A 72089-nucleotide genomic window follows, 5' to 3' on the forward strand; every position below is an offset into this window, starting at 1 on the left:
ACACTGAACACCCCATGTACACCAATTATTCTCTCAAATGTCACATTACTCACCTTTGCATTCAAATTACCTATCACCATAACCCGGTCTCGTGCATCAAAACTACTAACACACGCACTTAGCTGCTCCCGAAACACTTGCCTCTGATGATCTTTCTTCTCATGCGCCGATGCATATGTGTCTCACCTGATGATGTGATTATTACATGAAAGTGCATTTGTGATCTTGTCGTGTTTCATTTTCCCCGTGGCATCATAGGAATATCTTGATCACGCGGAAAATTGTGATCATTTCCGATATATATATATATATATATATATATATATATATATATATATATATATATATATATATATATATATATATATATATATATATATTATCCCTGGGGATAGGGGATTAAGAATACTTCCCACGTATTCCCTGCGTGTCGTAGAAGGCGACTAAAAGGGGAGGGAGCGGGGGCTGGAAATCCTCCCATCTCTTTTTTTTTTTTTTTTTTTTCCCCAAAAGAAGGAACAGAGGGGGCCAGGTGAGGATATTCCAAAAAAGGCCCAGTCCTCTGTTCTTAACGCTACCTCGCTAACGCGGGAAATGGCGAATAGTTTGAAAAAAAAAAATATATATATATATATATATATATATATATATATATATATATATATATATATTCATATTTTCTTACCTTCATGCTTTCTTGACGCCACCCCACCCCATAGGAAACAGCCCCTAATCCAGGAAAATAGCTCCTGGAGAAGACAAAATAATACACATTCTTTCACACCTAGTCTCCAGCTGTCGTGTGTAATACACAGAGACCACGGCTCCCTTTTCACATCCAGAAAATTTAAAATGTCATTTATCAATGTGTTTCTAACTGACATCATAAAGATTTTTCTCTCAGGGTTATGTTGCCAGAGTGTGAGTTGCTACTGGCTTTAAAGTCTGACCATCCGGACATTTTCAGACAATCTTGTGGACTTGAAGGCCCACAGGTTCAGGGTCGTGGCTCTTCCATTTTTCCCTGTATCGAACTTGAGGCGGAACAGCCAGGAACCAGGCACCACCATGACCCCGCTGGACTCCATTGATGTTAGGATGCTGACCACCCTCGCCGCCCACGCCAACTTCACGTGAGAGAGAGAGAGAGAGAGAGAGAGAGAGAGAGAGAGAGAGAGAGAGAGAGAGAGAGAGAGAGAGACTTCAATATATATATATATATATATATATATATATATATATATATATATATATATATATATATTTTTTTTTTATCATTATTCTGCTTTGTCGCTGTCTCCCGCGTTGGCGAGGTAGCGCAAGGAAACAGACGAAATAATGGCCCAACCCACCCACATACACTTGTATATACATACACGTCCACACGCGCAAATATACATACCTATACAACTCAACGTATACATATATATACACACACAGACATATACATATATACACATGTACATAATTCATACTGTCTGCCCTTATTTGTTCCCATCGCCACCCCGCCACACATGAAATAACAACCCCCTCCCTCCTTATGTGTGCGAGGTAGGGATAGGAAAAGACAACAAAAACCACGTTCGTTTACACTCAGTCTCTAGCTGTCATGTAATAATGCACCAAAAACACAGCTCCCTTTTCCACATCCACGCCCTACAGAACTTTCCATGGTTTACCTCAGACGCTTCACGTGCCCTAGATCAATCTATTGACAGCACGTCGACCCCGGTATACCACCTCGTCCTTTTACATTCCTGCATGTTCAGGCCCCGATCACTCAAAATCTTTTTCAATCCATCTTTACACCTCCAATTTGGTCTCCCACTTCTCGTTCCCTCCACCTCTGACACATATATAATTTTTGTCAATCTTTCCTCACTCATTCACTCCATGTGACCAAACAATTTCAAAACACCCTTTTCTGCTCTCTAAACCACACTCTATTTATTACCACACATCTCTCTTACACTATTATTACATACTCGATCAAACCACCTCACAACACATATTGTCCTCAAACATCTCATTTCCAGCACATCCACCCTTCTCCGCAGAACTCTGACCATAGCCCACGCCTCGGAAACCACATAACATTGTTGGGACCACTCTTCCTTCAAACATACCCATTTTTGCTTTCCGAGATAATGCTTTCGACTTCCACAATTTCTTCAACGTTGCCAGAATTTTCGCCCCGCTCCCCCTCCTCTATGATTCACTTTCGTTTCCATGGTTCCATCTCCTGCCAAATCCACTCCCAGGTATCTAAAACACTTCACTTCCTCCAATTTTCTCCATTCAAACTTACCTCCCAATTGACTTGACACTCAACCCTACTGTACCTAATAACGTCGCTCTTTTTTTCATTTACTCTCAACCTTCTTCTTTCACACACTTTACCAAACTCAGTCACCAGCTTCTGCAGTTTCTCACCTGAACCAGCCATCAACGCTGTATCATCGGCGAACAACAACTGACTCACTTCCCAAGATCTCTCATCCACATGAGATTGCATACCTGCCCCACTTTCCAAAACTCTTGCATTCACCTCCCTAACAACCCCATCCATAAACAAAGTAAACAACCATGGAGACTTCACACACCCCTGCCGCAAACCTACATTCACTGAGAACCAATCACTTTCCTCTCTTCTTACACGTACACATGTCTTACATCCTAGATAAAAGCTTTTCACTGCTTCTAACAACTTGCCTCCCACACCATATATTCTTAATACCTTCCACAGAGCATCTCTATCAACTCTATCATATGCCTTCTCCAGATCCATAAATGCTACATACAAATCCATTTGCTTTTCTAAGTACTTCTCACACACATTCTTCAAAGCAAACCCTGATCCACACATCCTCTACCACTTTTGAAACCACACTGCTCTTCCCCAATCTGATGCTCTGTACATGCCTTCACCCTCTCAATCAATACCCTCCCATATAATTTACCAGGGATACTCAACAAACTTATACCTCTGTAATTTGAGCACTCACTCTTATCCCCTTTGCCTTTGTACAATGGCATTCCGCCAATCCTCAGGCACTTCACCATGAATCATACATACATTAAATAACTTACCAACCAGTCAACAATACAGTCACCCCCTTTTTTAATAAATTCCACTGCAATACCATCCAAACCTTCTGCCATGCCGCCTTTCATCTTCCACAAATCTTTTGCTACCTCTATTCTGTTTACCCAATCATCCTCCCTAACCCTCTCACTTTGCACACCACCTCGACCAAAACACCCTATATCTGCCACTCTATCATCAAACACATTCAATAAACCTTCAAAATACTAACTCTATCTCCTTCTCACATCACCACTACTTGTTATCACCTCCCCATTAGCCCCCTTCTCTGAAGTTCCCATTTGTTCCCGCGTCCTTACGCACTTTATTTACCTCCTTCTAAAACATCTTTCCATTCTCCCTAAAATTTAATGATACTCTCTCACCTCAACTCTGATTGCCCTCATTTTTTTCCTCTTGCACCTTTCTCTTGACCTCCTGCCTGTTTCTGTTATACATCTCCAACTCATTTGCATTATTTTCGGGCAAAAATCGCCCAAATGCCTCTCTCTTCTCTTCACTAATAATCTTACTTCTTCATCCCACCACTCACTACCCTTTCTAATCTGCCCACCTCCCAAGCTTTTCATGCCACAAGCATCTTTTGCACAAGCCATCACTGCTTTCCTAAATACATCCCATTCCTCCCCCACTCCCCTTACCTCCTTCGTTCTCACCTTTTTCCATTCTCTACTCAGTCTCTAGAGGTACTTCCTCACACATGTCTGCTTCCCAAGTTCACCTACTCTCACAGCTCTCTTCACCCCATCATTCTCTCTTCTTTTTAGAAAACTTCTGCAAATCTTCACCTTCGACTCCACAAGATAATGATCAGACATCCCTCCAGTTGCACCTCTCAGCACATTGACATCCAAAAGTCTCTCTTTCATACGCCTATCAATTAACACGTAATGCAATAACGTTGTCTGGCCATCTCTCTTACTTACATACGTATATTTATGTATATCTCTCTTTTTAAACCAGGTATTCCCAATCACATGTCCTTTTTCAGCAAGTAAATCCACAAGCTCTTCACCATTTCCATTTACAACACTGAAGACCAAATGTATACCAATTATTCTCTCAACTGCCACATTACTCACCTTTGCATTCAAATCACCCATCAATATAACCCGGTCTTGTGCATCAAAACTAATAACACACTCATTCAGGTGCTCCCAAAACAATTGCCTCTCATGATCTTTCTTCTCATGCCTAGATGCATATGCACCAATAATTAAACATCTCTTTCGATTAACTTTCAGTTTTACCCATATCAATCTAGACTTTACTTTCTTACACTCAATCACATACTCCAACCACTCCCATTTCTGGAGTAGTGCTATTCCTCTCCTTGCTCTTGTCCTCTCACTAACCCCTGACTTTACTCCCAAGACATTCCCAAAACACTCTTCCCCTTTACCCTTGAGCTTCGTTTCACTAAAAGCCAAAACATCCAGGTTCCTTTCCTCAAACATACTACCTATTTCTCCTTTTTTCTCATCTTGGTTACATCCACACACATTTAAACACCCCAATCAGAGCCTTCGAGGAGGATCAGCACTCCCCTCGAGACTCCTCAATGTTTCCCCTTTCAGAAAGTTAAAATACAAGGAGGGGAGGGTTTCTGGCCTCCCGCTCCCGTCCCCTTTAGTCGCCTTCTACGACACGTGAGGAATGCGTGGGAAGTATTCTTTCTTCCTTATCCCCATGGATAATAAATATATATATATATATATATATATATATATATATATATATATATATATATATATATATATATATATATAAATAAAGTGCGTAAGACAAGGGAGCAAATGGGAACTTCAGTGAAGGGGGCTAATGGGGAGGTGATAACAAGTAGTGGTGATGTGAGAAGGAGATGGAGTGAGTATTTTGAAGATTTGTTGAATATGTTTGATGATAGAGTGGCAGATATAGGGTGTTTTGGTCGAGGTGGTGTGCAAAGTGAGAGGGTTAGGGAAACTGATTTGGTAAATAGAGAAGAGGTAGTAAAAGCTTTACGGAAGATGAAAGCCGGCAAGGCAACTATTTTGGATAGTATTGCGGTGGAATTTATTAAAAAAGGGGGTGACTGTATTGTTAACTGGTTGGTAAGGTTATTTAATGTATGTATGATTCATGGTGAGGTGCCTGAGGATTGGCGGAATGCTTGCATAGTGCCATTGTACAAAGGCAAAGGTGATAGGAGTGAGTGCTCAAATTACAGAGGTATAAGTTTGTTGAGTATTCCTGGTAAATTATATGGAAGGGTATTGATTGAGAGGGTGAAGGCATGTACAGAGCATCAGATTGGGGAAGAGCAGTGTGGTTTCCGAAGTGGTAGAGGATGTGTGGATCAGGTGTTTGCTTTGAAGAAATGTATGAGAAATACTTAGAAAAACAAGTGGAATTGTATGTAGCATTTATGGATCTGGAGAAGGCATATGATGGAGTTGATAGAGATATTCTGTGGAAGGTTTTAAGAATATATGGTGTGAGAGGCAAGTTGTTAGAAGCAGTGAAAAGCTTTTATCGAGGATGTAAGGCATGTGTACGTGTAGGAGGAGAGGAAAGTGATTGATTCTCAGTGAATGTAGGTTTGCGGCAGGGGTGTGTGATGTCTCCATGGTTGTGTAATTTGTTTATGGATGGGGTTGTTAGGGAGTTTAATGCAAGAGTTTTGGAAAGAGGGGCAAGTTTGCAGTCTTTTGTGAATGAGAGAGCTTGGGAAGTGAGTCAGTTGTTGTTCGCTGATCATACAGCGTTGGTGGCTGATTCATGTAAGAAACAGCAGAAGCTGGTGACTGAGTTTGGTAAAGTGTGTGAATGAAGAAAGTTAAGAGTAAATGTGAATAATAGCAGGGTTATTTGGTACAGTAGGGTTGAGGGTCAAGTCAATTGGTAGGTAAGTTTGAATGGAAAAAAAATGGAGGAAGTAAAGTGTTTTAGATATATGGGAATGTATCTGGCAGCGGATGGAACCGTGGAAGCGGAAGTGAATCATAGGTTGGGGGAGGGGGCCAAAAATTCTGGGAGCCTTGAAGAATGTTTGGAAGTCGAGAACATCATCTAGGAAAGCAAAAATGGGTATGTTTGAAGGAATAGTGGTTCCAACAATGTTGCATGGTTGCGAGGCGTGGGCTATGGATAGAGTTGCGCGCAGGAGAGTGGATGTGCTATAAATGAGATGTTTAAGGGCAATATGTGGTGTGAGGTGGTTTGATCGAGTAAGTAATGTAAGGGTAAGAGAGCTGTGTGGAAATAAAAAGAGTGTGGTTGAGAGAGCAGAAGATGGTGTTTTTAAATGGTTTGGTCACACGGAGAGAATGAGTGAGGAAAGATTGACAAAGAGGATATACGTGTCAGAGGTGGAGAGAACGAGGAGAAATGGGAGACCAAATTGGAGTTGGAAAGATGGAGTGAAAAAGATTTTGAGTGGTCGGGGCCTGAACATGCAGGAGGGTAAAAGGCGTGCAAGGAATAGAGTGAATTGGAACGATGTGGTATACCGGGGTCGACGTGCTGTCAATGGATTGAACCAGGGCATATGAAGCGTCTGGGGTAAACCATGGAAAGTTGTTTGGGGCCTGGATGTGGAAAGGAAGCTGTGGTTTCGATGCATTATTACATGACAGGTAGAGACTGAGTGTGAACGAATTGGGCCTTTGGTGTCTTTTCCTAGCGCTACCTCGCACATATGAGGGGGGAGTGAGTTTTCATTACATGTGTGGCGAGGTGGTGATGGGAAGAAATAAAGGCAGACAGTATGAATTATGTACATGTGTATATATGTATATGTCTGTGTGTGTATATATATGTGTACATTGAGATGTATAGGTATGTATATTTGCGTGTGTGGACGTGTACGTATATACATGTGTATGTGGGCGGTTTGGGCCATTCTTTCGTCTGTTTCCTTGCGCTACCTCGCTAACGCGGGAGACAGCGACAAAGCAAAATAGATAAGTAATATAAACAAATATATATATATATATCATACAAACCTCCAACAGCCAGGATCGAACACGGGACCCCTGTGCAAGAGGCAGGTATGCTAACCGCTAGGCTATGGGACTGTATAATAGGAAACAACTATTCGAAATACTAAGTACTCGAATACCCTTCGTCTCACAATGGTGAGCAACGGTGTCTATACCGGTTATTTCCGAACAGACGCACATAGCCAGTTGATAGCGTTTTACCGAACCTAACTGTACAACTCGGAGGTATATGAATACGAATAAAGTGCATATGAACGCGCACCTTCATAGAACATACAAACCTCCAACAGCCAGGTTCGGTAAAACGCTATCAGCTGGCTATGGGCGTCTGTTCGGAAATAATCGGTATAGATCCCGTTGCTCACCATTGTGAGACGAAGGGTATTCGAGTACTTAGAATTTCGAATAGTTGTTTCCTATTATACAGTCCCATAGCCTAGCGGTTAGCATGCCTGCCTCTTGCACAGGGGTCCCGTGTTCGATCCTGGCTGTTGGAGGTTTGTATGTTCTATGAAGGTGCGCGTTCATGTGCACTTTATTCGTATATACATATATATATATATATATATATGTATATATATATATATATATATTCCTATGAATCCACGGGTAAAATGAAACAATATATGTTCCCAAATGCTCTTTCGCGTAATAATAGCGTCATCAAAAAAGACTCAAGAGAAAAGTATATCGGCCAGTTGATATACAACGAAGAGACATAGCTAGGACGCCATTTGGTAAACATACAATTGTCCAAGACAGACGACGAGGTACCATAAACTTATCATTTTACAAATTTATCGACAATAAAGTTATGTGATTTGTATTGACCATTACTGATATTAAGAATATAATTCTTTGTATATTTGATAATAGAAGATTCAATGTTATTTCTCGTGGTAATAGGGTTAGGGTCAATAACCGATATGGCTTTGCTCCAGGCAATACAATGATCATAGGTTTTAACATGATTAAACAAGGCATTTGATTCTTGTTCCGTTCTTATACTATTTTTATGTTGCTTAACTCTGACAGAAAGATCCTTACCAGTCTGCCCAACATAAAACTTATCACAGTTTCTAAATGGCACCTTATAGATGTATTGAGGAGAATTTTCTGATGCATCCTTGATTAAGATATTCTTTATAGTATTATTGTTGCTGAAGGCAACATTTACGTTAAAGGATTTAAACAATATGGGAAGTAAAGTAATATTATTATCAAAAGGTAGAACTAAAAGATTCTTGGTATCAATGGGAGGTTTGGGCTCATTTCTATGAAATTATCTATTTGCTGACTTAAGGGATTTATTAATGAAAGATCGAGGGTTCTTTAACTTAGGTCCAATAGAATATATCTTCTGAGAATAATCATCAATAAACCCTGGACTACATACGTAATGCTCTAAGGAACATAGATTGAAATGATAATTTAACTCTGTCATGTTGAGATGAGTAGTAATGAATATATGAGAATATATTGGTTGGTTTTCTGTATATTCTAAACTTAAACTTGTTTCCTTGCCTATGGATCATGCAATCTAACAATGGTAACATACCATTATCTTCATTTTCTTCAGTAAAGTTGATGGAAGGTACTAAATTGTTTAGTAATGGCAGAAATATTTGTAAATCTTCATTTGTTGGCTAAACACAAAGAACATCATTCACATACACATACCTAAAACAAACTGCATTAGAAGGTAAGATATCATTTCGTAATTTTGTTCATAAAATTCCATATAAAGATTACTTAGTACAGGTGAACGAGGGTTACCCAGTGCCATACCAAATTTTTGAGGATAATGATCTCCATTGAATTGAAATACCCTGTCTTTTATACACAATTCTATCAGTTCAATGAAAACAGGCTTTGAAACAGGAAATGAATATCATCCAAGACATCAAATGTATATTCTAAAAGGTCATAGACTGGAACTTTAGTGAAAAGTGAGCAAACATCAAAGCTAACTATTTTGCAATCAAAACTAACTTTGATATTGCTTAGCTTGTTGACTAAATCTACATTGCTCATGATATTAGAATTTGATACCTTACCCACTAAACGGCTTGATAAAGAGACTAACCATTTTGACAATTTATATGTGATGGAGCCTATTGAACTCACTATAGGTCCTGTTGGAAAATTTTTTTTTATCTGTTTTGATAAGTCCATACATATATGGCAATGAAGGGGACAAAGATGACAAACTTTTGATAAGAAACCCATTACCTTTCAACAACAACTTTATTTCTTCCTTGAAATGGAAATTATCTGCCTCTAGGGGATTTTTATTGAGTATAGAATTTGTTGTGTCATTATTTAAAACATCATTCATTTTAGATAAATAGTTACTATTGTCTAAAATCACAGCAGTGTTAGCCTTATCTACTTAAGTAGTATGTATATCCTTGTCTTTTTTAAGGTGTTAATAGCTCTTATCAATCTTTAGGGGAATTAGGTTCCACTTGTTTTGACAAACTGGCATACGCTAAACGCTGATATATATTAATTTCATCATTAGTTAAATTACTGTGTTTCTCTAAACTACACAAGGACTTTGTGACATCAACACAGCTGGCTTACCTGTTGGAGCAAACAACACTAAATCTATAGCCTGATGCAAACAAGGAATCCCTATCTAGTGGTTTATTAGAGAGATTTATCAAATGGCAATACCGACATATTGAAAGAACTGGAAGTTGGAGTATTGCTATAGTAGATTAATGATTGAACGCAGTAAGCTACAAATGACACTAAATTGTAAGGTGCACCATCTTATTAAAAACAGCGACTGGATTAATAATAGAAACCCTTCTTTTGTGATGAGTTTGAGAAGATACATTCTATTGGATCTAAGTTAAAGTAGCCTAGATCTTTCACTGATAAATCCTTAAGAAAGCAATGAAAACATTTTATAGACATCAACAAAAACCTCTCATTGACACCAAGAATCTTTTACTTCTCCCTTTTGATGATAACTTTACTTTGATTTCCATGTTGCTTAAATCCTTTAATGTAAATGTTACATTCACTAACAATAATACTGAAAAGAATATCGTAATCAGGAATTCACCAGAAAATTCTCCAATCTATAAAGTGCGAGAATTCTCCATCTATAAAGTGTGATACAGAAACTGTGGTAAGATTTATATTAGGCAGAATGGTACGGATCTTTCTGATAGTTTTGTGGGGCCTTGATGTTGAAAGGGAGCTGTGGTTTCGGTGCATTATACAAGACAACTGGAGAATAAATGTGAACGAATGTGGCCTTTATTATCTTTTCCCAGCGCTACCTCGCGCACATGCGGGGGAAGGGGTTAGTCTTTTTCATGTGTGGCGGGGTGGAGACGAGAATGAATTAGGGCATACAGTATGAATTATGTTTATGTATATTTTATCTTTTTCAGATTCATATGATCAACAGCATAAAGATTATAAATATATTTCTTACATACCTTTTCAACTTAATATGGAGATACAAAAGTGATGTCGTGATCACCTCATATCCTACCTGACAGAATCATTGGTTTCACTAAATGTAAGATGCGCCCAGCAGGCGCAAGCAGGCGCAAGCAGGCGCAAGCAGGCGCAAGCAGGCGCAAGCAGGCGCAAGCAGGCGCAAGCAGGCGCAAGCAGGCGCAAGCAGGCGCAAGCAGGCGCAAGCAGGCGCAAGCAGGCGCAAGCAGGCGCAAGCAGGCGCAAGCAGGCGCAAGCAGGCGCAAGCAGGCGCAAGCAGGCGCAAGCAGGCGCAAGCAGGCGCAAGCAGGCGCAAGCAGGCGCAAGCAGGCGCAAGCAGGCGCAAGCAGGCGCAAGCAGGCGCAAGCAGGCGCAAGCAGGCGCAAGCAGGCGCAAGCAGGCGCAAGCAGGCGCAAGCAGGCGCAAGCAGGCGCAAGCAGGCGCAAGCAGGCGCAAGCAGGCGCAAGCAGGCGCAAGCAGGCGCAAGCAGGCGCAAGCAGGCGCAAGCAGGCGCAAGCAGGCGCAAGCAGGCGCAAGCAGGCGCAAGCAGGCGCAAGCAGGCGCAAGCAGGCGTGGCAGACGAAGACAGACTTAAGTCTTCTTTCCTTAAATACTCTGTGTGGTCTTTACGATTTTTAAGATGTAGATTCAGGTTCACTTTATCAAAAAAGTTTTAAAATGTTCCTCTTTTCTACTGTATCGTGTGGTCACATTTCTACATCATACAACGCCTGGTCGCGATGAAGATTACCTTCCCTAAACAGAATATCTGACTAAATCATACACAAGCGGAGTAAGTAATAATCTAATACAAACTGATCGATTAATTGTACATATTTCTCAGTATTTGATTCTAATTATCGCTGGAACACAGTTCTCTGAACATAATGTGGCAAGTGGTTTGGGAACAGCTGAATGAGTGTGTTAGTGGTTTTGATACACGAGACCGGTTAATAGTGATGGATGATTTGAATGCAAAGGTGAGTAATGTGGCAGTTGAGGGAAAAATTGGTATACATAGGATGTTCAGTGTTTTAAATGAAAATGGTGAATAGCTTGTCGATTTATGTGCTGAAAAAGGATTGGTGATTGGGAATACCTGGTCTAAAAAGCGAGATATACATAAGTATACGTATGTTTGAAGGAATAGTGGTTCCAACAATTTTGTATGTTTGCGAGGCGTTTGCTATGGATAGAGTTGTGCGCAGGAGGATGGATGTGCTGGAAATGAGATGTTTGAGGACAATGTGTGGTGTGAGGTGGTTTGATCGAGTAAGTAACGTAAGGGTAAGAGAGATGTGTGGAAATAAAAAGAGCGTGGTTGAGAGAGCAGAAGAGGGTGTTTTGAAATGGTTTGGGCACATGGAGAGAATGAGTGAGGAAAGATTGACCAGGAGGATATATGTGTCGGAGGTGGAGGGAACGAGGAGAAGTGGGAGACCAAATTGGAGGTGGAAAGATGGAGTGAAAAAGATTTTGTGTGATCGGGGCCTGAACATGCAGGAGGGGGAAAGGAGGGCAAGGAATAGAGTGAATTGGATCGATGTGGTATACCGGGGTTGACGTGCTGTCAGTGGATTGAATCAGGGCATGTGAAGCGTCTGGGGTAAACCATGGAAAGCTGTGTAGGTATGTGTATTTGCGTGTGTGGACGTATGTATATACATGTATATGGGGGTAGGTTGGGCCATTTCGTTCGTCTGTTTCCTTGCGCTACCTCGCAAACGCGGGAGACAGCGATAAAGCAAAAAAAAGAAAAGATATATATATGTATACATATATATATATATATATATATATATATATATATATATATATATATATATATATATATATATATATATATATATATATATATATATATATATATATGAAATCGCATGTTTTCTCTTAGTAGTTAAGAAAACTAGGACGAGATAGAATATTTTTGATTATTTGAGAGACTTTCAGGAAAATGGCTGTCGCATCGGCTCATTGTGTCATGTGAGAACATCTTGCACAGGTACGAGGTACGGGAGCCGTGGGATGGCCAGTGGGGCGTCGACCCCGGGGACGGGAACTGGACGGGCACGGTAGGAACACTGCAGCAAGAGCAAGCTGATTTTTCCCTGATTCTTACCCCCACACCAGCCAGGATACAGGTGGTGCAGTTCTCTAGTCCTTACGTCCGGGAATCTGTCGTCATATTTTCTTTAAAACCAGAAACTTTGCCTCAGAATCTAGCCTTCGTCAGACCATTGACAGGTATTAATTGTACCTGATTCCTTGCATCTCATAAGGTATTGCCTTGATCTAAGCGTTGTAAGTGTAGTGAGTGTAATGACCAGGCGATATGTTAGTCAGGTTTTGCTAAGATACAGTAATTTGCATCTTCATTTCTCTCCCTGGTTGTGTTGCCAATGTGGTTATGTGTTTACTTGATATGTTTTTTTTGGTTTCCTTGGTAATATTTTATCTTTTTCAGATTAATATGATCAACAGCATAAAGATTATAAATATATTTCTTACATACCTTTTTCAACTTAATATGGAGGTACAAAAAGTGATGTTCGTGATCACCTCATATCCTACCTGACAGAATCATTGGTTTCACTAAATGTAAGATGCGCCAGCAGGCGCAAGCAGGCGCAAGCAGGCGTAGGCAGACGAAGACAGACTTACTCTTCTTTCCTTAAATACTCTGTGTGTCTTTACGATTTTTAAGATGTAGATTCAGGTTCACTTCATCAAAAAAGTTTTAAAATGTTCCTCTTCTCTAATTTATCGTGTGGTCACATTTCTACATCATACAACGCCTGGTCGCGATGAAGATTCCCTTCCCTAAACAGAATATCTGACTAAATCATACACAAGGCCGGAGTAAGTAATAATCTAATACAAACTGATCGAGTAAATGTACATATTTCTCTGCACTTGATTCTAATTATCGCTGGAACACAGTTCTCTGAACAATAATGTGGCAAGTGGTTATTGTACCATATCTTCCCTCAGTCAACACTGATACAATATGAAGACCTTAGCACACCACAAGCTCGTCTGTAGTATGACTCTTCAAAGATTCACAAAAACGTAAATCATATGTAATGTTTCCTGTACTTTACCTTCACAATCAAGTTTGCTGGTTTGACCATAAAGGCAATGGAATGTATACAATACAACAAATGATGTAACAGACAGATTACAAGTCTCAGATACGAACTAACATTTCTAACATCTGCATCCTGTGTACTTTTGATTAGTTTCTTCGTTATGGCATGTGTAATAAGCTTAGATATGATTCTGTGTTCCGAAATATTTGATATGAATCAGGATTATTGCATGACAAATATTCCATAGCAGCAAAATTATCATCTGGCCCTCTTATGCATCATATGATTTAGCCAAATCCTGTTTTGATTAACACAGTCGTAAAATAAATAATCTCAACAGTGATGAGTTAGAACCTTGACACAGAGTAACTGGAACAATTAGGCAGAAAGTGATGCAATGACAACATTGATCGAAGTAACCAGTCACTCGGGCTCGTGAACTTATCTGATGCAGTGATATAGTGTTGTGGAAACGGGGAAACTCGGCTAGCTGAGCATATCGTTTTTGAATACAAGGAACAAGATCAAACATCCAGTGTCTATATCAAGGTAATCATCACGTGACCTCCGTGAATAAGTACTAGTAAATATAACTCAGGTATTTCACATAGAGTAATCTGAGTTAAATTAGTATTCTGTTTTATGTTACTGCATATTGAGGATGGTAACAATTTATCTGTTTAATCTTATCCTGTGAGTCATATCCACCTCTTACCCAGGGTCATAAATCTGGATACTTCTCTTGATAAACATAAGCTTGGACGTGGAGGAGATAACCAGGTAACTAAATTGAAAGATAAATTAATATTCCTTCTTTTATGAACGTGATACAAACAATGTGTCATACAATGTTTCCTGGGGCTTACCCTACATGTTTCGGTGTCTTCGTCAGGAGTGATCTGGTTGATACTCTTCGCTAGCATCCTCGTGTGGAGCGTCGCATTGTGGCTGCTGCAGAAGGCCTGGTCCAGGATGTCAGGTAGTCGTGATCTGCGGCTGAGCTCCGCCTTCCTCTATGGCTGGGGTGTCCTGATGGAGAAATGGACCTTCAACCCCCCTGTTAACTATTCCGGCCGGGTCAGTGGTCAACATGCAAATGTGTGTGTGTGTGCGTGTGTATGTGTGTGTATGTGTGTCTATGTGTGTGTGTGTATGTGTGTGTGTGTGTGTGTGTGTGTGTGTGTGTAGTGATGGGTGGTACCCAGTATCTAAGTGCCTTAATGTTTATACTCGTGTTTATACTCGTGTTACCGCGTATCTCAACCGTGGAGTTATGGCGTGCTCTACACGTGCAGCTGCTGGTGGCATTGTGGTTAATGACGTGCATGATCATCACCATCGTCTACCGCTCCTCCCTGGTGGCTCACCTCATCCTCCAGAACAAGATGCCTGAGATCAACACCTTCCAGGACCTGCTGGGCCGTCAGGGCTGGACCTGGGGCGTAAGCTATATAAGTGGCTCACTTTACACGTTTCTGGAAACACATCCCAATTCCGATTTTCAGAAAATTAAGGAACATATGCAGGTAAATTATACAGTAGAACATGATATATACATACTGCTGTAGGGAACTTGTGATAACTGAGAAAACTCTATCTCTATCTAATTCATAGCACTGTATCACTAATTTCTCATTTCGCATAACTGTTAAACTTACAAAACATAGAGTCCACGAAGCAGCGTGAGGGGAAGGTCAGCATCTCTAAGGGTAGATGCGATGTGTGAAGGTTTGGTACCTTTTGAAAATGCAACAGCGAGGATGATAATTGGTTTGGGATAAGATCTGGTCGTGAGGAAGTAAAAAGTGTTGAGGGTTTAGTCATATGGGAAGGAGTGATAAAGGAGCACTGAAAACCAGGATGTATGTGTTAGAAGTGAAGATGACAAGGACAAGGAAGAGGAGGAGCAGCAGCAGGAGGACGAGACAGAGAAGGAGACGGAAGGGTGGAGTAAAGATGCTCAGGGGTATAGGGACCTGACCTCCCTAAAGGGTGAGAGGCGTTCACTGGACGTTACATAATTTAATCGAGGTATTATATGGAGGAGGAGAGGAAACCTGCTGTCACTGGCCTGAAATAGTGATAATGAAGCGTTGAAGATGGTCCATGTGGAGGTATCCGGCAACTGATGCCCATACTTGCATATGCTTTGAACATTCTGATTTAACAAGCTACTTAGGGCTTGATAGGTAGTTTATCCTCGTGATGAAGGATACATACAAATAGACAACGCTTTTCCCGGATTCCTGGAGAGAGAAGTACTTTTACTTCAACAGCATCTTTAACATTATATATATATATATATATATATATATATATATATATATATATATATATATATATATATATATATATATATATATATATATATATGTATATATATATATATATATATATATATATATATATATATATATATATATATATATATATATATATATATATATATATATATACATTTATATATATATATAGGAAGTGAAGTGTTTTAGATCTGGGAGTGGATCTGGCAGCGGATGGAACCATGGAAGCGGAAGTGGATCACAGGGTGGGGGAGGGGGCGAAAATTCTGGGAGCCTTGAACAATGTGTGGAAGTCGAGAACATTATCTCGGAAAGCAAAAATGGGTATGTTTAAAGGAATAGTGGTTCCAACAATGTTGTATGGTTGCGAGGCGTGGGCTATGGATAGAGTTGTGCGGAGGAGGATGGATGTGCTGGAAATGAGATGTTTGAGGACAATGTGTGGTGTGAGGTGGTTTGATCGAGTAAGTAACGTAAGGGTAAGAGAGATGTGTGGAAATAAAAAAGAGCGTGGTTGAGAGAGCAGAAGAGGGTGTTTTGAAATGGTTTGGGCACATGGAGAGAATGAGTGAGGAAAGATTGACCAAGAGGATATATGTGTCGGAGGTGGAGGGAACGAGAAGAGGGAGACCAAATTGGAGGTGGAAAGATGGAGTGAAAAAGATTTTGTGTGATCGGGGCCTGAACATGCAGGAGGGTGAAAGGAGGGCAAGGAATAGAGTGAATTGGAGCGATGTGGTATACCGGGGTTGACGTGCTGTCAGTGGATTGAATCAAGGCATGTGAAGCGTCTGGGGTAAAGCATGGAAAGCTGTGTAGGTATGTATATTTGCGTGTGTGGACGTATGTATATACATGTGTATGGGGGTGGGTTGGGCCATTTCTTTCGTCTGTTTCCTTGCGCTACCTCGCAAATGCGGGAGACAGCGACAAAGCAAAAAAAAAAAAAAAGAAATATATATATATATATATATATATATATATATATATATATATATATATATATATATATATATATATATATATATATATTTATATATATAAATATATATTTATATATATATATATATATATATATATATATATATATATATATATATATATATATATATATATATATATATATATATATATATATATATATATATATATATATATATAAATATATATTTATATATATAAATATATATATATATATATATATATATATATATATATATATATATATATATATATATATATATATATACATATATATATATATATATATATATATATATATATATATATATATATATATATATATATATATATATATATATATATATATTTATATATATGTATATACATATATAATATATATATTCCATACTGTAACAGAAGTTTTCCATCAGCATAATATTTGATGGTTCAAGAATTACAGTAGCCATCAGAGACAAAAAACTCTCCACTAGTCAAAACAGCAAATCCCGTTGGCTTGCAAAAATGATCATCATCTTTTCCAGACACAAACCTTGCGCCAAGCTTTAGTAGTAGCTGTCCCTGACCATATCCTGCAGGGAACTTCAAAACTTGAAAGAGTCCCACATCAGTAACCCAGATGCTGTCATCCTTATCCAAAGTCAAACCATGAGGCATGAAGAAATAGTTTTCTCCCCGCTTGTGTAAGATTTGTTCAGTGTCCTTATTCAAATGTATAAGAGTTGGCTGAGAAATAGCCTTATCTTTGTCAAGAAGGTCATTACCAATAAAAGTTGAACCATCCCATGACCGTTCACCTCGATGGAAAACAACCACATCATCATGGGAGTCTAAGGCAACTGTAACCACCTGGCCATACTCCACTTCTTTTTGACCCCATTTTGGTATTACATGATACGCTGAAGCTTTCACTTGTTTTTTCTTTCTTAATGTTTCATTCAAAACAAGTTGCTAGGTGTCTTGAGGCTTCTGCTGTGTTTGAAATCTATGAGGTGACAGGAATTCACCAGTATTCTCATATTCACCAAAGGCTGCAGTTTTTGTTTGGTATCTACTATCTAGTTGAAGATTTTTGCGAGAATGTGCCTTCTTCTCTAGTTCAAGTGATCCATCAGCTACACTTACAGTATGGAAAACAAAGTCGTGAAGGAATATTTGTCATTCCTCATGCACTGACACCTGGTGAGGACAGGGGAGAGGTGTGTGTATGGCAGACCGAGAGAATGGAAGGGTGCTGTGTTATACAACTGCTGACCTGAGATTCACAAGACAGTTCAAGGATAATGGATGGGGAAGTCGTATTTTCTCTGTCAGTTATACACCTGCTTCTGGAGGAAAATTGTTTGCAGTAAATGGCCCAGTTATGTTAAATACTCAAAGGGTATTAGCTTTTGAGGAAAATTTTAATATCATGAACAGTGTAGATTTAGTCAACAAGCTAAACAATATCAATATTAATTTTGATTTCAAACTAGTTAGCTTTGATGTTTCCTCACTTTTCACTAAAGTTCCAGTTGATGACCTTTTAGAATATCTATTTGATGTCTTGGATGATATTCATTTACCTGTTTCGAGGTCTAATTTCATTGAAACGAAAACATTGTGTATAAAAGAATGTGTATTTCAATTTAATGGATATCATTATGCTCAAAAATTTGGTATGGCAATGGGTAACCCTCTTTCACCTGTACTAAGTAATCTTTATATGGAATTTTTTGAAACAAAATTACTAAAGGATATCTTACCTTCTAATGCAATTTGGTTTAGGTATATAGATGATGTTCTTTGTGTTTGGCCAACAAATGAAAATTTACAAACATTTCTTCCCTTACTTAACAATTTACTACCTTCCATCAAATTCACTGTAGAAAATGAGAATACTGGTATGTTACCATTTTTAGATTACATGATCCATAGACAAGGAAACAAGTTTAAGTTTAGCATATACAGAAAACCCACCAATGTATGCTCATATATCCATTATTACTCATCTCAACATGACAGAGTTAAATTACCATCATTTCAATCTATGTTTCTTAGGGCATTACGTATTTGCAGTCCACAGTTTATTGATGATGAGTTTGAGAAGATATATTCTATTGGATCTAAGTTTAAGTACCCTAGATCTTTCATTGATAAATCCCTTAAGTTAGCAAAGAAATCATTTTATAGAGTTGAGCCTAAACCTCCAATTGACATCAAGAATCTTTTATTTCTCCCTTTTAATAATGATTTCACTTTGCTTCCCATATTGCTTAAATCCTTAAATGTAAATGTTGCCTTTAGCAACAATAATACTATAAAGAATATCTTAATCAGGAATTCACCTGAAAATTATTTTGGTTACATCTATAAAGTGCCTTTTGGAAACTGTGATAAATTTTATGTTGGTCAGACTGGTAAGGATCTATCTGTTAGACTTAAGCAACATAAATATAAGAACGGGACAAGAATTAAATGCCTTGCTTAATCATGTTAAAAACTATGATCATTGTATTGACTGGAGAACGCCATCTCAGTTATCAACTCTAACTCTATTACTAAGGGAAATATCATTGAATCTTCTATTATCAAATAAACAAAGAATTATAATCTTAATATTAGTTAAAGTCTATACAAATTAGATAACTTTATTGTTGATAAGATTTGTAAAATGAGAAGTTTATGAACGGTCGTTTTATTTTTTGGACAAAATGAGTGAAGAAGTAAGATTATTAGTGAAAGAGAAGAGAGAGGCATTTGGACGATTTTTGCAGGGAAACAATGCAAATGAGTGGGAGATGTATAAAATAAAGACGCAGGAGGTCAAGAGAAAGGTGCAAGAGGTGAAAAAGAGGGCAAATGAGAGTTGGGGTGAGAAAGTATCATAAAATTTTAGGGAGAATAAAAAGATGTTCTGGAAGGAGGTTAACAAAGTGCGTAAGACAAGGGAGCAAATGGGAACTTCAATGAAGGGGGCTAAAGGGGAGGTGATAACAAGTAGTGGTGATGTGAGAAGGAGATGGAGTGAGTATTTTGAAGGTTTCTTAAATGAGTTCGATGATAGAGTGGCAGATATAGGGTGTTTTGGTCGAGCTGGTGTGCAAAGTGAGAGGGTTAAGGAAAATGATTTAGTAAACAGAGAAGAGGTAATAAAAGTTTTGCGGAAGATGAAAGCCGGCAAGGCAGCAGGTTTGGATGGTATTGCAGTGGAATTTATCAAAAAAGGGGGTGACTGTATTGTTGACTGTTTGGTAAGGATATTCAATGTATGTATGATTCATGGTGAGGTGCCTAAAGATTGGCGGAATCCGTCCATAGTGCCATTCTACAAAAGCAAAGGGGATAAGAGTGATTGCTCAGATTACAGAGGTATAAGTTTGTTGAGTATTCCTGGTAAATCATATGGGAGGGTATTGATTGAGAGGGTGAAGGCATGTACACAGCATCAGATTAGGGAGGAGCAGTGTGGTTTCAGAAGTGGTAGAGGATGTGTGGATCAGGTGCTTGTTTTGAAGAATGTGTGTGAGAAATACTTAGAAAAGCAAATGGATTTGTATGTAGCATATATGGATCTGGAGAAGGCATATGATAGAGTTGATAGAGATGCTCTGTGGAAAGTGCTAAGAATATATGGTGTGGGAGGCAAGTTGTTAGAAGCAGTGAAAAGTTTTTATCGAGGATGTAAGGCATGCGTACGTGTAGGAAGAGAGGAAAGTGATTGGTACTCAGTGAATGTAGGTTTGCGGCAGGGGGTGTGTGATGTCTCCATGGTTGTTTAATTTGTTTATGGATGGGGTTTTTAGGGAGGTGAATGCAAGAGTTTTAGAAAGAGGGGCAAGTATGAAGTCTGTTGGGGATGAGAGAGCTTGGGAAGTGAGTCAGTTGTTGTTCGCTGATGATACAGCGCTGATGGCTGATTCATATGAGAAACTGCAGAAGTCGGTTACTGAGTTTGGTAAAGTGTGTGAAAGAAGAAAGCTAAGAGTAAATGTGAATAAGAGTAAGGTTATTAGGTACAGTAGGGTGGAGGGTCAAGTCAATTGGGAGGTAAGTTTGAATGAAGAAAAACTGGAGGAAGTAAAGTGTTTTAGATATCTGTGAGTGGATCTGGCAGCGGATGGAACCATGGAAGCGGAAGTGAATCATAGGGTGGGGGAGGGGGCGAGAATCCTGGGAGCCTTGAAGAATGTGTAGAAGTCGAAAACATTATCTCGGAAAGCAAAAATGGGTATGTTTGAAGGAATAGTGGTTCCAACAATGTTGTATTGTTGCGAGGCGTGTGCTATGGATAGAGTTGTGCGCAGGAGGGTGGATGTGCTGGAAATGAGATGTTTGAGGACAAAATGTGGTGTGAGGTGGTTTGATCGAGTAAGTTATGTAAGGGCAAGAGAGATGTGTGGAAATAAAAAGAACGTGGTTGAGAGAGCAGAAGAGGGAGTTTTGAAATGGTTTCGGCACATGGAGAAAATGAGTGAGGAAAGTTTGACCAAGAGGATATATGTGTCGGAGGTGGAGGGAACGAGAAGTGGGACACCAAATTGGAGGTGGAAAGATGGATTGAAAAAGATTTTGAGTGATCGGGGGCTGAACATGCAGGACGGTGAAAGGCGGGCAAGGAATAGAGGGAATTGGATCGATGTGGTATACCGGGGTCGACGTGCTGTAAGTGGTTTGAATCGGGGCATATGAAGAGTCTCCGGTAAACCCTGGAAGGTTGTGTGGGGCCTGGATTTGGTAAGGGAGCTGTGGTTTCGGGCAATATTGCATGACAGCTATAGACTGAGTGTGAACGAATGTGGCCTTTGTTGTCTTTTCCTAGCGCTACCTCGCCACATGAGGGGGAGTGAGATGTTAGTCCATGTGTGGCGAGGTGGCGATGAAAATGAATAAAGGCCGACAATGTGAATTGTGTGCATGTGTATATATGTATGTGTCTCTGTGTGTATATATATGTGCAAATTGAGATGTATGGGTATGTATATTTGCGTGTGTGGACGTGTATGTATATACATGTGTATGGGGGTGGGTTGGGCGGTTTCTTTCGTCTGTTTCCTTGCGCTACCTCGCAAACGCGGGAGACAACGACAAAGCAAAACAAATAATAGATAAATAAATAAATATATATATATTTAGTGGGGTGGGGTGCCTAAATGTGTGTGGATGTAACCAAGATGTGAAAAAAGGAGAGATAGGTAGTATGTTTGAGGAAAGGAACCTGGATGTTTTGGCTCTGAGTGAAACGAAGCTCAAGGGTAAAGGGGAAGAGTGGTTTGGGAATGTCTGGGGAGTAAAGTCAGGGGTTAGTGAGAGGACAAGAGCAAGGGAAGGAGTAGCAATACTCCTGAAACAGGAGTTGTGGGAGTATGTGACAGAATGTAAGAAAGTAAATTCTCGATTAATATGGGTAAAACTGAAAGTTGATGGAGAGAGGTAGGTGATTATTGGTGCATATGCACCCGGGCATGAGAAGAAAGATCATGAGAGGCAAGTGTTTTGGGAGCAGCTGAATGAGTGTGTTAGTGGTTTAGATGCACGAGACCGGGTTATAGTGATGGGTGATTTGAATGCAAAGGTGAGTAATGTGGCAGTTGAGGGAATAATTGGTATACATGGGGTGTTCAGTGTTGTAAATGGAAATGGTGAAGAGCTTGTAGATTTATGTGCTGAAAAAGGACTGATGATTGGGAATACCTGGTTTAAAAAGCGAGATATACATAAGTATACTTATGTAAGTAGGAGAGATGGCCAGAGAGCGTTATTGGATTACGTGTTAATTGACAGGCGTGCGAAAGAGAGACTTTTGGACGTTAATGTGCTGAGAGGTGCAAATGGAGGGATGTCTGATCATTATCTTGTGGAGGCTAAGGTGAAGATTTGTATGGGTTTTCAGAAAAGAAGAGTGAATGTTGGGGTGAAGAGGGTGGTGAGAGTAAGTGAGCTTGGGAAGGAGACCTGTGTGAGGAAGTACCAGGAGAGACTGAGTACAGAATGGAAAAAGGTGAGAACAATGGAAGTAAGGGGAGTGGGGGAGGAATGGGATGTATTTAGGGAATCAGTGATGGATTGCGCAAAAGATGCTTGTGGCATGAGAAGAGTGGGAGGTGGGTTGATTAGAAAGGGTAGTGATTGGTGGGATGAAGAAGTAAGATTATTAGTGAAAGAGAAGAGAAAGGCATTTGGACTATTTTTGCAGGGAAAAAATGCAATTGAGTGGGAGATGTATAAAAGAAAGAGACAGGAGGTCAAGAGAAAGGTGCAAGAGGTGAAAAGAAGGGCAAATGAGAGTTGGGGTGAGAGAGTATCATTAAATTTTAGAGAGAATAAAAAGATGTTCTGGAAGGAGGTAAATAAAGTGCGTAAGACAAGGGAGCAAATGGGAACTTCAGTGAAGGGCGCAAATGGGGAGGTGAAAACAAGTAGTGGTGATGTGAGAAGGAGATTGAGTGAGTATTTTGAAGGTTTGCTGAATGTGTTTGATGATAGAGTGGCAGATATAGGATGTTTTGGTCGAGGTGGTGTGCAAAATGAGAGAGTTAGGGAAAATGATTTGGTAAACCGAGAAGAGGTAGTGAAAGCTTTGCGGAAGATGAAAGCCGGCAAGGCAGCAGGTTTGGATGGTATTGCAGTGAAATTTATCAAAAAAGGGGGTGACTGTATTGTGGACTGGTTGGTAAGGTTATTTAATGTATGTATGACTCATGGTGAGGTGCATGAGGATTGGCGGAATGCGTGCATAGTGCCATTGTGCAAAGGCAAAGGGGATAAGAGTGAGTGCTCAAATTACAGAGGTATAAGTTTGTTGAGTATTCCTGGTAAATCATATGGGAGGGTATTGATTGAGAGGGTAAAGGCATGTACAGAGCATCAGATCGGGGAAGAGCAGTGTGGTTTCAGAAGTGGTAGAGGATGTGTGGATCAGGTGTTTGCTTTGAAGAATGTATGTGAGAAATACTTAGAAAAGCATATATATATATGGGTGATTTGAATGCAAAGGTGAGTACTGTGGCAGTTGAGGGAATAATTGGTATAAATGGAGTGTTCAGTGTTGTGAATGGAAATGGTGAAGAGCTTGTAGATTTATGTGCTGAAAAGGACTGGTGATTGGGAGTACCTGGTTTAAAAAGCGAGATATACATAAGTATACGTATGTAAGTAGGAGAGATGGCCAGAGAGCGTTATTGGATTACGTGTTAATTGATAGACGCACGAAAGAGAGACTTTTGAATGTTAATGTGCTGAGAGGTGCAACTGGAGGAATGTCTGATCTTTATCTTGTGGAGGCGAAGGTGAAGATTTGTGTGGGTTTTCAGAAAAGAATAGAGAATTTTTGGGTGAAGATATTTTGTGAGAGTAAGTGAGCTTCGGAATGAGACTTGTGTGAGGAAGTACCAAGAGAGACTGAGTACAGAATGGAAAAAGGTGAGAACAAAGGAGGTAAGGGGAGTGAGGGAGGAGTGGGATGTATCTAGGGAAGCAGTGATAGCTTGCGCAAAAGATGCTTGTGGAATGAGAAGCGTGGGAGGTGGGTTGATTAGAAAAGGTAGTGAGTGGTGGGATGAAAAAGTGAGATTATTAGTGAAAGAGAAGAGAGAGGCATTTCGCCGATTTTTGCAGGGAAAAAATGCAAATGAGCGGGAGAGGTATAAAAGAAAGACGCAGGAGGTCAAGAGAAAGGTGGAAGAGGTGAAAAAGAGGGCAAATGAGAGTTGGGGTGAGGGAGTATCATTAAATTTCAGGGAGAATAAAAGATGTTTTGTAAGGAGGTAAATAAAGTGCGTAAGACAAGGGAGCAAATGGGAACTTCAGTGAAGGATTCTAATGGGGAGGTGATTACAAGTAGTGGGGATGTGAGAAGGAGATGGAGTGAGTATTTTGAAGGTTTGTTGAATGTGTTTGATGATAGAGTGGCAGATATAGGGTGTTTTGGTCGAGGTGGTGTGCAAAGTGAGAGGGTTAGGGAAAATTATTTGGTTAATAGAGAAGAGGTAGTAAAAGCTTTCCGGAAGATGAAAGCCTGCAAGGCAGGAGGTTTGGATAGTATTGCAGTGGAATTATTAAAAAAGGTGGTGACTGTATTGTTGACTGGTTGGTAAGGTTATTTAATGTACGTATGATTCATGGTGAGGTACCTGAGGATTGGCGGAATGCTTGCATAGTGCCATTGTACAAAGGCGAAGGGGATGAGTGAGTGCTCAAATTACAGAGGTATAAGTTTGTTGAGTATTCCTGGTAAATTATATGGGAGGGTATTGATTGAGAGGGTGAAGGCATGTACAGAGCATCAGATTGGGGAGGAGCAGTGTGGTTTCAGAAGTGGTAGAGGATGTGTGGATTAGGTGTTTGCTTTGAAGAATGTATGTGAGAAATACTTAGATAAACAAATGGATTTGTATGTAGCATTTATGGATCTGGAGAAGGCATATGATAGAGTTTATAGAGATGCTCTGTGGAAGGTTTTATGAATGTATGGTGTGGGAGGCAAGTTGTTAGAAGCAGTGAAAAGTATTTATCGAGGATGTAAGGCATGTGAACGTGTAGGAAGAGAGGATATTGATTGGTTCTCAGTGAATGTAGGTTTGCGGCAGGGGTGTGTGATGTCTCACTGGTTGTTTAATTTGTTTATGGATGGGGATGTTAGGGAGGTGAATGGAAGAGTTTTGGAAAAAGGGGCATTTATGCAGTTTGTTGTGGATGAGAGAGCTTGGGAAGTGAGTCAGTTGTTGTTCGCTGATGATACAGCGATGGTGGCTGATTCATGTAAGAAACTGCAGTAGCTGGTGACTGAGCTTGGTAAAGTGTGTGAAAGAAGAAAAGTTAGAGTAAATGTGAATAAGAGCAAGGTTATTAGGTACAGTAGGGTTGAGGGTCAAGTCAATTGGGAGGTAAGTTTGAATGGAGAAAAACTGGAGGAAGTAAAGTGTTTTAGATATCTGGGAGTGGATATGGCAGCGGATGGAACCATGGAAGCGGAAGTGAATCATAGGGTTGGGGAGGGGGCGAAAATCCTAAGAGCCTTGAAGAATGTGTGGAAGTCGAGAACATTATCTCGCAAAGCAAAAATGGCTATGTTTGAAGGAATAGTGTTTCCAACAATATTGCATGGTTGCGAGGCGTCGGCTATGGATATAGTTGTGGGCAGGAGAGTGGATGTGCTGGAAATGAGATGTTTGAGGACAATGTGAGGTGTGAGGTAGTCTGATCGAGTAAGTAATGTAAGGGTGAGAGAGATGTGTGGAAATAAAAAGAGCTTAGTTGAGAGAGCAGAAGAGGGTGTTTTGAAATGGTTTGGGGACATGGAGAGAATGATCGAGGAAAGATTGACCAAGAGGATATATGTGTCGAAGGTGGAGGGAACGAGGAGAAGTGGGAGACGAAACTGGAGGTGGAAAGATGGAATGAAAAAAATTTTTAGTGATCGGGGCCTGAACATGCAGGAGGGTGAAAGGAGGGCAAGGAATAGAGTGAATTGGATCGATGTGGTATACCGGGGTTGAGGTGCTGTCAGTGGATTGAATCAGGTTATATGAAGCGTCTGGGGTAAACCATGGAAAGTTTTGTGGGGCCTGGATGTGGAAAGGGAGCTGTGGTTTCGGGCATTAGTGCATGACAGCTAGAGACTGACTGTGAACGAATGGCGCCTTTGTTGTCTTTTCCTAGCGCTACCTCGCACACATGAGGGGGGAGGGGGATGGTATTCCATGTGTGGCGAGGTGGAGATGGGAATGAATAAAGGCAGACAGTGTAAATTGTGTGCAAGGGTATATATGTATGTGTCAATGGATGTATATATATGTGTACATTGAGATGTATAGGTGTGTATATTTGCATGTGGGGACGTGTATGTTTATACATGTGTATGGGGTTGGGTTGGGCCATTTCTTTCGTCTGTTTCCTTGCGCTACCTCGCAAACGCGGGAGACAGCGACAAAGCAAAATAAAATAAAATAAATAAATATATATATATATATATATATATATATATATATATATATATATATATATATATATATATATATATATATATATATATATTTGGACGATTTTTGCAGGGAAAAATGCAATTGAGTGGGAGATGTATAAAAGAAAGAGACAGGAGGTCAAGAGAAAGATGCAAGAGGTGAAAAAAAGGGCAAATGAGAGTTGGGGTGAGAGAGTATCATTAAATTTTAGGAAGAATAAAAAGATGTTCTGGAAGGAGGTAAATAAAGTGCGTAAGACAAGGGAGCAAATGGGAACTTCAGTGAAGGGCGCAAATGGGGAGGTGATAACAAGTAGTGGTGATGTGAGAGGGAGATGGAGTGAGTATTTTGAAGGTTTGTTGAATGTGTTTGATGATAGAGTGGCAGATATAGGGTGTTTTGGTCGAGGTGGTGTGCAAAGTGAGAGGGTTAGGGAAAATGATTTGGTAAACAGAGAAGAGGTAGTGAAAGCTTTGCGGAAGATGAAAGCCGGCAAGGCAGCAGGTTTGGATGGTTTGCACTGGAATTTATTAAAAAAGGGGGTGACTGTATTGTTGACTGGTTGGTAAGGTTATTTAATGTATATATGACTCATGGTGAGGTGCCTGAGGATTGGCGGAATGCGTGCATAGTGCCATTGTACAAAGGCAAAGGGGATAAGAGTGAGCGCTCAAATTACAGAGGTATAAGTTTGTTGAGTATTCCTGGTAAATTATATGGGAGGGTATTGATTGAGAGGGTGAAGGCATGTACAGAGCATCAGATTGGGGAAGAGCAGTGTGGTTTCAGAAGTGGTAGAGGATGTGTGGATCAGATGTTTGCTTTGAAGAATGTATGTGAGAAATACTTAGAAAAGCAATTGAATTTGTATGTAGCATTTATGGATCTGGAGAAGGCATATGATAGAGTTGATAGAGATGCTCTGTGGAAGGTATTAAGAATATATGGTGTGGGAGGAAAGTTGTTAGAAGCAGTGAAAAGTTTTTATCGAGGATGTAAGGCATGTGTACGTGTAGGAAGAGAGGAAAGTGATTGGTTCTCAATGAATGTAGGTTTGCGGCAGGGGTGTGTGATGTCTCCATGGTTGTTTAATTTGTTTATGGATGGGGTTATTAGGGAGGTAAATGGAAGAGTTTTGAAAAGAGGGGCAAGTATGAAGTCTGTTGTGGATGAGAGAGCTTGGGAAGTGAGTCAGTTGTTGTTCGCTGATGATACAGCGCTGGTGGCTGATTCATGTGAGAAACTGCAGAAGCTGGTGACTGAGTTTGGAAAAGTGTGTGGAAGAAGAAAGTTAAGAGTAAATGTGAATAAGAGCAAGGTTATTAGGTACAGTAGGGTTGAGGGTCAAGTCAATTGGGAGGTGAGTTTGAATGGAGAAAAACTGGAGGAAGTGAAGTGTTTTAGATATCTGGTAGTGGATCTGGCAGCGGATGGAACCATGGAAGCGGAAGTGGATCATAGGGTGGGGGAGGGGGCGAAAATCCTGGGGGCCTTTAAGAAAGTGTGGAAGTCGAGAACATTATCTCGGAAAGCAAAAATGTGTATGTTTGAAGGAATAGTGGTTCCAACAATGTTGTATGGTTGCGAGGCGTGGGCTATGGATAGAGTTGTGCGCAGGAGGATGGATGTGCTGGAAATGAGATGTTTGAGGACAATGTGTGGTGTGAGGTGGTTTGATCGAGTGAGTAACGTAAGGGTAAGAGACATGTGTGGAAATAAAAAGAGCGTGGTTGAGAGAGCAGAAGAGGGTGTTTTGAAGTGGTTTGGGCACATGGAGAGGATGAGTGAGGAAAGATTGACCAAGAGGATATATGTGTCGGAGGTGGAGGGAACAAGGAGAAGAGGGAGACCAAATTGGAGGTGGAAAGATGGAGTGAAAAAGATTTTGTGTGATCGGGGCCTGAACATGCAGGAGGGTGAAAGGAGGGCAAGGAATAGAGTGAATTGGAGCGATGTGGTATACCGGGGTTGACGTGCTGTCAGTGGATTGAATCAAGGCATGTGAAGCGTCTGGGGTAAACCATGGAAAGCTGTGCAGTTATGTATATTTGCGTGTGTGGACGTATGTATATACATGTGTATTGGGGGGGGTTGGGCCATTTCTTTCGTCTGTTTCCTTGCGCTACCTCGCAAACGCGGGAGACAGCGACAAAGTATAATGAAAAATAAAAAAATGATATATATGTATATATATATATATATATATATATATATATATATATATATATATATATATATATATATATATATCTTTCTTTCTTTCAAACCATTCGCCATTTCCAGCGTTAGCGAGGTAGCGCCAAGAACAGAGGACTGGGCCTTTTTGGAATATCCTCACCTGGCCCCCTCTGTTCCTTCCCTTGGAAAATTAAAAAAAAAAAAAAAAAAAAAACGAGAGGGGAGGATTTCCAGCCCCCCGCTCCCTCCCCTTTTAGTCGCCTTCTACGACACGCAGGGAATACGTGGGAAGTATTCTTAATCCCCTATCCCCAGGGATATATATATATATATATATATATATATATATATATATATATATATATATATATATATATATATATATATAAATATATATATATATATATATATATATATATATATATATATATATATATATATATATATATATATATATATATATATATATATATCACAACACCTGGTCAGTGTTGGGAATGTAAATGTTGAAGAGCTTGTAGATTTATATGCTGAAAAAGGACTGGTGATTGGGAATACCTGATTTAAAAAGCGAGATATACATAAGTATACGTATGTCAGTAAGTGAGATGGCCAGACAGCGTTATTGCATTACGTGTTAATTGATAGGCGCGCGAAAGAAAAACTTTTGGATGTTAATATGCTGAGAGGTGCAACTGGAGGGATGTCTGATCATTATTTTCTGGAGGCGAAGGTGAAGATTTGTAGGGGTTTTCAGAAAAGAAGGGAGAATGTTGGGTTGAAGAGAGTAGTGAGAGTAAGTGAGTTTGGAAGGAGACATATGTGAGGAACTACCAGGAGAGACTGAGGTAAGTTTGAATGGAAAAAAAAACTGGAGGAAGTAAAGTGTTTTAGATATCTGGGAGTGGATCTGGCAGTGGATGGAACCATGGAAGAGGAAGTGAATCATAGGGTGGGGGAGGGGGCGTAAATCCTGGGAGCCTTGAAGGACGTGTGGAAGTCGAGAACATTATCTCCGAAAGCAAAATGGGTATGTTTGAAGGAATAGTGGTTCCAACAATGTTGTATTGTTGCGAGTTGTGGGCTATAGATAGAGTTGTAAACAGGAGGGTGGATATGCCTGGAATTGAGATGTTTGAGGACAATGTGTGGTGGGAGGTGGTTTCATCGAGTAAATAATGTAAGGGTAAGAGAGATGTGTGGATATAAAAACAGCGTTGTTCAGAGAGCAGAGGAGGGTGTTTTGAAATGGTTTGGGCAAATGGAGAGAATGAGTGAGGAAAGATTGACCAAGAAGATATATGTGTCGGAGGTGGAGGGAACGAGGAGAAGTCGGAGACCAGATTGGACGTGGAAAGATGGAGTGAAAAAGATTTTGTGTGATCGGGGCCTGAACATGCAGGAGGTTGAAAGGCGGGCAAAGAATAAAGTGAATTGCATCGATGTGGTGTACCGGGTCGACGTGCTGTCAATGGATTGAATCAGGGCATGTTAAGCGTCTGGAGTAAACCATGGAAAGTTCTTTGGGGCCTGGATGTGGAAAGGGAGCCGTGGTTTTCGGGCATTATTGCATGATAGGTAGAGACTGAGTGTTAACGAATGGGGCCTTTGTTGTTTTTTCCTAGCGCTACCTCGCACACATGAGGAGGGAAGGGGGATGTTATTCCATGTGTGGTGAGGTGGCGGTGAGAATGAATAAAGGCAGACAGTGTGAATTTTGTGCATGTGTATATATATATGTGTCTGTGTGTGTATATATATGTGTACATTGAGATGTATGGGTATGTATATTTGCGTGTGTGGACGTGTATATATATACATATTTATGGGGGTGGATTGGCCCATTTCTCTCATGTGTTTCCTTGCGCTACCTAGCAAACGCGGAGAGACATCGACAAAGCAAAATAAAATGTGATAAACAATATATATATATATATATATATATATATATATATATATATATATATATATATATATATATATATATATATGAGCTATATACAAATCCATTTCCTTTTCTAAGTATTTCCCACATACATTCTTCAAAGTAAACACCTGATCCACATATCCTCTACCACTTCTCACACCAAACATCTCTTCCCCAATCTGATGCTCTGTACATGCCTTCACCCTCTCAATCAATACACTCCCATATAATTTACCAGGAATACTCAACAAACTTATACCTCTGTAAGTTGAGCACTCACACTTATCCCGTTTGGCTTTGTACAATGGCACTATGCAAGTATTCCGCCAATCCTCAGGCACCTCAACATGAATCATACATACATAAAATAACCTTACCAACCAGTCAACAATACAGTCAACCCCATTTCTAATAAATTCCATTGCAATACCATCCAAACCTGCTGCCTTGCCGGCTTTCATCTCCGCCAAGCTTTTACTACCTTCTTCTCTGTTTACCAAATCATTTTCCCTAACCCTCTCACTTTGCACACCACCTCGACCAAAACACCCTATATCTGCCACACTATCAAACACATCTGGAGAAGGCATATGATAGAGTTGATAGAGATGCTCTGTGGAAGGTACTAAGAATATATGGTGTGGGAGGCAAGTTGTTAGAAGCAGTGAAAAGTTTTTATCGAGGATGTAAGGCATGTGTACATGTAGATAGAGCGGAAAGTGATTGGTTCTCAGTGAATGTAGGCTTGCGGCAGGGGTGTGTGAAGTCTCCATGGTTGTTTAATTTGTTTATGGATGGGGTTGCTAGGGAGGTGAATGCAAGAGTTTTGGAAAGAGGGGCAAGTATGCAGTCTGTTGGGGATGAGGGAGCTTGGGAAGTGAGTCAGTTGTTGTTCGCTGATGATACAGCGCTGGTAGCTGATTCATGATAGAAACTGCAGAAGCTGGTGACTGAGTTTGGTAAAGTGTGTGAAAGAATAAAGTTAAGAGTGAATGTGAATAAGAGCAAGGTTATTAAGTACAGTAGGGTTGAGGGTCAAGTTAATTGGGAGGTAAGTTTGAATGGATAAAAACTGGAGGAAGTAAAGTGTTTTAGATATCTGGGGGTGGATCATAGGGTGGGGGAGGGGCGAAAATCCTGTGAGCCTTGAAGGATATGTGGAAGTCGAGAACATTATCTCGGAAAGCAAAAATGGGTATGTTTGAAGGAATAGTGGTTCCAACAATGTTGTATTGTTGCGAGGCGTGGGCTATGGATAGAGTTGTGCGCAGGAGGGTGGATGTGCTGGAAATGAGATGTTTGAGGACAATATATCGTGTGAGGTGGTTTCATCGAGTAAGCATTGTAAGGGTAAGAGAGATGTGTGGAAATAAAAAGAGTGTGGTTGAGAGAGCAGAAGAGGGTGTTTTGAAATGGTTTGGGCACATGGAGAGAATGAGTGAGGAAAGATTGACCAAGAGGATAATGTGTCGGAGGTGGAGGGAACGAGGAGAAGTGGGAGACCAAATTGGAGGTGGAAAGATGGAGTGAAAAAGGTTTTGAGTGATCGTGGCCTGGACATGCAGGAGGGTGAAAGGCGGGCAAGGAATAGAGTGAATTGGATTGATGTGGTATACCGGGGTCGACGTGCTGTCACTGGATTGAATCAGGGGATGTGAAGCGTCTGGTGTAAACCATGGGGCCAGGATGTGGAAAGGGAGCTGTGGTTTCGGTCATTATTGCTGACAGCTGGAGACTGAGTGTGAGCGATTGGGGCCTTTGTTGTCATTTCCTGTCGCTACCTCGCGCACATGAGGAGGGAGGGGGATGTTATTCCGTGTGTGGCGGGCTGGCGATGGGGATGAGTAGGGGCAGACAGTGTGAATTATGTGCATGTGTGTATATGTGTGTGTCTGTGTGTCTATATATGTGTGTACGTTGGTATGTTTGGGTGTGTATGTTTACGTGTGTGGACATGTGTGTGTGTGCATGTGTATGGGGGTGGGTTGGGCCATTTCTTTCGTCTGTTTCCTTGCGCTACCTCGCAGGCGCGGGAGACAGCGACAAAGCAAAATAAATAGCATATATATATATATATATATATATATATATATATATATATATATATATATATATATATATATATATATATATATATATATATATATATATGTATGTATATATATATTATCCCTGGGGATAGGGGAGAAAGAATACTTCCCACTCATTCCTCACGTGCCGTAGAAGGCGACTAAAGGGGACGGGAGCGGGGGTCCAGAAACCCTCCCCTCCATGTATTTAACTTTCTAAAAGAGGAAACAGAAGGAGTCACGCGGGGAGTGCTCATTCTCTCGAAGGCTCGGATTGGGGTGTGTAGATGTGTGTGGGTGTAACCAAGATGAGAAAAAAGGAGAGATAGGTAGTATGTTTGAGGAAAGGAACCTGGATGTTTTGGCCCTGAGTGAAACGAAGCTCAAGGGCAAAGGGGAAGAGTCGTTTGGGAATATCTTGGGAGTAAAGTCAGGGGTTAGTGAGAGGACAAGAGCAAGGGAAGGAGTAGCACTACTTCTGAAACTGATGTGGTGGGCGTATGTGATGGAGTGTAAGAAAGTAGACTGTAGATTGATATGGATAAAACTGAAAGTGGATGGAGAGAGATGGGTGATTATTGGTGCGTTTTGCCTATGCACTTGGTCATGAGAAAAAAGATCATGAGATGCCAATGTTTTGGAAGCAGCTGAGTGATACACCTTTGATACACCAGACTGGGTTATAGTGATGGGTAATTTGAATGCGAAGATGAGTGATATGGCCATTGAGGGTATAATTGGTGTATATGGGGTGGTCATTTTTGTAAATGGTAATGGTGACATGCTTATGGACTTGTAAACTGAAAAAGGACCTGTGGTAGGGAATACCTTGTTTGAAAAGGAAAATGTACATAAGTATCTGTTTGCGATTAGGAGAGATGGCCAGATGGCATTATTACGTGTTAATTGACAGGCGTGAAAAGGAGAGACTTTTGGATGTTAATGTGCTGAGAGGGGCAGCTGGATTGATGTCTGATCACTATCTTATGGAGGCGAAGGTGGAGATATGGAGAGGTTTTCAGAAAAAAAATGAGTGTTGGCAGAGAAGAGTGGTGAGAGCAAGTGTGCTTGGAAAAATGAATTGTGTAAGGAAGTATTAGGAGAGAGTTAGTGTACAATGGCAAAAGATAAGAGCAAATGACGTAAGGGGTGTTGGAGAATAATGGGATGCATCTAAGGAAGTAGTGATGGCTTGCACAAAAGATGCGTGTGGCATGAGAAAGGTTGTAGGTGGGCAGATTAGAAAAGAACCGAGTGGTGTTATGAAGAAGTAAGTTTGGACGATATATACAGAGAAGTAGTGCAAATGACTGGGAGATGTACAAAAATGGTGGCAAAAGGTCAAGATAAAGGTGAAAGAGAAGAAAGAAGAAAAAGAGGGCAAATGAGAGTTGGAGTGAAAGAGTATCATCAAATTGTAGGGAGAAAATGATAATAGATTTGGAAGAAGGTAAATAACGTGCGTAAGACAAGAGAACAAATGGGAACATTGATGAAAAGAACAAGTTGGCAAGTGATAACAGATAGTGATGGAGCGGGAAGGAGATGTATTAGGTATTTTGAGGGTTTGTTCGATGTGTTTCATGATAGAGTGTCAGATAGAGGGTGTTTTGGTTGGGTGGTGTACGAAGTGAGAGGGTCAGGGACAATGATTTGGTGCAGAGAGAAGAGGTAGTGAAAGCTTTGCGGAAGATGAAAGCTGGTAAGGGGGCGGGTTTGGATGGTATTGCAGTGAAATTTATCAAAAATGGAGATGAACGTGTTATGGATTGGTTGTTAAGGATATTCATTGTAGGTATGGTTCATGGTGAAGTGCCTGAGGATTGACAGAATGCATGCATATTGCCATTGAACAAAGAATAAGGGGATGTGTGTTCAAATTACAGAGGCATAGGTTTGTTGAGTATTTCTGGGAAATGTTATGGGAGGGTATTGAATGAGAGGGTGAAGACAAGCACAGAGCATCAGATTTGGGAAGAGCAGAGTAGTTTCCAAAGTGGTAGAGGTTATACGGATCAGGTGTTTGCTTTGAAATATGTATGTTAAAAATGCTTAGACAAACAAATGAATTCTTATGTAACATTTATATATCGGGAGAATGCATATGATAGGGCTGATAAAGATGCTTTGTGGCAAGTTTTAAGAGTATATGTTGTGGGAGGTAAGTTGCTAGTAGTAGTGAACATTTTTTAATATGGATGTAAGGCATGTGTAGGAGTAAGAAAAGAGGAAGGTGACTGGTTCTCATGGAATACTGGTCTGCTGCAGGGGTGTGTGGTGTCCCCGTGGCTATCTAATTTGATTATGGATTGGGTTGTTAGGGAGGTGAATACAAGAGTTTTGGAGGGAGGGGCAAGTAAGCAGTCTGTGGTGGATGAGAGTTAGATGTTGCTCGGCGATGATGCAGCTCTGGTGGCTGATTCGTATGAGGCACTGCAGAAGTTGGTGACTCAGAAAAAGTGTATGAAAGGAAAAAGTTGAGGGTAAATGTGAATAAGAGCAAGGTTATTAGGTACAGTAGGGTTGAGGGACAAATTATTTGGGATATAAGTATGAATGGAGAAAAGCTGGACGAAATCAAGTGTTTTTCTGTGAGTGGTCTTAGCAGCAGATGAAACCATGGAAGCGGAGATCAGTCTCAGGGTGGAAGAGGAGGTAAAGTTTCCGGGAGTGATGAATAATGTGTGAAAGTCGAGAACATTATCTCGGAAAACAAAAATGGGTATGTTTGAAGGAATAGTAGTTCCAACAATGTTATATGGTAGCGAGTCATGGGACATAGAGAAGTTTGTACGGAGGAGGGTGGATGTATTGGAAATGAAGTGTTTAAGGAAAATATGTGATGTGAGGTGGTTTGATCGAGTAAGTAATGTAAGGGTACGAGAGATATGTGGAAAGAAAAAGATCATGGTTGAAAGAGCAGAAAGTGTGTTGAAATGGTTTGATCACATGGAGAGAATGAGCGAGGAAAGATTGACAACAAGGATATAAGTGTCAGAGGTGGAGGGAACAAGGAGAAGTGGTAGACCAAAATGGAAGTGGATGGATGAAGTGAAAAAAAGATTGAGTGATCAGGCCCTGAACATACAAGAGGATGAAAGGCTTGCAAGGAATATACTGAATTGGAAGGATGTGGTATACCGGTGTCGACGTGCTGTCACTGGATTGAACCAGGGCATGTGAACCGTCTGGGGTAAACCATGGAGAGGTGTGTGGGGCCTGGATGTGGAAAGGGAGATGTGGCTTCGATGCATTATACATGGCAGCTAGAGACTGAGTGTGAACGAATTTGCTGTCTTTTGCTGGCGCTACCTCGCTGGAGGGGGGGAGGGGGGATGTTATTTCATATGTGGCGGGGTGGCGACGAGAATGGATGAAGGCAGTCACCAACCTCTGCAGTTTTTCACCTGAATAAGCCACCAGCGCTATATTATCAGCGAACAACAACTAACTCACTTCTCAAGCCCTCTCATCCCCAACAGACTGCATACTTGCCCCTCCCTGCAGAACTCTTGCATTCACTTCCCTAGCCACTTCATCCATAAACAAATTAAACAACCATGGAGACATCACACATCTCTGTCGCAAACCGACTTTCACTTGGAACTAATCACTTCCTTCCCTTCCTGCTTGTACACATGCTTTACATCCATGGTAAATGTCATGTGTAAGAGAAGGAAGAGAGGAAAGCGATTGGTTCCCTATGAAGTTCGGTTTGCGTGATGTCTCCTTGTTGCTTAATTTGTTTATATATCGATCATCTTAGAGAAAAATGAGAGTGTTTTTGGAGGTAGAATGCAAGGAGTAATAGGAGAGTTTTATGGCTTTAACGTTTCGATCTCCAGGGTCTTGTTCACAAAGCTGACATCCAGCGACACAGTGAGGCCTTAGATACAAGCGCGCCCGGGTCACCTCTAGGGCTGTTTGAGAATTCTGCTCCCTGATTAGCTGTTTCGCTCCCGATTCTGCACTTCGCTTACAACCAATGAACTTGCTACTCTCGCTATACATACAAAACCTTCTCTATGGTTTATGTTGTTCTCTATATTGATATATATTTCTTCATTTGTTTTCTCGTTCTCTTTTTTGAACCTTTATTCGATATTACAGCACCGTTCCAGTTAGGAAGGTGTCCATACCTGTCAACATGGACCATTAGAGAACTGGATGTCCTACTAGCTCATATCTCGTTTCTGTGCTCAGTTATACGTGTCTCGAGCCCACTTCCCGACTCACCATAGTAGGAAGGACAGCTATTACATGGTATTCTATATACTACGCTATCTTCATTAACAGGGTTGTTGCATTACTTTTCGCCATTTCTCTTATTAAAATGGCGGACGCTCTAGCTACTCTAACATCTGCTTTCATGAGGAAAGCGTCCAGGTATACAGATATTTTGAGTTAAGAACAGGGGTGAAACTAGTCTGTGTATTCTCATCATCGTTACTCTTTTATCGTCTGCTTATTTCCTTACCCCTATTTCTCAGTTTACACTTGAGTCCTTCAGGATATTTCAGTTTCATAAATTCCTCAGTAATATATCTTAACTCACTTAAGAAGAAGCCAGTTACCACCCGCGCTTTTATTGTATCATTATGACCTGAGTAGTAGTGAATAAAACAATTCCTGTTGGTAGGTTTTGTTTATATAGAAAATCTACATTCTCACCTGTCCTGTGAATAACACTGTCCAGAAATGACAATTTACAATTAACAATTGGCTGTTTCACAAAAAAAAAATTCCCGTATAGTTTTGGTTGGCTTATGAACGTCAAAAGTTCTCATAACATCTCCATAGAGTTGCTGAAACAAGGGTTTCTGTTTCTCTCACATATCTTGGGTCTGGTCATCCTAGGTCTGGTCATTCTAGGTCTGATCATCCTAGGTCTGGTCATCATGGGTCAGGTCATCCTAGGTCTGGTCATCATAGGTCTGGTCATCCTAGGTCTGGTCATCAGGGGTCTGGTCATCCTAGATCTGGTCATCATGGGTCAGGTCATCCTGGGTCTGGTCATCATAGGTCTGGTCATCCTAGGTCTGGTCATCAGGGGTCTGGTCATCCTAGATCTGGTCATCATGGGTCAGGTCATCCTAGGTCTGGTCATCATAGGTCTGGTCATCCTAGGTCTGGTCATCAGGGGTCTGGTCATCCTAGATCTGGTCATCATGGGTCAGGTCATCCTGGGTCTGGTCATCATAGGTCTGGTCATCCTAGGTCTGGTCATCAGGGGTCTGGTCATCCTAGATCTGGTCATCATGGGTCAGGTCATCCTAGGTCTGGTCATCATAGGTCTGGTCATCCTAGGTCTGGTCATCAGGGGTCTGGTCATCCTAGATCTGGTCATCATGGGTCAGGTCATCCTGGGTCTGGTCATCAGGGGTCTGGTCATCCTAGATCTGGTCATCATGGGTCAGGTCATCCTGGGTCTGGTCATCATGGGTCAGGTCATCATGGGTCAGGTCATCAGGGGTCTGGTCATCCTAGGTCTGGTCATCATGGGTCAGGTCATCCTGGGTCTGGTCATCATGGGTCTGGTCATCCTAGGTCTGGTCATCATGGGTCAGGTCATCATGGGTCAGGTCATCAGGGGTCTGGTCATCCTAGGTCTGGTCATCATGGGTCAGGTCATCCTAGATCTGGTCATCATGGGTCAGGTCATCCTAGGTCTGGTCATCATGGGTCTGGTCATCCTGGGTCAGGTCATCATGGGTCAGGTCATCAGGGGTCTGGTCATCCTAGGTCTGGTCATCCTGGGTCTGGTCATCCTAGGTCTGGTCATCATGGGTCTGGTCATCCTGGGTCAGGTCATCATGGGTCAGGTCATCAGGGGTCTGGTCATCCTAGGTCTGGTCATCATGGGTCTGGTCATCCTAGGTCTGGTCATCATGGGTCTGGTCATCCTGGGTCTGGTCATCAGGGGTCTGGTCATCCTAGGTCTGGTCATCCTGGGTCTGGTCATCCTAGGTCTGGTCATCATGGGTCTGGTCATCCTGGGTCTGGTCATCCTGGGTCTGGTCATCAGGGGTCTGGTCATCCTAGGTCTGGTCATCCTAGGTCTGGTCATCCTAGGTCTGGTCATCCTGGGTCTGGTCATCCTGGGTCTGGTCATCCTAGGTCTGGTCATCATGGGTCAAGTCATCCTGGGTCTGGTCATCATGGGTCTGGTCATCATGGGTCTGGTCATCCTGGGTCTGGTCATCATGGGTCTGGTCATCCTAGGTCTGGTCATCATGGGTCAGGTCATCCTAGGTCTGGTCATCAGGGGTCTGGTCATCATGGGTCAGGTCATCCTGGGTCTGGCTTGCTTAAGATAGGTTTACCAATACGTCTCGCCTGCAGCTAACCCATCTCTCCTCCTGCCTCAGTATGCACCAGCGGAGGAGCAGTTCCAGCGGGTGCTGGAAGGCAGGTACTCCTACATCACCTACAAGTACGGCGGTGTGGCAAGAGTGGCTACTCACTACACTAACAGCCGCGGATATACTCCTATCCACGTCAGCAAAACCGAGTATGTTCAATACGCTGGAGAAGGTTGGGCGTTCAGGTGAGTCTATGGAAGGGCAGGAAGACGTTAGCGAATGGCTCTTGTCATATTATGGAGAGAAAATCTTTAGAAATTGATTATGAAATTATTAGAAAATAACTCACACAATTTCTGCCGTAGCAATCTCTGGTGACCTAAAACCAAAGAAGTAGTGCACAAAAACAGTGAAAAAAACGTAGAAATTTCTTGGATTTACAGGCTGGGCTTTAGAATTGAAGTCGAGGGAAAACATCCTTACAATTCACAATTCACTGGTTGGTCCTCATCTAGAACACTGTGCTCTGTTTTGATCAATCTGTTTCCAAAACAAAACATAGACATAACGGAGAGAGTACAGGAGCCTCGACCTACTAAGATGATTCCCGCACTGAAAAACTAATCCTATGACGTCCGACTGAAAGACTTGAATATATTGATCTAAGAAAATGTTAAGAGGCGATGTGATATAAATAACCGATATAAGCGAAGGCTTTGACAATCTTGATTCAACAAGTTGCTTAAGACTTGATTCGTCTGATTTCATTCGTCACAATGAACACAAACTTGTGGTCAAACGTTTGACATTGAATGAGGCGAAGTACGTTTTCTTCAACAACTTTGTTAACATAAGGAATGATTCACTAAGTAGAGCTGTTGACCGTAGTACGTGTAGTACGTGTAGGGTGATAGTAGTACGTGTAGTGCGTGTAGGGTGATAGTAGTACGTGTAGTACGTGTAGGGTGATAGTAGTACGTGTAGTACGTGTAGGGTGATAGTAGTAGTACGTGTAGGGTGATAGTAGTACGTGTAGTACGTGTAGGGTGATAATAGTACGTGTAGTACGTGTAGGGTGATAGTAGTACGTGTAGTACGTATAGGGTGATAGTAGTACGTGTAGTACGTGTAGGGTGATAGTAGTACGTGTAGGGTGATAGTAGTACGTGTAGGGTGATAGTAGTACGTGTAGTACGTGTAGGGTGACAGTAGTACGTGTAGTACGTGTAAGGTGATAGTAATACGTGTAGTACGTGTAGGGTGATAGTAATACGTGTAGTAGGTGTAGGGTGATAGTAGTACGTGTAGTACGTGTAGGGTGATAGTAATACGTGTAGTACGTGTAGGGTGATAGTAGTACGTGTAGTACGTGTAGGGTGATAGTAGTACGTGTAGGGTGATAGTAGTACGTGTAGGGTGATAGTAGTACGTGTAGTACGTGTAGGGTGATAGTAGTACGTGTAGTACGTGTAGGGTGATAGTAGTACGTGTAGTACGTGTAGGGTGATAGTAGTACGTGTAGTACGTGTAGGGTGATAGTAGTACGTGTAGGGTGATAGTAGTACGTGTAAGGTGATAGTAGTACGTGTAGTACGTGTAGGGTGATAGTAATACGTGTAGTAGGTGTAGGGTGATAGTAGCACGTGTAGTACGTGTAGTACGTGTAGGGTGATAGTAGTACGTGTAGGGTGATAGTAGTACGTGTAGTACGTGTAGGGTGATAGTAGTACGTGTAGGGTGATAGTAGTACGTGTAGTACGTGTAGGGTGATAGTAGTACGTGTAGTACGTGTAGGGTGATAGTAGTACGTGTAGTACGTGTAGGGTGATAGTAGTACGTGTAGTACGTGTAGGGTGATAGTAGTACGTGTAGTACGTGTAGGGTGATAGTAGTACGTGTAGTACGTGTAGGGTGATAGTAGTACGTGTAGGGTGATAGTAGTACGTGTAGGGTGATAGTAGTACGTGTAGTACGTGTAGGGTGATAGTAGTATGTGTAGGAATAAACTTGTTAACATCTATCACTTCAAGTCCATGACTTGCATTATTTGCGTTTCATAGTCAAAGTGACAGTTTGCAGGTTATTCGCTATGTATTATCTGTATGGCATCTAACTTTCACTTTACTTATCTGTGAGTTTCTAAGATCTTCTACTGTCACACACAGCCTCGAAAGGAGCCAAGGGTCTAACGCTGGCTAAATCCCTTTGTATTGTTCCAGTTGCGATTAGCCTGATATATATGATTCTTACAGGAACATTTGCTCTGGTTTTTGTATAATTTTTGAGTCAAACTGACCATCAGTCCTCCATTTGCAGAATTGTTATTTGTATATTACTCTCATGTTACATTATGACACACCATTAACCTCCATGGAGAGAGTGAAGACTAGACCTCGATGTATTTCATAAGAACTTTGGGAAACTAATTTTATGACAGACAATTGTAGAACTAATGACATGCACAAAACATTGCTCGTCTAATACATTATTTGTATTAACTTAGTGTTTACTAAACATTCCTGAACTCAGGTTTGCTATAATGTAACAGCAAAAGAAATAAAACGTGTTCAGTCTCTCTCTCTCTCTCTCTCTCTCTCTCTCTCTCTCTCTCTCTCTCTCTCTCTCTCTCTCTCTCTCTCTCTCTCTCCTAGAAGCCTTATATCTCTCTACTTCTTCATTGATCATAAATTTTGAAGTATACTGAAGTCAAGCTTGAGATCTCAAACCTGATCCTGGCAATATTTCTATGAAGTGGTAAGATAGAATACATGCACCACCGCTGCTCCGGTTCACAACTTACAAGACAAGACTTTAATAGGCAATTAACAAATCTGTTGCAATATAAAAGGTGGGTCTTCTACTACCCTGGCAGATGAATGACCAAATCTAATGGTGTTTCCTGTAAGGACTCTAGATAGTTGTCCAAGTGTAACAAGTCATGGGACGTAACATGCAGCCATGATGAAGACGAGGACCAAGTTTCAATCAGTGATCCAGGTGATCCCGGTATTCCAGGAGAGGCGCGCCATTCCGCCTTCGCTTCAGCGGGATGATGCAACACCTGCTGGAAGGAGGATTTATAGACTACTGGCTGAAGGACGTTCTTGCTAGCCACATGAGGAAGGCACAAACAGAAAACAAAGAAGAAAACGAGAAAAGGGATTACGAATACACTGAGGTATTACTGTGAGCTTGTCTATATGTGTTGACAATATATCCAAAAATATAGAGGTACGTTCCTTCTTACACTAATACATCAGGTAGATAATCCTCGGAATTAGAAAGCTTTCCATGTCTCAATATGATTGGCCTCTATGTTATGAATTACGATTCTTGAGAAATCATCACCTAATCTACAAGAGCTGCTACTCCCAGTGTTAGAGGTGTCCATCCCTGTAAATGTTAACCATCACTGTACCATAAACGTTACCTGTACATGTCTTTGCTCATCAGGTTCCTTCCCATTGATCTAGGTCGATGATGGTCAAGTGGTCCTGGGTCTTCATCACCTCCAAGGTGGATTCTACCTGCTGCTGTTGGGCTGTGGTCTCGCCATCCTCACTCTGGCTGGGGAGATCCTCGCCTGCCACTCTATTAGGGATCTATACGTCCAAGTGCTACGATGATGTTGTACCTTGCTGCCGCTACACTCCTCATAGATCTCACCTTCTGTACCTCCCGTCTTCAGCCATATATGAGGAGTATTACATGCTGATGATAATTTTATCAACCACAAAATAAAAAACAATTGATTAGCATTTCTTTCCTGACTCACTCTACAACCCTCACGACTAATGTTCATCTTTCATAATTCCTCTTGTAATAAAAGAGTTGTGGTTGGATGCTTCCTGAAGCTATATATCAACAAGTTGAGGAAAACCACAGTCACGTATACATAATGTTCTAGTAAGTTATTTTAACGAAGTTTTTACCACATTTACATTCATGAATGATAATGATGAAATATATATATATATATATATATATATATATATATATATATATATATATATATATATATATATATATATATATATATATATATATATATATATATATATATATATATATATATATATATATTCTTTTTTATCATATTCATTTTGCTTTGTCGCTGTCTCCCGCGTTTGCGAGGTAGCACAAGGAAACAGACGAAAGAAATGGCCCAACCCACGCCCATACACATGTATATACACATACGTCCACACACGCAAATATACATACCTATACATCTCAATGTACACATATATATACACACACAGACACATACATATATACCCATGCACACAATTCACACTGTCGGCCTTTATTAATTCCCATCGCCACCTCGCCACACATGGAATACCATCCCCCTCCCCCCTCATGTGTGAGGGGTAGCGCTAGGAAAAGACAACAAAGGCCTCATTCGTTCACACTCAGTCTCTAGCAGTCATGCAATAATGCCTGAAACCACAGCTCCCTTTCCACATCCAGGCCCCACACAGCTTTCCATGGTTTACCCGAGACGCTTCACATGCCCTGATTCAATCCACTGACAGCACGTCAACCCCGGTATACCACATCGATCCAATTCACTCTATTCCTTGCCCGCCTTTCACCCTCCTGCATGTTCATGCCCCGATCACTCAAAATTTTTTTCACTACATCTTTCCACCTCCAATTTGGTCTCCCACTTCTCCTCGTTCCCTCCACCTCCGACACATATATCCTCTTGGTCAATCTTTCCTCACTCATTCTTTCCATGTGCCCAAACCATTTCAAAACACCCTCTTCTGCTCTCTCAACCACGCTCTTTTTATTTCCACACATCTCTCTTACCCTTACATTACTTACTCGATCAAACCACCTCACACCACACATTGTCCTCAAACATCTCATTTCAAGCACATCCACCCTCCTGCGCACAACTCTATCCATAGCCCACGCCTCGCAACCATACAACATTGTTGGAACCATTGTTCCAACAATATATATATATATATATATATATATATATATATATATATATATATATATATATATATATATATATATATATATATATATATATATTTTTTTTTTTTTCTTTTTTTTTTTGCTTTATCACTGTCTCCCGCGTTTGCGAGGTAGCGCAAGGAAACAGACGAAAGAAATGGCCCAACCCCCCCCCCAAATACACATGTATATACATACGTCCACACACGCAAATATACATACCTACAGAGCTTTCCATGGTTTACCCCAGACGCTTCACATGCCCTGATTCAATCCATTGACAGCACGTCAACCCCGGTATACCACATCGATACAATTCACTCTATTCCTTGCCCTCCTTTCCCCTCCTGCATGTTCAGGCCCCGATCACACAAAATCTTTTTCACTCCATCTTTCCACCTCCAATTTGGTCTCCCTCTTCTCCTCGTTCCCTCCACCTCCGACACATATATCCTCTTGGTCAATCTTTCCGCTCTCATTCTCTCCATGTGCCCAAACCATTTCAAAACACCCTCTTCTGCTCTCTCAACCACGCTCTTTTTATTTCCACACATCTCTCTTACCCTTACGTTACTTACTCGATCAAACCACCTCACACCACACATTGTCCTCAAACATCTCATTTCCAGCACATCCATCCTCCTGCACACAACTCTATCCATAGCCCACGCCTCGCAACCATAAAACATTGTTGGAACCACTTTTTCTTCAAACATACCCATTTTTGCTTTACGAGATAATGTTCTCGACTTCCACACATTCTTCAAGGCTCACAGGATTTTCGCCCCCTCCCCCACCCTATGATCCACTTCCGCTTCCATGGTTCCATCCGCTGACAGATACACTCCCAGATATCTAAAACAATTCACTTCCTCCAGTTTTGCTCCATTCAAACTTACCTCCCAATTGACTTGACCCTCAACCCTACTGTACCTAATAACCTTGCTCTTATTCACATTTACTCTTAACTTTCTTCTTTCACACACTTTACCAAACTCAGTCAACAGCTTCTGCAGTTTCTCACATGAATCAGCCACCAGCGCTGTATCATCAGCCAACAACAACTGACTCACTTCCCAAGCTCTCTCATCCCCAACAGACTTCATACTTGCCCCTTTTTCCAAAACTCTTGCATTCACCTCCCTAACAACCCCATCCATAAACAAATTAAACAACCATGGAGACATCACACACCCCTGCCGCAAACCTACATTCACTGAGAACCAATCACTTTCCTCTCTTCCTACACGTACATATGCCTTACATCCTCGATAAAAACTTTATATATATATATATATATATATATTTTTTTTTTTTTTTTTTTTTTTTTTTTTTTTTTTTTTTTCCAAAAGAAGGAACAGAGGGGGCCAGGTGAGGATATTCCAAAAAAGGCCCAATCCTCTGTTCTTAACGCTACCTCGCTATTGCGGGAAACGGCGAATAGTATGAAAAAAAAAAAAAAAAAAAAAAAAAAAAAAAATATATAATTATATATATATATACATATATATATATATATATATATATATATATATATATATATATATATATATATATATATATATATATATATATATTTATATATATATATATATATATATATATATATATATATATATATATATATATATATATATATATATATATATATATATATATATATATATGGTAAGAATGCAATTGTCTTCGACAATCGCATGTTTAATATATTTATATTTATATATATATATATATGTATATATATATATATATATATATATATATATATATATATATATATATATATATATATATATATATATATATATATATATATATATATATATAAATATATATATATATATATATATATATATATATATATATATATATATATATATATATATATATATATATATATATATATATATATATATCGTAAGAATGGAATTGTCTTCGACAATCGCATGTTTAACATATTTATATTTTTTTTTGATGTGCTGTCCCGCCATGGACGTAGCCAATTTCCTGAGCGCTGCGGGAATGACATAAGAGGAGTTCCGTGTCATCGATATATATATATATATATATATATATATATATATATATATATATATATATATATATATATATATATATATATATATATATCTGGGGATAGAGGAGAAAGGATACTTCCCACGCATTAACCACGTGTCGTAGAAGGCGACTAAAGGGGACGAGACCGAAGGGCTAGAACCCTTCTCCTCATTGTATTTTAACTTTCTAAACGGGGAAACAGAAGAAGGAGTCACGCGGGGAGTGCTCATCCTCCTCGAAGGTTCAGACTGGGGTGTCTAAATGTGTGTGGATGTAACCAAAATAAGAAAAAAGGAGAGATAGGTAGTATGTTTCAGGAAAGGAACCTGGATGTTTTGGCTCTGAGTGAAACGAAGCTCAAGGGTAAAGGCGAAGAGTGGTTTGGGAATGTCTTGGGAGTAAAGACAGGGGTTAGTAAGAGGACAAGAGCAAGGGAAGGAGAAGCACTACTCCTGAAACAGGAGTTATGGGAGTATGTGATAGAGTGTAAGAAAGTAAACTCTAGATTGTTATGGGTAAAACTGAAAGTTGATAGAGATCGATTTGTGATTATTGGTGCATATGCACCTGGGCATGAGAAGAAAGTTCATGAGAGGCAAGTGTTTGGGGAGCAGCTGAATGAGTGTGTTTGTGGTTTTGATGCACGAGACCGGGTTATAGTGATGAGTAATTTGAATGCAAAGGTGAATAATGTGACAGCTGAGGGAATAAATGGTACACATGGGGTGTTCAGTGTTGTAAAATGATCTGGTGAAGAGTTGTAGATTTGTGTGCCGAAATAGGACTGGTGATTGGGAATGCCTGGTTTAAAAACAGACACATACATAATTATGTGTATGTAAGTTGGAGAGATGGCCAGAGAGCGTCATTAGATTACGTGTTTACTGATAGGCGCCCGAAAGAGGGACTTTTGGATGTTGATATGCTGAGAGGTGCAACTGGAGAGATGCTTGATCATTATCTTGTGGAGGCGAAGGTGAAGATTTGTAGAGGTTTTCACAAAAGAAGAGAGAAGTTTGGGTGAACAGAGTGGTGAGAGTAAATGAGCTTGAGAAGGAGACTTGTGTGAGGAAATACCAGGAGAGACAGAGCACAAAATGGAAAAAGGTGAGAAAAAAGGAGGTAAGGGGAGTGGTGGAGGAATGGGATGTACTTCGGGAAGTAATGATGGCTTGCACAAAAGATGCTTGTGGCATGAGAAGCGTGGGAGGTGGGCAGATTAGAAAGGGTAGTGAGTGGTGGGATCAAGAAGTAAGATTATTAGTGAAAGAGAAGAGAGAGGCATTTGGACGATTTTTGCAGGGAAATAATGCAAATGAGTGGGAGATGTATAAAAGAATGAGACAGTAGGTCAAGAGAAAGATGCAAGAGGTGAAAAAGAGGGCAAATGCGAGATGAGGTGAACGAATATCATTAAATTTTAGGGAAAATAAAAAGATGTTCCGTAAGGAGGTAAATAAAGTGAGTAAGACAGAGGAACAAATGGGAACTTCAGTGAAGGGGGCTAATGGGGAGGTGACAACAAGTAGTGGTAATGTGAGAAGGAGATGGAGTGAGTATTTTGAAGGTTTGGTGAATGTGTTTGATGATAGATCGGCAGATATAGGGTGTTTTGGTCGAGGTGGTGTGTAAAGTGAGAGGGTTAGGGAAAATGATTTGGTAAACAGAGAAAAGGTAGGAAAAGCATTGCAGATGATGAAAACCGGCAAGTCAGCGGGTTTGGAGGGTATTGCAGTGGAATTTATTGAAAAGGGGGTGACTCTACGGTTGAGTGGTTAGTAAAGTTATTTGAGGATTGGCGGAATGCTTGCATAGTGCCATTGTACAAAGGCAAAGGTGATAAGAGTGAGTGCTCAAATTACATAGGTATAAGTTTGTTGAGTATTCCTGGTAGATTATATGGGAGGGTATTGATTGAGAGGGTGAAGGGATATACAGAGCATCAGATTGGGGTAGAGCAGTGTGGTTTCAGAAGTGGTAGAGGATGTGTGGATCAGGTGTTTGCTCTGAAGAAAGTATGTGAGAAATACTTAGAAAAGCAAATGGATTCGTATGTAGCATTTACGGATCTGGAGAAGGCATATGATAGAATTGATAGAGATACTCTATCAGTTTGGTCGAGTTGGGTTGTAAAGTGAGAGTGTTAGGGAAAATGATTTGCTAAACACAGAAGAGGTAGGAAAAGCATTGTGGATGATGAAAACCGGCACTCTGGCGGGTTTGGAGGGTATTGCAGTGGAATTTATTAAAATAGGGGGTGACTGTATTGTTGACTGGTTGGTAAGGTTATTTAATATGTGTATGATTCATGGTGAGGTGCCTAAGGATCGGCGGAATGCTTGCATAGTGCCATTGTACAAAGGCAAAGGGGATAAGAGTGATTGCTCAAATTACAGAGGTATAAGTTTGTTGAGCATTCCTGGTAGATTATATGGGAGCGTATTGATTGAGAGGGTGAAGGGATATACAGAGCATCAGATTGGGGAAGAGCAGTGTGGTTTCAGAAGTGGCAGAGAATGTGTGGATCAGGTGTCTGCTTTGAAGGATGTATGTGAGAAATACTTATAAAAGGAAATGGATTCGTATATAGCATTTATAGATCTGGAGAAGGCATACGATAGAATTGATAGAGATACTCTGTGGAAGGTATTAAGAATATATGGCGTGGGAAGCAAGTTGTTAGAAGCAGTGAAAAGTTTTTATCGAGGATGTAAGGTATGTATACGTGTAGGAAGAGAGGAAAGTAATTGGTTCTCAGTGAATGTTGGTTTGCGGCAGGGGTGTGTGATGTCTCCATGGTTGTTTGATTTGTTTATGGATGGGGTTGTTAGGGAGGTGAATGTAAGAGTTTTGGAAGAGAGGCAAGTATTCAATCTGTTGCGGATGAGAGAGCCTGGGAAGTGAGTCAGTTTTTTTTCGCTGATGATACAGCGCTGGTGGCTGATTCAAGTGAGAAACTGCAGAAGCTGGGGACTGAGTTTGTTGAGTGTGTGAAAGAAGAAAGCTGAGAGTAAATGTGAATAAGAGCAAGGTTATTATGTACAGTAGTGGTGAGGGTCAGGTCAATTGGGAAGTAAGTTTGAATGGAGAAAAAGTGGAGGAAGTAAAGTGTTTTAGATATCTGGAAGTGGATTTGGCAGCGGATGGAACCATGGAAGCGGAAGTGAATCATTTGGTGGTGGAGGGGGCGAAAATTCTGGGAGCCTTGAAGAATGTTTGGAAGTCGAATACATTATCTCAGAAAGCAAAAATGGGTAGTTTTGAAGGAATAGTGGTTCCAACAATGTTGTATGGCTTCGAGGCATGGCCTATGGATAGAGTTGTACGGAGGAGGGTGGATATGCTGGAAATGAGATGTGAGGTGGTTTGATCGAGTAAGTAGTGTAAGGGTAACAGAGATGTGTCGAAATAAAAGAGCGTAGTTGAGAGAGCAGAAGAGGGTGTTTTCAATTGGTTTGGTCACATGGAGAGAATGAGTGAGGAAAGGTTGACCAAAAGGATATATGTGTCAGAGGTGGACGGAACGAGGAGAAGTGGGAGACAAAATTGGAGGTGGAAAGATGGAATGAAAAAGATTTTGAGCGATCGGGGCCTGAACGTGCTGGAGGGTGAAAGGCGTGCGAGGAATAGAGTGAATTGGAACGATGTGGTATACCACGGTCGACGTGTTGTCAATGGATTAAACCAGGGCATGTGAAGCGTCTGGGGTAAACCATGGAAAGTTCTGTGGGGCCTGGAATAGGAAAGAGAGCTGTGGTATCGGTGAATTATTACATGACAGCTAAAGACTGAGTGTGAACGAATGGAGCCTTTGTTGTCTTTTCCTAGCGCTACCTCGCACACATGAGGGGGAGGGGATTGTTATTCCTTGTGTGGCGAGGTGGCGATAGGAACGAATGAATATGTCTGTGTGTGTATATGTATATGTATACATTGAGATGTATAGTTATGTATATTTTCGTTTGTGGACGTGTATGTGTATATATGTGTATGTGGATGGGTTGGGTCATTCTTTCGTCAATTTTCTTTTTTTTTTCTTTTTTTTTTTTCCATAAGAGTGAACAGAGAATGGGCCAGGTGAGGATTTTCCCTCAAAGGCCCAGTCCTCTGTTCTTAACGCTACCTCGCTATCGCGGGGAATGGCGAACGGTATAAAAAAAAATATATATATAGTTATTTAACTTACTATAATGGGAAACAGAAGAAGGAGTCATGCGGGGAGTGCTCATCCTCCTCGAAGGCTCAGACTTGGGTGTCTAAATGTGTGTGGATGTAACCAAGATGTGAAAAAAGGAGAGATAGGTAGTATGTTTGAGGAAAGGAACCTGGATGCTTTGGCTCTGACTGAAACGAAGCTCAAGGGTAAAGGGGAAGAGTGGTTTGGGAATGTCTTGGGAGTAAAGTCAAGGGTTAGTGAGAGGAAAAGAGCAAGGGAAGGAGTAGCAGTACTCCAGATACAGGAGTCGTGGGAGTATGTGATAGAATGTAAGAAAGTAAATTCTCGATTAATATGGGTAAAACTTAAAGTTGACGGAGAGAGATGGGTGATTATTGGTGCATATGCACCTGGGCATGAGAAGAAAGATCATGAGAGGCAAGTGTTTTGGGAGCAGCTGAATGAGTGTGTTAGTAGTTTTGATGCACGAGACCGGGTTATAGTGTTGGGTGATTTGAATGCAAAGGTGAGTAATGTGGCAGTTGAGGGAATAATTGGTATACATGGGGTGTTCAGTGTTGTAAATGGAAATGGTGAAAAGCTTGTAGATTTATGTACAGAAAAAGGAATGGTGATTGGGATTACCTGGTTTAAAAAGCGAGATATACATAAGTATACGTATGTAAGTAAAAGAGATGGCCTGAGAGCGTTATTGGATTACGTGTTAATTGACAGGCGCTCGAAAGAGAGACTTTTGGATGTTAATGTGCTGAGAGGTGAAACTGGAGGGATGTCTGATCATTATCTTGTGGAGGCTAAGGTGAAGATTTGTATGGGTTTTCAGAAAAGAAGAGTGAATTTTGGGGTGAAGAGGGTAGTGAAAGTAAGTGAGCTTAGGAAGGAGACTTGTGTGAGAAAGCACCCGGAGAGACTGAGTACAGAATGGAAAAAGGTGAGAACAGTGGAAGTAAGGGGAGTGGGGGAGGAATGGGATGCATTTAGAGAATCAGTGATGGATTGCGCAAAATATGCTTGTGGCATGAGAAGAGTGTGAGGTGGGTTGATTAGAAAGGGTAGTGAGTGGTGGGATGAAGAAGTAAGATTATTAGTGAAAGAGAAGAGAGAGGCATTTGGACGATTTTTGCAGGGAAAAAATGCAATTGAGTGGGAGATGTATAAAAGAAAGAGAAAGGAGGTCAAGAGAAAGGTGCAAGAGGTGAAAAAGAGGGCAAATGAGAGTTGGGGTGAGAGAGTATCATTAAATTTTAGGGAGAATAAAAAGATGTTCTGGAAGGAGGTAAATAAAGTGCGTAAGACAAGGGAACAAATGGGAACTTCAGTGAAGGGCGCAAATGGGGAGGTGATAACAAGTAATGGTGATGTGAGAAGGAGATGGAGTGAGTATTTTGAAGGTTTGTTGAAGGTGTTTGATGATAGAGTGGCAGATATAGGGTGTTTTGGTCGAGGTGGTGTGCAAAGTAAGAGGGTAAGGGAAAATGATTTGGTAAAGAGAGAAGAGGTAGTAAAAGCTTTCCGGAAGATGAAAGCCGGCAAGGCAGCAGGTTTGGATGGTATTTCAGTGGAATTTATCAAAAAAGGGGGTGACTGTATTATTGACTGGTTGGTAAGGTTATTCAATGTATGTATGACTCATGGTGAGGTGCCTGAGGATTGGCGGAATGCGTGCATAGTGCCATTGTACAAAGGCAAAGGGGATAAGAGTGAGTGCTCAAATTACAGAGGTATAAGTTGTTGAGTATTCCTGGTAAATTATATGGGAGGGTATTGATTGAGAGGATGAAGGCATGTACAGAGTATCAGATTGGGGAAGAGCAGTGTGGTTTCAGAAGTGGTAGAGGATGTGTGGATCAGGTGTTTGCTTTGAAGAATGTATGTAAGAAATACTTAGAAAAGCAAATGGATTTATATGTAGCATTAATACATCTGGAGAAGGCTTATGATAGAGTTGATAGAGATGCTCTGTGGAAGGTATTAAGAATATATGGTGTGGGAGGCAAGTTATTAGAAGCAGTGAAAAGTTTTTTTCGAGGATGTAAGGCATGTGTACGTGTAGGAAGAGAGAAAAGTGATTGGTTCTCAGTCAATGTAGGTTTGCGGCAGGGGTGTGTGATGTCTCCATGGTTGTTTAATTTGTTTATGGATGGGGTTGTTGGGGAGGTGAATGCATGAGTTTGGAAAGAGGGGCAAGTATGAAGTATGTTGGGGATAAGAGAGCTTGGGAAGTGAGTCAATTGTTGTTCGCTGATGATACAGCGCTGGTGGCTCATTCATGTGAGAAACTGCAGAAGCTGGTGACTGAGTTTGGTAAAGTGTGTGAAAGAAGAAAGTTAAGAGTAAATGTGAATAAGAGCAAGGTAATTAGGTACAGTAGAGTTGAGGGTCAAGTCAAGTGGGAGGTAAGTCTGAATGGAGAAAAACTGGAGGAAGTAAAGTGTTTTTATATATCTGGGATTGGATCTGGCAGCGGATGGAACCATGGAAGCGGAAGAGGATCATAGGGTGGGGGAGGGGGCGAAAATCCTGGGAGCCTTGAAGATGTGTGGAAGTCGAGAACATTATCTCGGAAAGCAAAAATGGGTATGTTTGAAGGAATAGTGGTTCCAACAATGTTGTATGGTAGCGAAGCGTGGGCTATGAATAGAGTTGTGCGCAGGAGGATGGATGTGCTGGAAATGAGATGTTTGAGGACAATATGTGGTGTGAGGTGGTTTGATGGAGTAAGTAACGTAATGGTAAGAAAGATGTGTGGAAATAAAATGAGCGTGGTTGAGAGAGCAGAAGAGGGTGTTTTGAAATGGTTTGGGCACATGGAGAGGATATGTGTGTCGGAGGTGGAGGGAACGAGGAGAAGTGGGAGACCAAATTGGAGGTGGAAAGATGGAGTGAAAAAGATTTTGTGTGATCGGGGCCTGAACATGCAGGAGGGTGAAAGGAGGACAAGGAGTAGAGTGAATTGGATCGATGTGGTATACCGGGGGTGACGTGCTGTCAGTGGATTGATTCAGGACATGTGAAGCGTCTGGGGTAAACAATGGAAAGCTATGTAGGTATGTATATTTCCGTGTGTGGACGTATGTATATACATGTGTATGGGGGGGGGGGGGTGGGGCCATTTCTTTCGTCTGTTTCCTTGCGCTACCTAGCAAACGCGGGAGACAGCGACAAAGCAAAAAAAAAAAATATTTTCATATATATATACATATATATATATATATATATATATATATATATATATATATATATATATATATATATATATATATATATATATATATATATATATAAATGTATGTAAGTAAGGGAGATGGCCAGAGAGCGTTATCGGATTACGTATTAATTGACAGGCGCGCGAAAGAGAGACTTTTGGATGTAAATGTGCTGAGAGGTGCAACTGGAGGGACGTCTGATCATTATCTTGTAGAGGCTAAGGTGAAAATTTTTATGTGTTTTCAGAAAAGAAAAGTGAATGTTGGGGTGAAGAGGTTGGTGAGAGTATGTGAGCTTGGGAAGGAGACTTGTGTGAGGAAGTACCAGGAGAGACTGAGTACAGAATGGAAAAAGGTGAGAACAATGGAAGTAAGGGGAGTGGGGGAGGAATGGGATGTATTTAGGGAATCAGTGATGGATTGCGCAAAAGATGCTTGTGGCATGAGAAGCGTGGGAGGTGGGTTGATTAGAAAGGGTAGTGAGTTGTGGGATGAAGAAGTAAGATTATTAGTGAAAGAGAAGAGAGAGGCATTTTGACGATTTTTGCATGGACAAAATGCAATTCAGTGGGAGATGTGTAAAACAAAGAGACAGGAGGTCAAGAGAAAGGTGCAAGAGGTGAAAAAAGGGCAAATGAGAGTTGGGGTGAGAGAGTATCATTAAATTATAGGGAGAATAAACAGAAGTTCTGGAAGGAGGTAAATAAAGAGCGTAAGACAAGAGAGCAAATGGGAACTTCAGTGAAGGGCGCTAATGGGGAGGTGATAACAAGTAGTGGTGATGTGAGAAGGATATGGAGTGAGTATTTTGAAGGTTTGCTGAATGTGTTTGATGATAGAGTGGCAGATATAGGGTGTCTTGGTCGAGGTGGTGTGCAAAGTGAGAGGGTTGGGGAAAATCATTTGGTAAACAGAGAAGAGGTAGTAAAACCTTTGCGGAAGATGAAAGCCTACAAGGCAGCAGGTTTGGATGGTACTGCAGTGGAATTTATTAAAAAAAAGGGGGTGACTGTAATGTTTACTGGTTGGTAAGGTTATTTAATGTATGTATGACTCATGGTGAGGTGCCTGAGGATTGGCGGAATGCGTGCATAGTGCCATTGTGCAAAGGCAAAGGGGATAAGAGTGAGTGCTCAAATTACAGAGGTATAAGTTTGTTGAGTATTCCTGGTAAATTATATGGGAGGGTATTGATTGAGAGGATGAAGGAATATACAGAGCATCAGATTGGGGAAGAGCAGTGTGGTTTCAGAAGTGGTAGAGGATGTATGGATCAGGTGTTTGCTTTGAAGAATGTATGTGAGAAATACTTAGAAAAGCAAATGGATTTGTATGTAGATATTAAGAATATATGGTGTGGGAGGCAAGTTGTTAGAAGCAATGAAAAGTTTTAATCGATGATGTACGGCATGTGTACGTGTAGGAAGAGAGGAAAGTGATTGGTTCTCAGTGAATGTAGGTTTGCGGCAGGGGTGTGTGATGTCTCCATGGTTTTTTAATTTGTTTATGGATGGGATTGTTAGGGAGATAAATGCAAGAGTTTTGGAAAGCGGGGCAAGAATGAAGTCTGTTGTGGATGAGAGAGCTTGGGAAGTGAGTCAGTTGTTGTTCGCTGATGATACATCGCTGGTGGCTGATTCATGTGAGAAACTGCAGAAGCTGGTGACTGAGTTTGTTAAAGTGTGTGAAAGAAGAAATTTAAAAGTAAATTTGAATAAGAGCAACGTTATTAGGTACAGTAGGATTGAGGGTCAAGTCAATTGGGAGGTAGGTTTGAATGGAGAAAACCTGGAGGAAGCAAAGTGTTTTAGATATCTGGGAGTGAATCTGGCAGCGGATGGAACCATGGAAGCGGAAGTGAATCATAGTGTGGGGGAGGGGGCGAAAATCCTGGGAGCCTTGAAGAATATGTGGAAGTCGAGAACATTATCTCGGAAAGCAAAAATGGGTATGTTTGAATGAATAGTGGTTCCAACAATGTTGTATGGTTGCGAGGCGCGGCCTATGGATAGAGTTGTGCGCAGGAGGGTGGATGTGCTGGAAATGAGATGTTTGAGGACAATGTGTGGTGTGAGGTGGTTTGATCCAGTAAGTAATGTAAAGATAAGAGAGATGTGTGGAAATAAAAAGAGCGTGGTTGAGAGAGCAGAAGAGGGTGTTTTGAAATGGTTTGGGCACATGGGGAGAATGAGTGAGGTGGAGGGAACGAGAAGTGGGTGACCAAATTAGAGGTGGAAAGATGGAGTGAAAAAAATTTTGAGTGATCGGGGCCTGAACATGCAGGAGGGTGAAAGGCGGGCAAGGAATAGAGTGAATTGGATCGATGTGGTAAACCGGGGTTGACGTGCTGTCAGTGGATTGAATCAGTGCATGTGAAGCGTCTGGGATAAACCATGGAAAGCTGTGTGGGGCCTGGATGTGGAAAGGGAGCTGTGGTTTCGGGCATTATTGCATGACAGCTAGAGACTGAGTGTGAACGAATGAGGCCTTTGTTGTCTTTTCCTAGCGCTACCCCGCACACATGAGGGGGTAGGGGGCTGTTATTCCATGTGTGAGGAGGTGGCGATGGGAATGAATAAAGGCAGACAGTGTGAATTGTGTGCATGGGTATATATGTATGTGTCTGTGTGTGTATATATATGTGTACATTGAGATGTATAAGTATGTATATTTGCGTTTGTGGACGGGTGTGTATATACATGTGTATGGAGGTGGGTTGGGCCATTTTCTTTTGTCTGATTCCTTGCGCTACCTCGCAAACGAGGGAGACAGCGACAAAGCAAAATAGATAATAAATAAATATAATATATATATATATATATATATATATATATATATATATATATATATATATATATATATATATATATATATATATATATATATATATATATATATATATATATTTATATATATATATACTTCCCACGTACTCCCTGCGTGTCGTAGAAGGCGACTAAAAGGGAAGAGAGCGGGGGTTGGAAATCCTCCCCTATAATTTTTTTTTTAATTTTCCAAAAGAAGGAAGAGAGAAGGGGGCCAGGTGAGGATATTCCCTCAAAGGCCTAGTCGTCTGTTCTTAATGCTACCTCCCTAATGCGGGAAATGGCAAATAGTATGAAAGAAAGAAGATATATATATATATATATATATATATATATATATATATATATATATATATATATATATATATATATATATATATATATATATATATATATATATATAAAGTTCCCCAGAACTTTTTTTTTTTTTTTTAAAGTGGAAGTAAATGTTTATAGTTGTGTTACTGTAGTGATAGTTTTCATATATGGTGTTTTGACAAGAAAATAGTGAAATTGGAGAAAAATGTAGCTTAGACATTGAAGCTTATTGATACAGTGGTTAAATTGATGAGAACTGCTATTGACGTTTGTGTAAATAAATTATACATTTCCTTTTTCCATAGCCAGAGGTTGAACCATTATGTGACATTCATTTTTTCATTCATTTCAAGCTAGAAGTTTCAGTTTTCTAAATTGTTTCTTACATTTTTCATATGTATATATATGTATGTGTGTGTGTGTATATGTGAGTATGTATGTGTATGTGTGTGTATTTGTATATGTATATATATATGTATATTATCCCTGGGGATAGGGGTGAAAGAATACTTCCCACGTATTCCTCGCGTGTCGTAGAAAGCGACTAGAGGGGACGGGAGCGGGGGGCCAGAAATCCTCTCCTCCTTGTATTAACTTTCTAAAATGGGAAACAGAAGAAGGAGTCACGCGGGGAGTGCTCATCCTCCTCGAAGGCTCAGATTGGGGTGCCTAAATGTGTGTGGATGTAACCAAGATGTGAAGAAAGGAGAGATAGGTAGTATGTTTGAGGAAAGGAACCTGGATGTTTTGGCTCTGAGTGAAATGAAGCTCAAGGGTAAAGGGGAAGAGTGGTTTGGGAATGTCTGGGGAGTAAAGTCAGGGGTTAGTGAGAGGACAAGAGCAAGGAAAGGAGTAGCAATACTCCTGAAACAGGAGTTGTGGGAGTATGTGATAGAATGTAAGAAAGTAAATTCTCGATTAATATGGGTAAAACTGAGAGTTGATGGAGAGAGGTGGGTGATTATTGGTGCATATGCACCTGGGCATGAGAAGAAAGATCATGAGAGGCAAGTGTTTTGGGAGCAGCTGAATGAGTGTGTTAGTGGTTTTGATGCACGAGACCGGGTTATGGTGATGGGTGATTTGAATGCAAAGGTGAGTAATGTGGTAGTTGAGGGAATAATTGGTATACATGGGGTGTTCAGTGTTGTAAATGGATATGGTGAAGAGCTTGTAGATTTATGTGCTGAAAAAGGACTGATGATTGGGAATACCTGGTTTAAAAAGCGAGATATACATAAGTATACTTATGTAAGTAGGAGAGATGGCCAGAGAGCGTTATTGGATTACTTGTTAATTGACAGGCGTGCGAAAGAGAGACTTTTGGATGTTAATGTGCTGAGAGGTGCAACTAGAAGGATGTCTGATGATTATCTTGTGGAGCCTAAGGTGAAGATTTGTATGGGTTTTCAGAAAAGAAGAGTGAATGTTGGGGTGAACAGGGTGGTGAGAGTAAGTGAGCTTGGGAAGGAGACCTGTGTGAGGAAGTACCAGGAGAGACTGAGTACAGAATGGAAAAAGGTGAGAACAATGGAAGTAAGGGGAGTGGGGGAGGAATGGGAGGTATTTAGGGAATCAGTGATGGATTACGCAAAAGATGCTTGTGGCATGAGAAGAGTGGGAGGTGGGTTGATTAGAAAGGGTAGTGAGTGGTGGGATGAAGAAGTAAGATTATTAGTGAAAGAGAAGAGAGAGGCATTTGGACGATTTTTGCAAGGAAAAAATGCAATTGAGTGGGAGATGTATAAAAGAAAGAGACAGGAGGTCAAGAGAAAGGTGCAAGAGGTGAAAAAAGGGCAAATGAGAGTTGGGGTGAGAGAGTATCATTAAATTTTAGGGAGGATAAAAAGATGTTCTGGAAGGAGGTAAATAAAGTGCGTAAGACAAGGGAGCAAATGGGAACTTCAGTGAAGGGCGCAAATGGGGAGGTGATAACAAGTAGTGGTGATGTGAGAAGGAGATGGAGTGAGTATTTTGAAGGTTTGTTGAATGTGTTTGATGATAGAGTGGCAGATATAGGGTGTTTTGGTCGAGGTGGTGTGCAAAGTGAGAGGGTTGGGGAAAATCATTTGGTAAACAGAGAGGAGGTAGTGAAAGCTTTGCGGAAGATGAAAGCCGGCAAGGCAGCAGGTTTGGATGGTATTGCAGTTTGATTTATTGAAAAAGGGGGTGACTGTATTGTTAACTGGTGGGTAAGGTTATTTAATGTATGTATGACTCATGGTGAGGTGCCTGAGGATTGGCGGAATGCGTGCATAGTGCCATTGTACAAAGGCAAAGGGGATAAGAGTGAGTGCTCAAATTACAGAGGTATAAGTTTGTTGAGTATTCCTGGTAAATTATATGGGAGGGTATTGATTGAGAGGGTGAAGGCATGTACAGAGCATCAGATTGGGGAAGAGCAGTGTGGTTTCAGAAGTGGTAGAGGATGTGTGGATCAGGTGTTTGCTTTGAAGAATGTATGTGAGAAATACTTAGAAAAGCAAATGGATTTGTATGTAGCATTTATGGATCTGGAGAAGGCATATGATAGAGTTGATAGAGATGCTCTGTGGAAGGTATTAAGAATATATGGTGTGGGAGGAAAGTTGTTAGAAGCAGTGAAAAGATTTTATCGAGGATGTAAGGCATGTGTACGTGTAGGAGGAGAGGAGAGTGATTGGTTCTCGGGGAATGTAGGTTTGCGGCAGGGGTGTGTGATGTCTCCATGGTTGTTTAATTTGTTTATGGATGGGGTTGTTAGGGAGGTAAATGCAAGAGTTTTGGAAAGAGGGGCAAGTATGAAGTCTGTTGGGGACGAGAGAGCTTGGGAAGTGAGTCAGTTGTTGTTCGCTGATGATACAGCGCTGGTGGCTGATTCATGTGTGAAACTGCAGAAGCTGGTGACTGAGTTTGGTAAAGTGTGTGGAAGAAGAAAGTTAAGAGTAAATGTGAATAAGAGCAAGGTTATTAGGTACAGTAGGGTTGAGGGTCAAGTCAATTGGGAGGTGAGTTTGAATGGAGAAAAACTGGAGGAAGTGAAGTGTTTTAGATATCTGGGAGTGGATCTGGCAGCGGATGGAACCATGGAAGCGGAAGTGGATCATAGGGTGGGGGAGGGGGCGAAAATTCTGGGGGCCTTGAAGAATGTGTGGAAGTCGAGAACATTATCTCGGAAAGCAAAAATGGGTATGTTTGAAGGAATAGTGGTTCCAACAATGTTGTATGGTTGCGAGGCGTGGGCTATGGATAGAGTTGTGCGCAGGAGGATGGATGTGCTGGAAGTGAGATGTTTGAGGACAATGTGTGGTGTGATGTGGTTTGATCGAGTGAGTAACGTAAGGGTAAGAGAGATGTGTGGAAATAAAAAGAGCGTGGTTGAGAGAGCAGAAGAGTGTGTTTTGAAGTGGTTTGGGCACATGGAGAGAATGAGTGAGGAAAGATTGACCAAGAGGATATATGTGTCGGAGGTGAAAGGAACGAGGAGAAGAGGGAGACCAAATTGGAGGTGGAAACCATGGAAAGCTGTGTAGGTATGTATATTTGCGTGTGTGGACGTATGTATATACATGTGTATGGGGGGGGGTTGGGCCATTTCTTTCGTCTGTTTCCTTGCGCTACCTCGCAAACGCGGGAGACAGCAATAAAGTATAATAAAAAAAAATATAAAATAATATATATATATATATATATATATATATATATATATATATATATATATATATATATATATTATGGTTTAGGCACATGGAGAGAATGAGCGCGGAAAGATTGACCAAGAGGATATATGTGTCGGAGGTGGAGGGAACGAGGAGAAGTAGGAGACCAAATTGTAGGTGGAAAGATAGAGTGAAAAAGATTTTGAGTGATCGGAGCCTGAAAATGCAGGAGGGTGAAAGGCGGGCAAGGAATAGAGTGAATTGGATCGATGTGGTATACCGTGTCGACGTGCTGTCAATGGATTGAATCAGGGCATGTGAAGAGTCTGGGGTAATCCATGGAAAGCTGTGTTTGGCCTGGATGTGGAAAGGGAGCTGTAGTTTCGGGCATTGTTGCATGCCAGCTGGAGACTGAATGTGAACGAATGAGGCCTTTGTTGTCCTTTCCTTGCTCTACCTCGCGCACATGGGGGGAAGGGGGATGTTGTTCCAAGTGTGGCGGGGTAGCGATGGGAAAGAATAGGGGCAGACGGTGTGAGAGAGAGAGAGAGAGAGAGAGAGAGAGAGAGAGAGAGAGAGAGAGAGAGAGAGAGAGAGAGAGAGAGAGAGAGAGAGAGAGAGAGAGAGGAGAAAGAATATTTCCCACGCATTCCTCACGTGTCGTAGAAGGCGACGAAGGGGGACGGGAGCGGGGGGCTTGAAACCCTCCCCTCCTTGTATTCTTTTTTTTAAAAGGGGAAACAGAAGGAGTCACGCAGGGAGTGCTCATCCTCCTCGAGGGCTCAGATTGGCGTGTCTGAATGTGTGTTGATGTAACCAAGATGAGAATAAAGGTGAGATAGGTAGTATGTTTGAGGAAAGAAACATGGATGTTTTGGCTCTGAGTGAAACGAAGCTCAAGGGTAAAAGGGAAGAGTGGTTTGGGAATGTCTTGGGAGTAAACTCAGGGGTTAGAGGACAAGAGCAAGGGAAGGAGTAGCACCATTCCTGAAACAGGAGTGATGGGAGCATGCGATAGAATGTAAGAAAATAAACTTTAGATTGAAATGGGTAAAACTGAAAGTGAATGGAGAGAGATGGGTGATTATTGGTGCGTATGCACCTGGGCATGAGAAGAAGGATCATGAGAGGCAAGTATTTTCGGAGCAGCTAAGTGAGTGTTTTGGTAGTTTTGCTGCACGAGACCGGGTTATAGTTATAGGTGATTTGATTGCAAAGGTGAGTAATGTGGCAGTTGAGGGAATAATTGGTGCATATGGGGTGTTCATTGTTATAGGTGAAAATGGTGTAGAGCTTGTAGATTTATGTGCCGAAAAAGGACTGGTGGGAATACCTGGTTTAAAAAGAGAGATATACATAAGTATACGTATGTAAGTAGGAGTGTTGGCCAGAGAGCGTTATTGGATTACGTGTTAATTGATAGGCGCGCGAAAGAGATACTTTTGGATATTAATGTTTTGAGAGGTGCAACTAGAGCTTTATCTGATTATTATCTTGTGGAGGCTAGGATGGAGATTTGTAGAGGTTTTTGGAAAAGAAGAGAGAATGTTGGGGTGAAAAGAGTGTTGAGAGTGAGTGAACTTTGGAAGGAAACGTTTGTGAGGAAGTGCCAGGAAAGACTGAGCACAGGATGGAAAAAGGTGAGAACAAAGGCTGTAAGGGATGGCGGAGGAATGGGATGTATTTACGGAAGCAGTGATGGCTTGCGCAAAAGATGTTTGTGGCATGAGAAGCGTGGGAGGTGGGTTGATTAGAATGGGTAATGAGTAGTAGGATGAAGATGTAAGTTTATTAGTGAAAGAGAAGAGAGAGGCATTTGGACGATTTTTGGAAGGAAATAATGGAAATGAGAGGAAGATGTATTAAAGAAAGAGGCAGGACGTCAAGAGAAAGGCGCAAGAGGTGAAATAGAGGGCAAATGAAAGTTGGGGTGAGAGAGTATCATAATATTTTAGGGAGGATAAAAAGATGTTTTGGAAAGAGGTAAATAAACTGCCTAAGACAAGGGAACAAATGGGAACTTCAGTGAAGGGGGCAAGTGGGGAGGTGATAACAAGTAGTGGTGATGTGAGAAGGAGATGGAGTGAGCTTTTTGAAGGTTTGTTGAATGTGTTCGATGATAGAGTGGCAAATATAGGATGTTTTGGTCGAGGTGGTTTGCAAAGTGAGAGGATTACGGAAAATGATTTGGTAAACAGAGAAGAGGTAATAATAGCTTTGCGGAAGATGAAAGCCGGCAAGGCAGCGTTTTTGGATGGTATTGCAGTGGAATTTGTCAAAAAAGGGGGTGACTGTATTGTTGACTGGTTGGTAGGGTTATTTAATATATGTTTGACTCATGGTGAGGTTCCTGAGGATTGGCGGAATGCTTGCATAGTGCCATTGTACAAAGGCAAAGGGGATAAAAGTGAGAGCTCAAATTACAGATGTATAAGTTTATTGAGTATTACTGGGGAAATTATGTGGGAGGGAATTGATTGAAAGGGTGAAGGTATGTACAGAGCATCAGATTGGGGAAGAGCAGTGTGGTTTCAGAAGTGGTAAAGGACGTGCGGATCAGGTGTTTGCTTTGAAGAATGTATGTGAGAAATACTTAGAAAACCAAATGGATTTGTATGTAGCGTTTATGGATGTAGAGAAGGCATAAAATAGAGTTGATCGAGATGCTCTGTGGAAGATACTAAGAATATATGGTGTTGGAGGCAAGTTGTTAGAAGCAGTGAGCAGTGAAAAGTTTCTATCGAGGATGTAAGGCATATGTACGTGTAGGAAGAGAGGGAAGTGATTGGTTCTCAGTGAATGTAGATTTGAGGCAGGAGTGTGTGATGGCTCCATGGTTGTTTTATTTTTTATGGATGGGGTTGTTAGGGAAGTAAATGCAAGAGTTTTGGAAAGAGGATCAAGTATGCAGTCTGTTGTGGATGAGAGGGCTTTGGAAGTGAGTCAGTTGTTCGCTGATGATACAGCGCTGCTGGCTGATTCGTGTGAGAAACTGCAGAGGCTGGTGACTGAGTTTGATAAGTGTGCGAAAGAAGAAAGTTGAGAGTAAATGTGAATAAGACTAAGGTTATTACGTACAGTAGGGTTAAGGGACAAGTGAATTGGGAGGTAAGTTTGAATGGATAAAAACTGGAGGAAGTGGAGTGTTTTAGATATCTGGGAGTGGATTTGGCAGCGGATGGAACCATGGAAGCGGAAGTGAATCATAGGGTGGGGGAGGGGGCTGAAGTTCTGAGAACGTTGAAGAGTGTGTGGAAGTCGAGAACAATGTCTCAAAAAGAAAAAGTGGGATATTTGAAGGAGAATAGTGGTTCCAACAATGTTATATGGTTGCGAGACGTGGGCAATGTATATAGTTGTGCGGAGGAGATTGAATGCCATGGAAATGAGATGTTTGAGGACATTATGTGGTGTGAGGTGGTGTGATCGAGTAAGTAATAGGAGGATAAGAGAGATGTGTGGAAATAAAAAGAGTGTGACTGAAAGAGCAGAGGAGGGTGTGTTGAAATGGTTTGGTCACAAGGAGCGAATGAGTGAAGAAAGATTGACCAAGAGATTATTAGTGTCAGAGGTGGCGGGAAGGAGGAGAAGTGGGAGACCAAATTGGAGGAGTAAAGATGGAGTGAAAAAGATTTTGAGTGAACGGGGCCGCAACATGCAAGAGGGTGAAAGGCGTGCAAAGAATAGAGTGAATTGGAACGATGTGGTATACCAGGTCGATTTGTTGTCAATGGATTGAACCACGGCATGTGAAGCGTCTTGGGTAAACCATGGGAAATCCCATTGGGCTGGGAATTGGAAAGGTAGCTGTGGATTCGGTGCATTATTATATGAAACATGAGACTGAGTGTGAACGAAAGTGGCCTTCGTTGTCTTTTCCTAGCGCTACCTTGCTCACATTTTGGGGGAGGGGGTGGTTATTTTCATGTGCGGCGGATTGGCAATGGGAATGAATAAAGGCAGACAGTATGAATTTTGTACAGGAGTATATATGTATATGTGTCTGTGTGTACATTTATATGTATACATTCCTAGGTATAGGTATATACATATTGCGTGTGTGGATGTGTATGTATATACACGTGTATATGATTGGGTTGGGCCATTCTTTCGTCTGTTTCCTTGTGCTACCTCGCTAACACGGAACACAGCGACAAAGCAAAATAAAAAAAAGATATATATATATATATATATATATATATATATATATATATATATATATATATATATATATATACATATTATCCCTGGGGATAGGGGAGAAAGAATACTTCCCACGTATTCCCTGCGTGTCGTAGAAGGCGACTAAAAGGGGAGGGAGCGGAGGGCTGGAAATCCTCCCCTCTCGTTTTTTTCAATTTTCCAAAAGAAGGAACAGAGAAAGAGGCCAGGTGAGGATATTCCCTCAAAGGCCCCGACCTCTGTTATTAACGCTACCTCGCTAACGCGGGAAATGGCGAATAGTACGAAAGAAAAGAATATATATATATATATATATATATATATATATATATATATATATATATATATATATATATATATATAAATATATATATATATATATATATATATATATATATATATATATATATATATATATATATATATATATATATATATATATATATATATTCTTTTTTTTTTTTCCTTTGTCGCTGTCTCCCGCGTTTGCGAGGTAGCGCAAGGAAACAGACGAAAGAAATGGCCCAACCCACCCCCATACACATGTATATACATACGTCCACACACGCAAATATACATACCTACACAGCTTTCCATGGTTTACCCCAGACGCTTCACATGCCTTGATTCAATCCACTGACAGCACGTCAACCCCGGTATACCACATCGATCCAATTCACTCTTTTCCTTGCCCTCCTTTCACCCTCCTGCATGTTCAGGCCCCGATCACACAAAATCTTTTTCACTCCATCTTTCCACCTCCAATTTGGTCTCCCTCTTCTCCTCGTTCCCTCCACCTCCGACACATATATCCTCTTGGTCAATCTTTCCTCACTCATTCTCTCCATGTGCCCAAACCATTTCAAAACACCCTCTTCTGCTCTCTCAACCACGCTCTTTTTATTTCCACACATCTCTCTTACCCTTACGTTACTTACTCGATCAAACCACCTCACACCACACATTGTCCTCAAACATCTCATTTCCAGCACATCCATCCTCCTGCGCACAACTCTATCCATAGTCCACGCCTCGCAACCATACAACATTTTTGGAACCACTATTCCTTCAAACATACCCATTTTTGCTTTCCGAGATATATATATATATATATATATATATATATATATATATATATATATATATATATATATATATATATATATATATATATATATATATATATATATATATATGAGTCCACGGGGAAAATGAAACACGAAAAGTTCCCAAGTGCACTTTCATGTAATAATCACATCATCAGGTGAGACCCAAGCGAAGAATATAACAGTCAGTTGATATACATCAAAGAGACAAAGCTAGGACGAAATTTGGTAAACAAAATGCCGTCCTAGCTTCGTCTCTTCGATGGATATCAACTGACTGTTATATTCCTCTCTTGCCTCTCCCCTGATGATGTGATTATTACACGAAAGTGCACTTGGGAACTTTTCGTGTTTCATTTTCCCCGTAGACTCATAGGAATACATATATATATATATATATATATATATATATATATATATATATATATACACATTATTTTCTTTATATTTTGCTTTGTCGCTGTCTCCCGCGTTTGCGAGGTAGTGCAAGAAAACAGACGAAAGAAATGGCCCAACCCACCCCCATACACATGTATATACATACACGTCCACACACGCAAATATACATACCCATATATCTCAATGTACAGATATATATACACACACAGATATATACATATATACACATGCACACAATTCACACTGTCTGCCTTTATTCATTCCCATTGCCACCTGGCGACATATGGAATAACATCCCTCTCATGTGTGCGAGGTAGCGCTAGGAAAAGACAACAAAGGCCCCATTCCTTCACACTCGGTCTCTAGCTGTCATGCAATAATGCCCGAAAACACAGCTCCCCTTCCACATCCAGGCCCCACAGAACTTTCCATGGTATGCCCCAAACGCTTCACATGCCCTGATTCAATCCACTGACAGCACGTAGACCCCGGTATACCACATCGATCCAATTCCCTCTATTCCTTGCCCTCCTTTCACCCTCCTGCATGTTCAGGCCACGATCACTCAAAATCTTTTTCACTCCATCTTTCCACCTCTAATTTGGTAACCCACTTCTCGTTCCCTCCACCTCCGACATATATATCCTCTTGGTCAATCTTTCCCCACTCTTTCTCTCCATGTGCCCAAACTATTTCAAAACACCCTCTTCTGATCTCTCAATCTCGATCTTTTTATTTCCACACATCTCTCTTACCCTCACATTACTTACTAGATAAAACCACCTCACATCACATATTGTCCTCAAACGTCTCATTTCCAGCATACCCACCCTCCTTGCGCACAACTCTATCCATAGCCCACGCCTCGCAACCATACAACATTGTTGGAAGCACTACTCCTTCAAACATAGCCATTTTTCCTTTCCAAGGTAATATACTCGACTTCCAAACATTCTACAAGGCTCAAAGGATTTTCGCCCCCTCCCCCACCCTATGATTTACTTCCGCTTCCAATGTTCCATCCGCTGCCAGATCCACTCCCAGATATCTAACACACTTTACTTCCTCCAGTTTTTCTCCATTCAAACTTACCTCCCAATTGACTTCACCCTCAACCCTACTGTACCTAATAACCTTATCTTATTCACATTTACTCTTAACTTTCTTCTTTCACACACTTTACCAAACTCAGTCACCAGCTTCTGCAGTTTCTCACATGAATCAGCCACCAGCGCTGTATCATCAGAGAACAACAATTGACTCACTTCCCAAGCTCTCTCATCCCCAACAGACTTCATACTTGCCCCTCTTTCCAAAACTCTTGCATTTACCTCCCTAACTACCCCATCCATAAACAAATTAAACAACCATGGAGACATCACACACCCATGCCGCAAACCTACATTCACTGAGAACCAATCACTTTCCTCTCCCCCTACACGTACACATGCCTTACATCATCGATAAAAACTTTTCACTTCATCTAACAACTTGCCTCCCGCACCATATATTCTTAATACCTTCCACAGAGCATCTCTATCAACTTTATCATATGCCTTCTCCAGATCAATAAATACTACATACAAATCCATTTGCTTTTCTAAGTATTTCGCACATACATTCTTCAAAGCAAACACCTAATCTATACATCCTCTACCACTTCTGAAACCACAGAAGAAAGTTAAGAGTAAATTTGAATAAGAGCAAGTTTATTAGGTACAATAGGGTTGAGGGTCAAGTCAATTGGGAGGTGAGTTTTAATGGAGAAACCTGGAGGAAGTGAAGTGTTTTAGATATCTGGGAGTGGATCTGGCAGCGGATGGAACCATGGAAGCGGAAGTGGATCATAGGGTGGGGGAGGGGGCGAAAATTCTGGGAGCCTTGAAGAATGTGTGGAAGTCGAGAACATTATCTCGTAAAGCAAAAATGGGTATGTTTGAAGGAATAGTGGTTCCAACAATGTTGTATGGTTGCGAGGCGTGGGCTATGGATAGAGTTGTCCCCAGGATGATTATGTGCTGGAAATGAGATGTTTGAGGACAATATGTGGTGTGATGTGGTTTGATCGAGTAAGTAACGTAAGGGTAAGAGAGATGTGTGGAAATAAAAAGAGCGTGGTTGAGAGAGCAGAAGAGGGTGTTTTGAAATGGTTCGGGCAGATGGAGAGAATGAGTGAGGAAAGATTGACCAAGAGAATATATGTGTCGGAGGTGGAGGGAACGAGGAGAAGAGGGAGACCAAATTGGAGGTGGAAAGATGGAGTGAAAAAGATATTGTGTGATCGGGTACTGATTATGCAGGAGGGTGAAAGGAGGGTAAGGAATAGAGTGATTTTGAGCGATGTGGTATACCGGGGTTGACGTGCTGGCAGTGGATTGAATCAAGGCATGTGAAGCGTCTGAGGTAAACCATGGAAAGCTGTGTAGGTATGTATATTTGCGTGTGTGGACGTATGTATATACATGTGTATGGGGGTGGGTTGGGCCATTTCTTTCGTCTGTTTCCTTGCGCTACCTCGCAAACGCGGGAGACAGCGACAAAGCAAAAAAAAAAAAAAAAAAAAAAATATATATATATATATATATATATATATATATATGTATATATATATATATATATATATATATATATATATATATATATATATATATATATATATATATATATATATATATATATATATATATACATATATATATATATATATATATATATATATATATATTGAGTGGGAGAAGTATAAAAGAAAGAGACAGGAGGTCAAGAGAAAGGTGCAAGAGGTGAAAAAAAAGGGCAAATGAGAGTTGGGGTGAGAGACTATCAGTAAATTTTAGGGAGAATAAAAAGATGTTCTGGAAGGAGGTAAATAGGGTGCGTAAGACAAGGGAGCAAATGGGAACTTCAGTGAAGGGCGTAAATGGGGAGGTGATAACAAGTAGTGGTGATGTGAGAAGGAGATGGAATGAGTATTTTGAAGGTTTGTTGAATGTGTCTGATGACAGAGTGGCAGATATAGGGTGTTTGGGTCGAGGTGGTGTGCAAAGTGAGAGGGTTAGGGAAAATGATTTGGTAAACAGAGAAGAGGTAGTAAAAGCTTTGCGGAAGATGAAAGCCGGCAAGGCAGCAGGTTTGGATGGTATTGCAGTGGAATTTATTAAAAAAGGGGGTGACTGTATTGTTGACTGGTTGGTAAGGTTATTTAATGTATGTATGACTCATGGTGAGGTGCCTGAGGATTGGCGGAATGCGTGCATAGTGCCATTGTACAAAGGCAAAGGGGATAAGAGTGAGTGCTCAAATTACAGAGGTATAAGTTTGTTGAGTATTCCTGGTAAATTATATGGGAGGGTATTGATTGAGAGGGTGAAGGCATGTACAGAGCATCAGATTGGGGAAGAGCAGTGTGGTTTCAGAAGTGGTAGAGGATGTGTGGATCAGGTGTTTGCTTTGAAGAATGTATGTGAGAAATACTTAGAAAAGCAAATGGATTTGTATGTAGCATTTATGGATCTGGAGAAGGCATATGACAGAGTTGATAGAGATGCTCTGTGGAAGGTATTAAGAATATATGGTGTGGGAGGCAAGTTGTTAGAAGCAGTGAAAAGTTTTTATCGAGGATGTAAGGCATGTGTACGTGTAGGAAGAGAGGAAAGTGATTGGTTCTCAGTGAATGTAGGTTTGCGGCAGGGGTGTGTGATGTCTCCATGGTTGTTTAATTTGTTTATGGATGGGGTTGTTAGGGAGGTAAATGCAAGAGTCTTGGAAAGAGGGGCAAGTATGAAGTCTGTTGGGGATGAGAGAGCTTGGGAAGTGAGTCAGTTGTTGTTCGCTGATGATACAACGCTGGTGGCGGATTCATGTGAGAAACTGCAGAAGCTGGTGACGGAGTTTGGTAAAGTGTGTGGAAGAAGAAAGTTAAGAGTAAATGTGAATATGAGCAAGGTTATTAGGTACAGTAGGGTTGAGGGTCAAGTCAATTGGGAGGTGAGTTTGAATGGAGAAAAACTGGAGGAAGTGAAGTGTTTTAGATATCTGGGAGTGGATCTGGCAGCGGATGGAACCATGGAAGCAGAAGTGGATCATAGGGTGGGGGAGGGGGCGAAAATTTTGGGAGCCTTGAAAAATGTGTGGAAGTCGAGAACATTATCCCGGAAAGCAAAAATGGGTATGTTTGAAGGAATAGTAGTTCCAACAATGTTGTATGGTTGCGAGGCGTGGGCTATGGATAGAGTTGTGCGCAGGAGGATGGATGTGCTGGAAATGAGATGTTTGAGGACAATGTGTGGTGTGAGGTGGTTTGATCGAGTAAGTAACGTGAGGGTAAGAGAGATGTGTGGAAATAAAAAGAGCGTGGTTGAGAGAGCAGAAGAGGGTGTTTTGAAATGGTTTGGGCACATGGAGAGAATGAGTGAGGAAAGATTGACCAAGAGGATATATGTGTCGGAGGTGGAGGGAACGAGGAGAAGAGGGAGACCAAATTGGAGGTGGAAAGATGGAGTGAAAAGGATTTTGTGTGATCGGGGCCTGAACATGCAGGAGGGTGAAAGGAGGGCAAGGAATAGAGTGAATTGGAGCGATGTGGTATACAGGGGTTGACGTGCTGTCAGTGGATTGAATCAAGGCATGTGAAGCGTCCGGGGTAAACCAAGGAAAGCTGTGTAGGTATGTATATTTGCGTGTGTGTACGTGTGTATGTACATGTGTATGGGGGGGGTTGGGCCATTTCTTTCGTCTGTTTCCTTGCGCTACCTCGCAAACGCGGGAGACAGCGACAAAGTATAAAAAAAAAAAAAAAAAAAAAATATATATATATATATATATAATGATTTTATTATACATTTATACTTTGTGTATATATATATATATATATATATATATATATATATATATATATATATATATATATATATATATATATATATATATATATATATATATATATATATATATATATATATATATATATATATATATATATATATATATATATATATATATATATATATATTCTCTTTTTTTTTGTTGTATCTTTATTATACTTTGTCGCTGTCTCCTGCGAATCCTATATGCATATATATACGATTAAAATGAAGTAAAGTTTTTCCAGCGTATGATTTTCTATCCTTATCATGTAGTTGCCTTTGAGAAATGTATTGGCTCAAGTAAGTCACAAAGCTCTTCATGAAGTCGATAACTGGGCCACGAATCAGCATGGCTCATCGGAAAACAGAACCAATCACATTGCCACTCCTTCCTACGCAGGTCTACCGGTAGACAAACATTGGTAGTTGCCAGTTTGCTTGACTCCTTGATCTATATGGCAGCATGACCATACGAGGTTCAGTTCTCAGCTGCACCTAACACTGTCAACTAGTTCCTCCTGGATCCTGTCGTCAGCCTACCACCCTCACTTTACCTGTAAGACCTCTGTAAAGAAATATTTTTTCCACAATCTTAAGGTCACCTGTTTTTAGATGTTACGTAAGGAGCTTCATTTGAGAAATTCGTTTCACAACATATACTACTTTTTCCTCTATTCATATCACTTAAAAACAAGTGAACGACTTTTGATTCTGGTTTTCATTATAGATTTTGTTGGTTGACTTTAACCAGAACCTTCGTAAATTTTCTTTTCGAGATTCAAACACTTGTTGACCTTTATAATCTTTACTTAATCTCAATAACATCAAAGCAGATATCAATCGCAGTAATATCAATGTACCTCACTTACTTGATAACAATATTATATATATTTTGTATCGTAGATTGTAACTTTTTTATCTGAGTTTTTTTTTAAAGAAAAAAGAGTTGATTTTCTTTCTAAGCAAGCAGATATCAAATCATTTAAGAGATATCTTGCAAGTTATG

This window comes from Panulirus ornatus, chromosome 46, assembly GCF_036320965.1.
Source record: "Panulirus ornatus isolate Po-2019 chromosome 46, ASM3632096v1, whole genome shotgun sequence".
In the NCBI taxonomy this organism is placed as follows: Eukaryota; Metazoa; Arthropoda; class Malacostraca; order Decapoda; family Palinuridae; genus Panulirus; species Panulirus ornatus.